The 72089-nt window shown below is 43.0% G+C and overlaps 1 protein-coding gene across 4 annotated transcripts; it reads left to right on the top strand.

The window, feature by feature from the left end:
• The first annotated feature begins 17405 nt into the window (after positions 1-17405).
• On the top strand, positions 17406-44344 carry PLAG1 (PLAG1 zinc finger). Of its 4 annotated transcripts, XM_038766624.1 has the most exons (5): positions 17406-17482; positions 26510-26625; positions 35256-35354; positions 40893-41044; positions 41782-44344. In XM_038766624.1, the coding sequence occupies exons 2-5, from the start codon at positions 26587-26589 to the stop codon at positions 43043-43045; spliced, it is 1554 nt and encodes a 517-aa protein (XP_038622552.1). In that variant the 5' UTR covers positions 17406-17482; positions 26510-26586; the 3' UTR covers positions 43046-44344. The 4 variants fall into 4 exon arrangements, with proteins under 4 accessions (XP_038622552.1, XP_038622551.1, XP_038622554.1 ...); XM_038766623.1 differs by lacking the exons at positions 17406-17482; positions 26510-26625 and adding an exon at positions 30967-31037; XM_038766626.1 differs by lacking the exons at positions 17406-17482; positions 26510-26625; positions 40893-41044 and having other exon boundaries at positions 35267-35354.
• The last annotated feature ends 27745 nt before the right edge of the window (positions 44345-72089 follow it).

Here is a 72089-nt window from a genome sequence, read left to right as displayed (position 1 = left end):
CACATTTTCTGGTGTACTAATAAATGATCATTTTAGCAGCCTGTTGAGTGTTTTGCACTGTATTCGCTGCCCAGCTGCCTGTCTTTGTAAATGTGACAAAAACAGTGTCAGAGTGGAGTGAGTACTGAGTTGGAATCCTCTTGTGGTTTCAGATTTTTGGAAGAAATCACACAGGGCTTTCTAGTGATTCATTTTTTTTTAAAAAGGAAATCACACCCACCCATTCTTAAACTAGAAATAAAAGCTAATTAAGAAAGAACTAAATCTACAAATACGAAGAAGTGAAGCTCCGTTTACCGGATCCCGCCCTGTTGTTTTAGAGGTCGAGAATGCTACAAAATATGTTTGTTTGCAAGTTGTCTCCCGCTTCCTGTATCTTTTCTTGCTTGCTGGTCAAAGTCGCGTGGACTTCGAATAGGTAGAAATGTGCCATATGCTTTGGAGAAAGGAGATCAGAGTTTTGGTATTAAGGTGATGTGCTAATACACCAGGTACAGGTAGCTAAGAAATCAAATTTCTTTAAGGAGAACATTTGGATGTGGTCTATGAGTGCAGAGCAGTTTCTCTTGCACAGAAGTTAGGTCACTGCATTATTCGTATCATTTTGGACCATTTGAGTTGTCATTAGTGTTTGTCATTCCCTGGAAGTGGTAGTATTATTTTGTGTCTGAGGGGCAGGAGGTTTTCAGGGCTGTTTTATTTTGTACAACTAATTCCTGGTCTGAAGTGCAAAGTGCAGCCAGTGTGTACAGCTATGGAATCAGTAAATCCTGAGGGAATTTTCTTTTGATAAAGCACAACCACAGCCTCTCATCTGAATTGGTTTGTCTTCGTTTAGCTTTTTTTGTAATATTAGAAATATCACCTGTTGGCCATCTCAGTGATACAGAACTGAGTAGGCAGCTCCTGAATTTTTCTTGTAGCGTATAGAGACGAAACACTTTTTTTTTTTTTTACACAAGTTAAGGGTGGGAGAGGCTTTTACAGGTTCAGCACTCATTTTCAAGAATGAATATTTCGAATCCCACAAATAATAGAATCAGGAGGAACTCTGAAAAACTAATTCATCCCAATAAGGGAGAAGGCAGGCATTTCAGAACCGATAATGTCATATTTCTCTTCTGTGTAAGAACAGACTATTTTAACTTTATTCAGATTTCCTCCAGACGAGACCCAAAATTAATATACTGTTAGCTAAAACAAGTATTTAATATAATTGAAAGAATTTAAAGATCATCAGTGTGGAACTGTGTCTTGAGTTTCTCTTGAATTTGTTCACTAACAAGCAGACGTTTTGGTTCATACATTTGCTGGAGAAATGAAGTTTCCTTTTTGAGGATTAAATATTACTGGATTGAATTAAAATGAACTAAATTGAATTAAAATGAGATTTTAAAAGCCTGCAGATAGTTTGCCCTAGATGGTCTGTTCCAAAGTTAGATATCCCCCGATCGGTGCACTCATGTTGGTACCTACTTGGAATGCATAATATCTTTGATTTAGATTCATTTTCATACAGTGTCCTGAAGAGATTTAAAAATGAGCAGGTTAACGAAGTGCATTGTTGTGTTGGTTGCCTTTTCCTTCAGGATATGCATTTTTTTTAAATGATTGGCTTCTGTGTGGGTTGTCTCTGGTGTACCTAAAACTAGCCTGTTTCTTCAGTACTGATTTTAGATTCTAAAGTGTACTTGGAGTAAAGGAAGACCTAAGAGAAATCTTGAACAAATGAATTTGTTCATTATAAAGCGTGAGAGGGGACCAAGTTAAATTCATTGAAGCTGTAAACCATCCTTTGAAATGTTTTACGTCTCTAGAAACCAATCTCTGCTTAAAAAAATGTTTTGGACACCTTTTCCTGGTTGCTTTATCAGCTTATATTCAGAACTGGAAACAAAATGAACATTGGATGTCTCTAATTTTTAATAAACGCTTATATTGGAGTGTGATAGCGTATTTAACCAATTTCTAAATGTTCGGTTAGCCCTGAAAGTATTATTTGCCAATAAGTTAAATATGAAAGCGAGGCAACATTTTGGAGTCATCACACATAAAGTCCCGTTTCTGTATTCCTGTATGTAAGACTCGATGAAAAGGAATTTGTATTTCTTGCATTTAAGCTTTTGTGTAGCATAAACTTTCAGATCCTTGATGTAAACTGAGCAAACACCTACGTATTGACATCTTTCACTTACAGTGTTAGGTTATTTTCTGGTATGTGTTTCTAAATTAGATTTCCCATTGAACTGAGTTCTTGAATTGAACTTGAAAAATGTGGCAGGTCTGATTTTTGAAAACTTGGGATGTTTCTGTTTCATTGTGAGGTTTGGGTTGATAGAAACACACACGTATGAAAATGAACTAGTGGCATTTGTTAGAACCGTTGAAAAAATTTTACTTCTAGATATCTTGGCCTGTTGCCCAGCATTTCTACCTTCTGCTTACACCTGTCACTTCCTCAGCCTATTGGGGTAATATTGGCAAGAATGCAATGGTCTGGAATGGCAGGGATACTCTGGAATTTATTTTTTCTGGATGATAACTTTAATTTTGTCAGAAGGAGACAGATTATGCTGCATCTCAGGTGGGGTAAATTTTGCTCTGTTATGAAACAGTTGAAAGGGTGTGTGCTGTTCACAGAGATGGGGCTCTTTAGAGACTACATTAAAATTGTTAAGCTGGAAATAGTCCCTGGATGTCTTGTAAACACAGTTCCTACAGAATCGTGGCATTAAGATCTCCACAGTGTCTGTGGGGAATTTGAGATGACTTCCTAAGAAACGTGTGAGGGTATTTGCACATTGAGTGGGTTTGTGGACAGGTGCCCCGAGTCAATAGGATACTTAATTTTGTTTGACCCGATTGCCCTGTATCTTTTATAACTTTCTCTAGTACGGTCTATTCTCAATCTGGAAATATGTGTATTTCTAAAAATGTGAGGTGGTGAGAAAACAAACTGAGCCACAGTCTTTAATAATGAAAAATAGAGAGGTGAGGGAAGTGATAGCTAGAGTGCACAGTGACGAAAAAAAAGCCCCCAACCCCCAGATTCCAGGATCCACGCTGGAAAAAACTAGGGTATATTTTGGGGATGGATAGCAAAAAGAATTGGTAAGAGGGCATCTGCTTAAGAAGTAAGGGGAAGAATAATTGAAAAAGAGGTAAATCGAAGTGGAGTGGTCTGCTTTTTAGACTTGACCATCTTGATGCTTTTCTCAGAAAACATTCCTAGGAGTCTCGTTAAGTGAGATCCCAAATCGTTCGGACTACCGCGAGTGCTAGTGTGAAATGGTAGAAATGTATTTTTGATCTTTTTTGAAAAGATTATTTTAAGATTGCCTTAAAAATATGCATCTGAGAAAAGAGCCCACGGATCATCGCAGCTTGATTGCTTTCAGCATAAGAAAGCACAAAGAGTTAGTCATCTAGCTTGTTTGTAATTGTACTCAGAGATCACCTAAAAGGCTAGAAAAATAACTGTAGGTGAGATCTATAGAGCAGAGGCTTTTCTTCTAAACTTTCATTTGTCTGGTGGCTGTTTGGGACAAATTTTTATCTTTTCCAGCAGACCTGGTGGGATTTTGAAGGTTGATTTTCACACCCAAAACGAGTAGTGACTTTTTGTTCCCCAGGATTTTGATATGTAGCACGTATGTCCATGGCTGTGCTGCTGATTAAATTCTTCCCACACGTAAATGAGATATTTTTGGCAGTGAAAGAGGATTATATTTTACCAACGATTCGTTTAGTACTAGATATTTTGGGTGGTGAAAAATAGAGGGATATCACTTTTGAGGAACTGGGACTCTCTCAATACTGATGTCAGTCAATATTAAATCCGGTAACTTAGTTCTGAAATTAGCTTTTGGTGAAAAGGATTATTTTAGTTATTTAACTTGATAAAGACTCTTGCGTTCTTCGGAGCGTTTTGCTCATGCTGCCTAATTTTAATATTTCAAATGACAACACAATTTTCGTAGATGTGTACATGTAGCAATTTTAAATCTCGGGTCAAACCTCTTTTGAGTTAAAGACTCTCTGAAGAACTTTATACACCTAGTCACATTGTAACAAAAATACAAGCCACTGATGTGCACTGTTTATCAAGTATTTATCAAAGACATTTTATAGCCTGTTCCCCTCTATTGGAATAAAACTAAATGTTAAGCAAAAGTGAACTTTTGTTGTTGAAAAATTTTGGAATTTAGCTACCGTGGCTGAAAGCCAGGTAGAGATGCTCACGATAGCTGATTTTGCCCACTGGAAGATGTTGTTCTAATGCAGACAGACTTACTTAGTTTTACTCAGGCATTTTAAGGAAACTGAACCTTGCAGCTTTAAGGAACAACTCAGACCTGGCTGCTTGCAATAGGTATCGGTTTAATTTCATTCTGTTGGATTTTTTTGTGACCTGATTAGTTCCTTCCGTGACTTAATATTGAGATTCCTGTAGAGACTGAACCACTTCTGAGTAAACCCCTTCCTAAAGGTATGGCTGGTGAGTTACTTTAGGAAAAATGCAGGCAAGAAAATATTATCTCCAGAAATCAGATGCTTTCCTATAATGTTTTGAAGCATGAAAAAGGGGATAATTCATCATCTTCCGTTGCAAATAGTTAAGCATTTCTAGGCAATTAAAACTGTTCTGAACTTGGGGACAGTGAGTGGGTTGTCGATTTGGAAACTTAGTTGGTAAAACGACATGGACCTTTGGCCCACTTCTCTTAAGGAAAGCCACAAATGAAAATTACAAGCATAATATGATTTTGAGAGGGCCTCCATGCTTATCTTTAAAAAGTTCACAAGCTATTCCCTAAGGTAAAATGTTTTAACTTGGGCGAAAAGGGTTTTGACAGTAATTATGTAAGGGATGCACTCCAAATGTTAAATCAGGACCCAAAGCAAAACCACCCAGGAGGTTCATTGAGTTTTATTGTTAGCCTTCACAGATTAAAATTAGATTATAAAATGGCAAAGGCAAATTTATTGCACCGGCATGATGGGAGCTGTCCCGGCAGTTCTGAGTTGGAAGGGAGAAAAAAGAAGCATCTGAAAGAAGGAGCTTGCCAGTCCATAGTGCTGGAGCACACCTCTTGGCTAAGGCTGTTTGCCGCAGAACAGATTCACTGCCATCTCTCGAGCTGGGCAGGATATTCGCCGCAACTCTAGACCCACATCTGTTGTTGTTGTTTAGGTTTAAATAGGTTTCTCTAGATGCCTCTTGCAGGTCAGATTGAATTTACTTTGGCCGACTGAATCTCATTTACTTTGAAGAAAGTAGTCCTTAGCAGGCTCAGTTAGCCCCTTTTAGACTGTGAGCCCACTGTTGGGTAGGGACTGTCTCTATATGTTGCCAATTTGTACTTCCCAAGCGCTTAGTACAGTGCTCTGCACATAGTAAGCGCTCAATAAATACGATTGATGATGATGATGATAAATGGGCTAGCGCATTCTGTGCATATGGAGCGCGGTGAAGATGGTGAAAAACAGAATTATTAATCAGTAGACTTTGAATTCTTCGACTGGCAAATCTGATGGTTCAAGATGTTTCCCCCGCCCAGATGGATTTTGGTTTGAAGTCGTTCACATTTGCTACCTATACTTTTTCTGTTCATGTGGAAAAGTGAAGAACGAATGCTTTTCAAGCTATGATTTTTGCAGGTGTTTAGGAGCTTCTGAGATTTGTTAGCCGATCAAACTGTTTTTCCCATCTCATAAGTTAGCTTGAAGTTTGAGATGCAGCCAAATTAATCCAACATAGAGGTGACAATAATAATAATAATTAATAATAATAGTGGCATTTATTAAGCACTTACTATGTGCAAAGCTGACAAGCGGATAGGTACTCTTTTGAGTTACAAATTGATGTGCAATTTTCCGTGTTCAACAAGTTACGCATTGTTGACACGCCACTATGTTGGTACATTCGAGGACAGGGACCGTGACATTGCCTGATTTTGCTACGGCCCCTCAACACTTTAGCACAGTGCTTTTCACGAAGTAACAAAAATACTGTCGTTTTGAGGGTAATGGGCTGTAGAAGTCAAGCATAGAGGAAACACTGTCGTGTATCTTTGAGAACCAGAGTAGCCATTTAAATGATGAGGGACTTGTCGAAGAACAGTGAATTTTAAAAAAATAACCGTGCTTCTTTGGACCCAAAATAACTCCCTTAAGCAGGCAGGTTCAAGAGGTTAATGCCTTGTGTGTTTTAATCAAAATGTTGATGTAAAAACTGAGTTTTGTTTATGTGAATAATGACAGTGCAATTACTTGAAAACTGATGGCAGGTAAGCACCTGTTGAAGTATTTGCATTTAATCACATTCAGTTCCCTTCCCTTCGTGGTCAAGCAGGTGTAGGTGAAGGAAGGCAGGGCTTAGTTCATTCGTGAATCAGTCCTAAAAGATGCTAATTAGATATCCAGCTACTTTTGTTGCAAAAAAACAAAAAAACACGAAAGAAAAGAAAAGGTGTGTTGGGGCAGACCTGCAATTAAAGCACTTGCAGAAAGTGACTCACCGCAGCCCTGCTGAAACCCAGGGCTCTGCCCGAATTTAAAGGAACTGTTTAACTGTGGCCCCAAATATCTGTGCTCCCGAAAAGTTGTCACATCTTGACAGATTTGTCCATTTTCATGCTGTAATTTGTGTCATTCGAAGCATTTTGGCTCTGCTTGCCGGTGGTTGTTCTTACTCTCAGTGCTGCCACCCTGTGTATGGCAGTTCGTCTCCATTCATTCATTCATTCATTCATTCATTCAATCATTCATTCAGTCGTATTTATTGAGCGCTTACTGTGTGCAGAGCACTGTACTAAGCGCTTGGGAAGTACAAGTTGGCAACATATAGAGACAGGCCCTGCCCAACAGTGGGCTCACAGTCTCCAGGCTGCACAAGTCCCTTTTCAGCAATTCCAAGACTCTGGTGGTCGACCCTATTTCCCCTAACCGCTGCCCGAAAGCAAACGAACATATTTCACCATGAGCTGAAAAGATGCAAAGGTTCCCCCCCAGTTTTTAACTTTGGAAGGCCAGGCTTCAATCTGGACAAGAAACAGGTGCAACCGTTAAAACAGAGCTGGACATCAAGAGAATACGCATTTCCAAATTCAGATTTTACTCGAACTCCCCCAGATTCAGTTTTGAAGTCGATTTTGTGAAGAGATTTTGTGAAGAGGTCAGAAAAGTATACCTACTCTTTGAGGGCAGTAAAGGGTTCTAGGGTCTTGATGTTTGTTTCTTTTTCCCTGAAGTTTAGTTGATCTTCTAGACCGTGAGCCCGCTGTTGGGTAGGGACCGTCTCTATATGTTGCCAACTTGTACTTCCCAAGCGCTTAATACAGTACACACAGTACTGCACACAGTAAGCGCTCAATAAATACGATTGGATGAATGAATGAACTTGTACTTCCCAAGCGCTTAGTGCTCTGCACACAGTAAGCGCTCGATAAGTACAACTGAATGAATGAATGTTGCCAACTTGTACTTCCCAAGCGCTTAGCACAGTGCTCTGCACACAGTGAGGGCTCAATAAATGCGATTGAATGAATGAAAGAATCTGTATGTCATTTCTAGTAAAAGCTTGTCTTCTGTTTACAAGAGGTTCTGGGTTCGCTCCCCTCCGATTAGCGTCCCATTAAAAGAAATTCCAAGCCGGTTATTGAATCACGATTTTAAGTCATGATTAAAAAATGTTTGTGAAGAAGGGATAGTGGTACACTTCGTAAGCATCACGTGACAGGCTGCGTGTCTCTAAGCGAAGATTTTGAACTTTGGATTTTCACTCCGTATCTGTGACCTGCTGTTGTAAACGTGGGGTAGACACGGTGGCAGGAAGCGGCAAAATGCTGATGATTCTGCAGCAATTTGTTAGCCGACTACGGGACCTCATCGGAAGGGTAGAAGCGGTGGTGGAGGCCGAGAGGCAGAGAGTTTGGATAGTTGTGGGAAGCCCATCCCAACCGACCACTGCCCGCTTCCCCGTCTCTCTCCTGCTGCTCCTCCCACAAACTCTGGACGTCTCTGCCACGCAGAGCGACAGGTGTTCGTTAGGCACAGACTTCAGAAGCACAGGCAGGAATTTCTGAAAACCCAAATCCTACTACAGCCAACGTTAATAAAGATTCGTATTTCATCCCAAGACTTAATTGTTCAGGTAGAATTTTGGTTGTGAAAGAAGGGTTGGGCAAATCAAATGTATCGAACTAAAAGAGCCATTTAAAGGATGGTGTTGAAAAATGGTTAATAAAATAAAAATGGAACCCTCTCCCTAAGTAGACACACTTGCCCGATACACTTCTGCCACTCTGAAAGCTTGGCGTGCATTTCTTCCCGTGCCTAAAGTGACTCTCTGGGGCAGCAGAAACTCTTTCAGACCTCCGGCGGACCATCACTTGGGCAGTCCCTAGATCTTAAAGGGTGACTGCCACGTTACTACGAACGAGTAACTTCCAGCCTTGAGAGAATCGAGCTCAACCCTAGTTCTTTAACACCGGAGGTATAAAAGAGCCCAAGAAACTTAAGATTTAGTAGAAATGTAACTACCGACAACTAGATCGCCGTCCTAAGTTTAGAGTCATTGACCTCCACGAAGCACCTGATTGGGTAAGGAATGGTGATTCAGTACTTAGTACCGTATTTTTCTGTCTGAGTCAGTATGGGAGTATTATAATATTGAACATTTATATGCCACTTCATGTTTGTACTGTACTTTGCCGTATTTTATTAGCTGTTCCTCACAGTAATCCTGTGAGGAAGTTTTACAGTCCTGTCTGTAAACCTCTTTACAGATGAAGGAGTGAGACAGACTGAGGGGGTGGAGAGGAGGAGTCGTGTCTGTGGTCACAGTGAATTGAGTTTCAGTTGAGAATTTCAGGCGCTTAGTACAGTGCTCTGCGCTCAGTGAATACGATTGAATGAATGAGTGGCTGGACGAAGAACTCCAAGCCCCAAATTCTGCTCCGTGGCTTAGTCTGCAGAACAACATTGCTTTTATTACACGTGGTCTGGGGGCCTGGTTTGGATTCCTCCTTTAAGTGACTGACTATATAGTCAGTTGAGAAGCAGCATGGCATAGTGGATAGAGCACAGGCTTGGGAGTCAGAACGAAGGTCATGAGTTCTAATTCTGGCTCCGCCACTTGCCTGATGGGTGTGTGTAACTCTAGGCAAGTAACGTCACTTCTCTGGGCCTCAGTTACCTCTTCTGTAAAATGGGGATCAAGACTGCAGAGCCCCATGTGGGACAGGGACTGTGTCCAGACGGATTTGCTTTTCCCCATCCCAGTGCTTAGTACAGTTACTGGCACATAGTAAGCGCTAAACAAATACCATCATCATCATTATTCTTAGTCACATTGGGGAAAATGTGGGACTGTCTCCCTTTCTTCCCTCCCCTTTGCCATCCTTCTTCCCAGGATAAACCCCTTGGCATCAGAGCAGTCAAGCTGCAGCCACAGTCAGGGGGTATGATCTCTCAATTTAAAAGTATTTCCAGAAATGCAGGAGGTATTAGCTGAAGATGTAATGCCACAAATTCTAATTCAGATTCCATTTCTTTGTTTCAGTTGTTAAATAATAATAATAGTAGTAGTGGTATTTGTGAAGCCACTTAAAATGTTTGAGCACCAAAAGAGGTACAGAATGGTCAGATTGCTCCCACTTTCTGTCCTGCGTGGGGCTCGCAATTAAAGAGAGGGAGAGATGATATCTTATTCCATTTTACAGATGAGGAAACTGAGACCCAGAGAGGTTAAGTGACTTGCCCACGGTCACTGGCTGAATTGGGATTAGAAACCCAGATTGCCTGAATCTGTCTCTTTCCACACTGCCGCTCGTCCATCCTGTTTAATACCTTTCTTTAAAACTGTTGCGTACTATGTGGTCCTGCTGAGCAACAGGTGTCGGTTCACTCCCAATTCGTTATTGTGGCTTTAGTGCCGAGCACCCTCCTGTTATATCTTCCCTCCCCCGTTGGTCAATCCCTATTCCAGTATTTCCTTTGTTAGCCCCCTCGTTATCATCGCCGGTATTTATTGACCGCTTCCCGTGTACAGAGCACTGCACTAGACACTTCTGCACTGACAGTATAAGTAGACACAGTCTCTGCCCTTGAGGAGTTTACTATCTGTCACAGCTGCCCTCGTTGGAAAGCAGGCATCCCCTCCCTGTAACTTTTAGAATGTAAACATAGCTATTCTCCCTTTTCTTCTCCTTCCCTCCACTCTTCTCAGGAGGAAAAAAAAACCCAAAACCCTTGGGATCAACATAATTCCGTACCACAATCAACTGGAATCTGGGCGATCCAGCACAAAAATTGCGTTGCGAACGTACTTTCCCTGCATCCTGTCAGAGATGACCCTGCCGACGGACAGTTCTTTCAGAACAGTCCTCTCTTCCTGGAAACCCTTTCCTAGTAGCTTACCCTTCTCAGAGCATCCTTTTTAGGACACCCTTCGTTCATTCCTTCAATCGTATTTATTGAGCGCTTACTGTGAGTCCCAGAACCTCCTTCAGTTGATCTGCCTCACTTCTCTCTAGGAAGACAGACTCTTCCCCTGACCACTGCCTATTAAACTACCCTTTGGTTGCCTCCGTGGGCTGCCTTTAATAATAATAATAATAATGGCATTTATTAAGCGCTTACTATGTGCAGAGCACTGTTCTACGTGCTGGGGAATTTACAAGGTGATCAGGTTGTCCCACGTGGGGCTCACAGTCTTCATCCCCATTTTACAGATGAGGGAACTGAGGCCCAGAGAAGTTAAGTGACTTGCCCAAAGTCACACAGTTGACAAGTGGTGGAGCCGGGATTTGAACCCATGACCTCTGTCTCCAAAGCCCGTGCTTTCTCCACTGAGCCACGCTGCTGTACTCAGGTTCAGTTGATCAAGTCATCTACTATAGAGATGACTGCTGCTCACACTGTGGCTTAGAGCATATAATAAACTGAGGATGCTTTCTCTTCCTCTCCTTTCTCTCATTTAGGTTTTGCATTGCATGCCCCTAGCCCACGTTATTATGTATCAACCAATCGATCAGTGGTATTTATTGAGCGCTTACTGTGTGCAGAGCACCGTACTAAGTGCTTGGGAGAGTACCGTACCACAAAATCGGTACACACGTACCCTACACAAAGTGATCATACAGTCCAAAGCGCCCTGCTGTCCCGAGGTAAACTCTGTAAAATCTTCACTCAACTAGTCATACACATTTCTCTCCTTTCTGAGTAAATCTTTCATTAATAGGAAAAGGCCACCAGGCTTTTTCTTCTCTTCCCCCCCCGCCTCCTGTCATTCGTGGAACTTTCTAACCACAGCTTCAGATTTGAAAAGCAGAAGGGAGAAGCACAGAAATGTGTCTGTGTGCATGGCAGAGGGAACAGATAAAGAATTTAAATCATTCAGGCCTTAAAGGTGAAAGGACAGGTGAATTGGTGGGCTAGGTAATATCTGCTGAAGAACTGCAGTTAGGACATTAGTGGAAAGAATAAAGGGGACAAGGAAAGGGAGGAAGGAGGAAATAAAGAAGTTTCTTTGTGGTTTTACACAGCAAATGTAGTTTCTTGGGTTTGGGTTTTTGTTTTTTGTTTTTCTTCCCCCCTCCAGGCTTGGAAAAAGGGTGTGTGTCATGAGATGGCTTCTTCTGGTGTAAGCCTAGGCAGTATATAGTAATCCTATTTAGGCAGCAATAATTTAATTAATCCTCTGTGCGTTTGTGTGTAGAACTGTGATTGTATGTAAGCGTCTGCATTTGTAAGTGGCCAAATCTATCAGAACTCAAAAAGGAACTACCAGATACCCTTCCAAGGACTTTAAGTACTGAAACTTAAAAGGGAAAAGGGATTAGAATATATCCAAAAATGAGAAGGGGTACCACAGTGTCCCTGGAAGCCAGAGAAAATTATTAGAACAATAATCATTAAAGAAAACATTTCTAGAGTAGATTAATCTAAACTTGCGGCAGTGTTCGTTTAATATTTTGATAGGATGAAAATATAAAATCCAACTATGCCCTTATCTACCAGTGATCAGCCCTCAAGTTAAGAAACTAATTTCAATTTATAGTTTCTTCTTTGCCAAATTGCCACCTATCACTTAAATTCCACCTTTCACCTGCATATTCATATTTCCATCTTGTGTTTACAGAAATGAAGTAAATGAAATATTTTTAATGTACAGCTTCCTTGTAAGGGAAAAAACATACTGATAAACCTTACCTATAAACCTCTCAGATATTGAATCGTTTTTATTTTTAGATGTATGTATTCTAAACGTTAAGTAGCCGAAATTGTCATCTCACAGAGTATCTGTCTCCTGTCGTGTATATTAGGTTGGGTTCTTTTTCCCCCCTAGAACTGTTCTGCTTCCTCAGCACAGTTATAGATTCATAGATCCTTAAGATCAGGAAGTGTGATATGCAACACTATAAAGCAGCAGGTGAATCAGTCTGACTTCCTCAATGTTGAACAGCTGAGAATGTGGCTTAGAAAACTTCTATATATAAGATACGTATCTTTAGTGCTTGGCACTTAGTAAGCACTTAACAAATACCATAATTATTATTAATTATTATTATTTAGTAAGGCTTAAATGAGAGTCCTAAATCCCCAAGGCAATAGTCCCATTGTCGTCTTTTACCTAAGAAAGATACTTTGGCCGTTTTTAGTGTCACCATCACAAAGGTAAGAGAGAATGCCAAGTGCCTCTAGATCTCAATAATGCATTATTATTCTTCAGCCCTCTATTTTAAAATTTGTTGGGTTTTATTCAGTTTTAGTTACACTTTTGATGCATCACTTTGTTTTTTTTCCTCAAATAAAAACGTAATTTGTTATGCCCCCTTAATTTATAGAGGAAGATCATTCATTTGGTTTTACATTGACTTCAAAAATACCCTTAATTCAGATTTTCCCTCAAACCCTCAATAACGTTTGCCCGTCCCAAACATGAGGAATTTGAGTATCTTACTGAAGATGCTTAAGTTTTAAAACACCAAACTTTGCCATTTGGCCTCCAGTTCATCATTAGCTATAGTTTTTCCATTTGAAAAAGTATTTTCTGGTAGAGTCGGGTTTTGATTCCCTCTGTTGGAACGTTTCGGTTTTAAGCACCTCATCGATTATCCTGAAGTCCAGTGCTCTACCTGTTACGTAGAAAAATATACCTTTCAGGTTTTTCTCATTGGCCCCAACCTCCCATATAATTTCCAGGAGTAATAATGATAATAATAATAATGATGGTATTTGTTAAGCACTTACTATGTGCTGAACATAAGTGTCTTTAGACGATTAACCTTTCATTCCACAAATGTGCGACGGGTGGGTTGAGTTTTCACTCGGCCCCTTGATTAGGTCTTTCTAACTGGTCCTCATGTCCAGAGAGCGAAAGACAAGAAACTTTCCTAGAAAGGTTAGGGGCCCCACCTCCTGCTCCAACACAGAGGATTGTTTCCAAACTGACCATTGGAATGGTTACTAATGTTCAAAAATAGCTGCTACACTTCCAGTGTTGTTTCAGGTAAAGTTTTACCAAAAATGGGATATATTTGCCGGTACCCATTTCAGAGAAAGGACGCGGTGCTAAATTTCTATATGTGGATGGTTACTTTTTGGAAATTATTACAATGCCAATAATAATGGTGGGAATACTAGCAAAAAATGGGATATATTTGTCGGTACCCATTTCAGAGAAAGGACGCAGTGCTAAATTTCTATGCGGATGGTTACTTTTTGGAAATTATTACAATGCCAATGATAATGGTGGGAATACTACCAAAAAATGGGATATATTTGCCGGTACCCATTTCAGAGAAAGGACGCAGTGCTAAATTTCTAGGCGGATGGTTACTTTTTGGAAATTATTACAATGCCAATAATAATGGTGGGAATACTACCAAAAAATGGGATATATTTGCCGGTACCCATTTCAGAGAAAGGACGCAGTGCTAAATTTCTATGTGGATGGTTACTTTTTGGAAATTATTACAATGCCAATAGTAGTGGTGGGAATACTACCAGAAGCAGCGTGGCTCAGTGGAAAGAGTACGGGCTTTGGAGTCAGAGGTCGTGGGTTCAAATCCTGGCTCCGCCACTTGTCAGCTGGGTGACTTTGGCCAAGCACTTAACTTCTCTGTGCTTCAGTTACCTCATCTGGAAAATGGGAATTAAGACTGTGAGCCCTACATGGGACAACCTGATTACCTTCTGTCCCCCCCAGTACTTAGAACAGTGCTTGGCACATAGTAAGCGCTTAATAAATGCCATCATTATTATTATTACTAATGGTATTAAGCACTTTGTGCCCAGTATTTTGTAAAGTGCTGGGTTAGAAGATAGATCAGAAACAGTCACTGCCCCATTAGGGGCTCATAGTCTAAAAGGTAGGGAGAGCTATGTTTTATTCTCATTTTACTGGGGTGGAATCAGAACCCCACGGAGATCAAATTATTTTTCCCGGTTCACACAGTAAGTGGGTGAGATCGCTGGGATTCAGAACCTGGGTCTTTCGAGAAGCAGCGTGGCTCAGTGGAAAGAGCCTGGGCTTTGGAGTCAGGGGTCATGGGTTCAAATCCCGGCTCCACCAACTGTCAGCTCTGTGACTTTGGGCAAGTCACTTCACAAAATTGTGCGTCAGTGACCTCATCTGGAAAATGGGGATGAAGACTGTGAGCCCCCCGTGGGACAACTTGAACACCTTGTAACCTCCCTGGCGCTTAGAACAGTGCTTTGCACATAGTAAGCGCTTAATGAATGCCCTCATTATTATTCTCTGGGCCTCAATTACCTCATCTGTAAAATGGAGATGAGGGCTGTGAGCCCCCCGTGGGACAACCTGATCACCTTGTAACCTCCCCAGCGCTTAGAACAGTGCTTTGCACGTAGTAAGTGCTTAATAAATGCCATTATTATTATTTGAACTCTCCCCCTCCCATGCTCTTTCCATTAGGCCATGACGCCACCTCCATAATGATGCTTTTCTGAGAGTCATATTAAAATCTTGTTCTTGCATTTCTGGGGTACATTTTGTTTCCACCTTCATCCAATGTTTATAGTATGTAGTAGTAGAGAGGAAAGATCTTGGATTGACCTGGATAGTTAAAAATTGCAGTTATCAAAAAAAAACAAACCTCATTGTAGGTCTGACTGTCCTTTCTAACAAATACTTTTACCTGAATTTCTAAGTAGTGGCAGCCTTTGACTGTTTTCAACTGCACTTCCCTTTGCTGCTATGTACTCTGATGGTGGGCTAACAGGCCATTAAACAGTTAACCAGGCAGCCGGAGATACAAAAAGGAAAAAACAAGTGACTTGTGATTAGAGCCCTTCATTTCATCTTTTTTGATTCTTTCCTGATTATAATTTACAGAGTGAATATTTATAAACCTTTACCCCAGTGCGTCTTTTCCGTAGACTGAGGATCTTTGTGTGTTAAGATCCAGAGGGCTATTACAGAAGTGATGACTGAGGAGTATTTTGCAAATGCAGAATGTTTTGGTGTGAGCAGTATATTTTCCTGTGTTAGGGCATAATTCGAGGTTTAGAATGCTAACACAACTTTTCTGACCAGCTGCAATACCGAGTGGGGGTCTAGTACCTTTCTCCATCCGAGAAACAGGATTGAAAGCAAACAGTTGTAGCTCTAGTTGACTGTTTGATTCAAACAATCAGTGCTATTTATTGAGTGCTTACTGTGTGCCGAGCACTATACTAATCACTTGGGAGAGTACAACACAGTAGAGTAAGTTCTTCATTTTTAAAGATGCCATCGATGGTGAAATTTACTCAGCACACAGTAAGCATTTGATTGATTGATTGATTATAGGATGAAAGAGGCCAATGGAGGATCAGTAGTCCCTTCCACAACTTGGACACACAAAGATTGTCCCTTATCCTGCTGCTATCCTCCTAAGCCCTCGTTACCTCGTCTCTCATTTCCCTCTGCATCTCCTTTGCCCTTAGATTTAATAATAATAATAATAATAATAATAATAATAATAATAATAATGGCATTTATTAAGCGCTTACTATGTGCAGAGCACTGTTCTAAGCGCTGGGGAATTTACAAGGTGATCAGGTTGTCCCACGTGGGGCTCACAGTCTTCATCCCCATTTTACAGATGAGGGAACTGAGGCCCAGAGAAGTTAAGTGACTTGCCCAAAGTCACACAGTTGACAAGTGGTGGAGCCAGGATTTGAACCCATGACCTCTGACTCCAAAGCCCGTGCTTTTTCCACTGAGCCATGCTGCTTCTCTTTGCACCCTTTATTCACGCCCACCCCAGCCTCACAGCGCTTATGTGTATATCTGTAATTTATTTATATTGCTGTCTGTCCCCCCTTCTAAACTGGAAGCTCACTGTGGGCAGGGAGCATATCTGCCAACTCTGTTACGTTGTACTCTCGCAAGCGTTTAGTACGGTGCCCTGCACACCAAAAGTGCTCAGTAAATCCAGTTGATTGATGGATTGATTGCTGTTTGCTGACCCTGACGCTCTTTTTTCTTTTGCCTCTTTGAGGCTGTGCTTTACTCTGTCCGTAAAATATTTCCTCGGTCATCCTTGCTTTCAGCCCACAGTACAGTTCACCGTACAGGTGCTATTTGAATAGGTGACTTGTCTCCTTACATGTTGAGTCCAGGTGAGCGGGTCTTCAATTTCTTAGACTTCATTTGAGGACATAGTGGCTTATAATAATGACGGCATTTGGTAAGCGCTTATTATGTGCCAAGCACTGTTCTAAGCACTGGGGGGATACAAGGTAATCAGGTTGTCCCATGTGGGGCTCACAGTCTTAATCCCCATTTTTCAGATGAGGGAACTGAGGCCCAGAGAAGTGAAGTGACTTGCCCAGGGTCACACAGCAGACAAGTGGCGGAGCCGGGATTTGAACCCATGACCTCTGACTCCAAAGCCCGGGCTCTTGATGTTATGTATATTCATGTTTGTCACCCCTCTTGTTGTAAGCTCATTCTGGGCAGGGAATGTGTTTGTTATTATATTGTACTCTCCCGAGTGCTTAGTACAGTGCTGTACATCCAGTAAATGCTCAAAAAGTACATTTGACAGGCAGGGTGTGGTTGCCAGCGACACCGATGGGCCTGTTTAAATGAACGGGCTGTGGTGTTCGTGGTGAAGGGAACGCTCACAATATAGAAGGGTGGCTAGGACTACAACCCGGTAGACCGTCAACTTGGTCAGGAGTTGGATTCTCTCTTGCCACCGCTCTACAGCACCTCTCCCAAAGGATATGTCCGGCTTCTTGATTCAGTTCTCAATTTGTCTATCATTGTGTCATCGACAAAATGCTGCCTAGGTAACAGAATTTTATGGCAGCAAGAAGTTCCAAGGTGCCAATCATCTGTGTTTGTGCGACTTCTCCGATGCAAGCCGACTGAATTCCCTTGGTGTCCTTCAGATTTGTCCTCAGTCTGTGGCTCCGGACTAACTCAGAAAAGTGATTTAGAATCATCAACAGCTCTTCTGAGGTGCGTGCTTCTAGAGAGTCCTGAATCTGCTCATAGCAAATCTTCGTGATCGTCTCTAGGACGGGCCCTAAGGCGCCAAGCCATTTGAGTTGGAAGGGTTTCTCAGAGGATCAGAACATTATTCTGATGTCAACACCCAAGTCCTTTGTTGCATCCTCCAGCAGCTACGTAGAACAGATTGAACAGTGGTTGATCCACCCACAACCATGGTCCATGGGGAAAAAAATCAGGTAGGGCATCCCTGTTTCTGAAACTGCCCATGGAACCGACATCATCATCATCAATCGTATTTATTGAGCGCTTACTATGTGCAGAGCACTGTACTAAGCGCTTGGGAAGTACAAATTGGCAACATATAGAGACAGTCCCTACCCAACAGTGGGCTCACAGTCTAAAAGGGGGAGACAGAGAACAAAACCAAACATACTAACAAAATAAAATAAATAGAATAGATATGTACAAATAAAATAAATAAATAAATAAATAGAGTAAAAAAATGAGGCACTCTCAGAATCATGATAAGCTTTTCAGGGCACCCGAATGTATTAAGAGCCTAGACGTGGGAGCCGGAGGACCTGGGTTCTAATCCCGGCCCTGCCACTTGCCCTGCTGTGTGATCTTGGACAAGACACGTAATCCATCGGTGTCTCCGTTTCCTCGTCTGTAAAATTGGGATTGAAGATTTTTTTTCCTCCCCCCCAATTTACACTGTGAGCGCCATGTAGAGAAAGAAGAGGAGAAAAGGTGGAGAAAGTGAACATGCAGCACTTTATACAGTCCCTGTCATTAGCTCTCAACAAATATTGTTAACTGAGAGCGAACAGAAGATGAGCCAGTCCACTGGGTTTGAGGTGGGGTGTAATTACAATGTTAATATCTTCAACTGAATAATAGCAACGAAATGTGTAAGTCATTTTTGAGGAATCTACTGTATTAAGGGAATTGTGTCAGTTTTCCCATTACTTAGAACGGCTGGATGCCTAGCAAGTTTGTGAATAGAAGACCATTTCAGAAGCTTTCAGCTTGAGGGATAGGAGCTTGGGTTAATCGTATCAACCGTAAGAATTGAGTTCTATTTATTTATTTTATTTGTACATATTCTATTTATTTTATTTTGTTACTATGTTTTGTTTTGTTCTCTGTCTCCCCCTTCTATCAATCAATCGTTTTTATTGAGCGCTTACTGTGTGCAGAGCACTGTACTAAGCGCTAGACTGTGAGCCTGCTGTTGGGTAGGGACCGTCTCTATATATTGCCAACCTGTAGTTCCCAAGCGCTTAGTACAGTGCTCTGCACACAGTAAGCACTCAATAAATGCGATTGAATGAGTGAATGAATGTGGGACACGGACTGTGTCCAATCTGCACATAATGTGCCTACCCCAGTGCTCAGTACAGTATCTGGCACATAGTAACCATTTAATAATGGTTGCATTTGTTATTATTCAGAAGTCGCCATAGCCCAATCTACTAATGGTGCCAAACGCTTGTGTAAAGTCTGTTTCTCTTTTTACCCATTTTTCTTTGGCTGCTTTTATTGGAAACTCATTCTTCTAAATTCTTCTCCGTTTTAGTTTTCACTCCGCCCAGATCGATTGAAAAATTCTCATGCAAGGTCTTCCTGCAAGAAGCCTTCCCTTCTCTCCTCTCTTTCAGCACACACGCACACGTGATATACACATATGTGTTGAAATTGTAGTGTCAATCGAAGGAATTTACTAAGCATTTTGGAGAGCACGACACAGTTGGTAGACGTGATCTCTGCTCCCGAGGATCTTACAGTGTAGTGGGGGGAAAACAGACAAAATAAGGTAAGGGAAGCAACTGAGCATAAGGATTTGTACCTGAGATATATGAAGGAGGGGCAGGGTGATGCGTAAGGGCCGAGGGGTTAAGACAGGGTACATGGGTGAGGCAGCAGGTTGGGAAAATAGAGTTCCCGGATGAGTGCTTAGCCTGGGATGGCTGCCTGGAGGAGATAGGAGTCAATCAATCGCACGTATTGAGCACTTAGAGTGCCGTACTGAAGCGCTTGGGAGAGTACAATATCATAATACAGATTCCCTGCCCACAACGAACGTACAGTCAAGAGGGAAAGACAGACATTAATATAAATAACCAGCCTCCTACTTTTAATAAGCATGGTTTTATGAGCTTGCTAATTTCCTGGGTCCCCCCTAGTAAGGGTTGTTTGTTTTTTTTTTCTATTCCAAATATTGCTTTATTGAGACCAAGAGCCCCCCGAGGGCCTCTGGAGAGATTTCTTTTCCTGGGGCGGGTAGAGAGAGGATAAGATCCTCCTTCTGTTCCTGACCCACGGTGACAGCATCTTCCCATGAAAGCTTTCCTCTTGGCTCCTACCCTCTAGGCCTAGCACGGGCAAGGGAGAGGATAAGGCCGGAAAAGAAAAGACGACTAGAAATCAATCAATCGTATTTATTGAGCGCTTACTGTTGCAGAGCACTGTACTAAGCGCTTAGTACAGTGACTAGAAAGGCAGGGAAGAGCCAGAAACAGAGGGAACCACTAGGCAGGCCGCTTCCCTGGCAGGGTCAGGGGCAGGTGGTGAAATCACACGAGAAGGGGGAGTGATAGTGGACGACGGCAGTGGTGTGGAGGATGGGGGACAGACAATTCTCATCAACGTCCTTTATTCACTCCTTGTTCGTCACCCGCATCCCGTGTCGGAACTCCTCCGTCCACTTTTCCGGACCTGGCTCCATCGGGCCACCACTTGGATCCAACCCCTCCCAACCCACCGCCAGCTCCTGACTCTCCCAATGTCCATTTGTTGTATGCCGTCCATTTATTGTTGTATCGTACTCTCCCAAGCACTTAGTACAGTGCTCGGCACACAGTAAGCACTCCTTACGACCGACTGACTGAATGAATTTGGCTTGGATCCCATTTCCCCCTCCCTGGGCCTAGTAATATTAATGATTGGGGTATTTGTGAAGCGCCGTCTTTTCAATCAATCAATCATATTTATTGAGCGCTTACTATGTGCAGAGCACTGTACTAAGCACTTGGGAAGTACAAATTGGCAACATATAGAGACAGTCCCTACCCAACATTGGGCTCACAGTCTAAAAGGGGGAGACAGAGAACAAAACCAAACATACTAACAAAATAAAATAAATAGAATAGATATGTACAAGTAAAATAAATAAATAGAGTAATAAATATGTACAAACATATATACATATATACAGGTGCTGTGGGGAAGGGAAGGAGGTAAGATGGGGGGATGGAGAGGGGGACGAGGGGGAGAGGAAGGAAGGGGCTCAGTCTGGGAAGGCCTCCTAAGGCCTTCATTCATTCAATCATATTTATTGAGTGCTTACTTTGTGCAGAGCATTGTGGTGAGCACTGTACTAAGTGCTGAGATAGAAACAAGTTAATCAGGTGGAGCACAGCCCACGTCTCTTAAAGGCGCACAGCCTAAGTAGATGGCCGACCCGGCCTTGAATTTTACAGATGAGGAAAGCGAGGTCAGAGAAGTGAAGCGATTTTCCCAAGGTCGCCCAGCGGGGAAGCGGCAAAGCCAGGATTAGAACTCGGGTCCTTTGACTCCCAGGTGCTCTTTCCCCATTCTCCCGTTCCCTTGCTCGGCTCACCGTGGCGGTGAAAATGGGAAGGGAAGTGATGGTACAGCGTTGAGGAGAGGAACAGGCGGGTTCGCCCTAGACCCACGGGTCCTTGTGGAAAGAGTAGGAGGAGCGGGAGTTGGGAGTCTGGGGTTCTAGTCCAGGCAAGACACCCAACTTCTCTGGGCCTCGGTTTCCTCATCTGTAAAATGGGAATGACAGCAATCAGTTATGTTTATTGGACATTTACTGTGTGCAGAGCGCTGTCTTCAGTGCTTGGGAAAGTACAGTACAACAGAGTTGGTAGTCACAATCCCTGCCCACAGTGAGTTTACAGCCTACAGGGAGAGGCAGGCGATGAAAGAGATTAGGATTAGGGGAGATTAGTAGAGTATAAAATTATTTGCAGAGTTCTGTTCGGGTGGGGTATCAAATTGACTGTGAGCCTTGTGTGGGACAGAGACAGTGTCCAATCTCCCGACCTGTTATCTACCCTATAAATGCCATTAGTATTATTATTATTATTATTACCCTACTGTATAACACAGAGTAAGTACTTAGAACAGTGCTTTGCACATAGTAAGCGCTTAACAAATGCCATCATTATTACTAATTGGGGGAGGAGAGTAGAACATAGGAGACCCTTTACTTATCAGTTGTAAGAGCCTCTAGACTGTAAACCTGCTGTGCAAAAGGACTGTCTCTCTCTCTTGTTGAATTGTACTTTCCAAGCGTTTAGTACAGTGCTCTGCAGACAGTAAGCGTTCAATAAGTATGGTTGAATGAATGCATTTAGTGGTTCCTGTATAGTTTGCTTAGAAGCAGCATGGCTCAGTGGAAAGAGCCCGGGCTTGGGAGTCAGAGGTCATGGGTTCTAATCCCGGCTCTGCCACCTGTCAGCTGTGTGACTTGGGGCAAGTCACTTCACTTCTCTGTGCCCGTTACCTCATCTGTAAAATGGGGATTAAGACTGTGAGCCCCACATGGGACAACCTGATCACCTTGTATCCCCCCAGCGCTTAGAACAGTGCTTTGCACATAGTAAGCGCTTAACAAATGCCATTAATCAATCAATCAATCAATCAGTTGTATTTATTGAGCGCTTACTGTGTGCAGAGCACTGTACTAAGCGCTTGGGAAGTGCAAGTTGGCAACATATAGAGACAGTCCCTACCCAACAGTGGGCTCACGGTCTAAAAGGGGGAGACAGAGGACAAAACCAAACATACTGACAAAATAAAATAAATAGAATAGATATGTACAAGTAAAATAAATAAATAAATAAATAGAGTAATAAATATGTACAAAAATATATACATATATACAGGTGCTGTGGGGAAGGGAAGGAGGTAAGATGGGGGGGATAGAGAGGGGGACGAGGGGGAGAGGAAGGAAGGGGCTCAGTCTGGGAAGGCCATTATCATCATTATTATTATTATTATTATTATTAATGAAGATGCTGTGCTTGATCTGCAAAATCCTAAATGATAAAAGCTGTTGTTTCCGGGTGAAACTTAACGTCAACCAAGATTCCATTATGATCCTGAATAATACTGGAATTGGAGTGGCTCTTGTAGGAGAGCTCTGGACCAGTAGCAATGATGAGGAAACACTAAGGAAGAAAAAACCCTCAAAGGGTGAAGAGTCTCATAGAAGAGACAGGACAAAAAACACAAATATATATAGTCAGACCAAGCTGTGGGGTTTTCTCTTCCTTCTAGACTGTAAGCTTATTGTGGGCAGGGAATGTGGTACTCTCCCAAGCGCTTAGTACAGTGCTCTGCGTACAGGAAGCGCTCAATAAATACAATTGAATGATTGATAAGTCTTTAAGATTACAAATAACCGAAATATCTAGGTAGTTTATGGAGACTCTACTGCAGCTGTAGTCAACCACATGGCGTGGGTCAATTGTGGTGTAAATCTGTATAGGTTTTCATGTAAGAGGTGGGTTTTAGTAAAGCTCTGAAGAATCAGTCCATCAGTGGTATTTATTGCACACTTACTACGTGCAGAGCATTGTGCCAAGCACCGGAGAGGGTAGAGTATAACAGAACTGGTGGGCATGTTCCCGGCACACAGACGTAATCTCGAGGGAAGAAGGGAAGAGAAGCGTTTTAGTTTAGAAAGGATGGGAGGGTTTAGGTTGAGGGGAGTGGAGGAGTAACAGTTTGAAAGTGTGCGTCGGGGGCATCCGTTAAATAGATGCGCTTGAGCCAAAGCAGAGAACACCACCTGGAAGAGATTGGAGGTGTGTGTCTAGGGGAGCGGGGGAGAGAGATGACAATTGAGTAAAGAACGAGGCTGGTTGGGGAAGACCTCGGTTCATACGGCATTGGAGAGCACTCTTGAAGTGCTCTCTTGAAGTCTAAGTCCCAGACTGAGTCCCCTTTTTCCTCTGCTCCTCACCATCAATCGTATTTATTGAGCGCTTACTGTGTGCAGAGCACTGTCCTCCCCATCACCCTGACTCCCTCCCTCTGCTCAGCTCCCCCTCCCCACCCCACAACACTTAACATACATATGTACATATTTATTATTCTATTTATTTTATTAATGATGTGTATGTATCTGTAATTCTATTTAATTTATATGGACGCCTGTCTACTTGTTTTGTTGTCTGTCTCCCGCCACCTAGACTGTGAGCCCATTGTTGGGTAAGGATTGTCTCTGGTTGTTGCTGAATTGTACTTTCCCAGCACTTAGCACAGTGCTCCGCACACAGAAAGTGCCCACTAAATACGATTGAATGAATGAGTGAATGAGCTAGTGACGTCGTCAAATTGATGCTTGAGAAAAATGGGCCTTTTCTAGTAATCCGGAGATTATACTTTTAAGAAACTGGAGATTCTGCACTGGTATTTTCCTGAGAACACCTGGCTTTCTCTCTTACACATTGTCAATACTGTGTTGGGAAACAAATATTGTTAATCCGAGTTGCACAAAAGTGGCTTTTTACTATCATAGGGTGATTTTTATCTGGGGCTTTCCCACAGATCGTAATGAACCACTCACTTTGGTAGTTTCAACATCGTTTCTGGTTTTATTCGTTGTGCGGTGAATAAAATCCAGATAAGGGACTAAAGCCGGCACATGACTTTGAGGGATCCAGAGTGAATTATTGTTTAATATACTGTATATGTAGAAATCCATAGCCTTTCCTGCAGAGATGAGATTTTTCAACTCTCAGGTGATGGCCAAACATCAGTCTCTTCAGACTTCCCAGGCAGTTCCAGTTTTTTTTGTGGTAGCTTCTCCATTCCGAGGGAGAATGAATGGAACGTATTTACTAGGCTCCCGATGGGAGTGGTTGTCGTAGGGTAGCCACACTCCCACCCACACAGGGATTTCCAAGCTACTGTTCCCAAGGCTCACATTCCCAGGCCAGGTGCTGCAGTCCAAGTGGAGGAGAGGATGAACAGGACAGCCGCCCGGGAGCTTGTGCTGGCAGGCGGAGACTTAGGAACAATGGTACCCGCCCGTGCGGAAAGTGGAAGTGGTGGCAGCAGATGTCAAAACGAGCTATGTTGCCCAGCGCGGGCATTACCGCCCAACCTCCATCGAAGGAAAACCGCCTTAAAGCAAAAGTTCCCAGATGGAATCATCATCATCATCAATCATATTTATTGAGCGCTTACTATGTGCAGAGCACTGTACTAAGCGCTTGGGAAGTACAAATTGGCAACGTATAGAGACAGTCCCTACCCAACAGTGGGCTCACAGTCTAAAAGGGGGAGACAGAGAACAAAACCAAACATACTAACAAAATAAAGTAAATAGAATAGATGTGTACAAATAAAATAAATAAATAAATAGAGTAATAAATATGTACAAACATATATACAGGTGCTGTGGGATGACTGGAACAATCCCGTGGTCTCTTACAGCTTTCAAAAATGATTTGGGATGCGACTACCCCGGGGGGGTTGAGGCCAGCAAAGGCTGGAAATGTGAGGCCCAACCATGCTGGTTTTTGTGGCCAGCCTGGTACCGGCCTGGGACTGGCCACCAGTTCAGAACTGGGAATAAATACAGGCCAGGCCAAGAGCAGAAGGAACCTCACTTTGGGGGCTCAGGCACGTTGTTCCGTGGGCTGCTACTCCCGGCAGCCGTTGGTCACTCTCACACGTTGTGGCATAACATACAAAGTGAGATTCCAGTTCGCCCTGCTTGAAGGTCCCTAATAATAATATTTGTGGTATTTAAGTGCTTACTATGTCTCAAGCAGTGTACTAAGCGCTGGGGTAGATACAGAGAGTCGGGTCAGACACAATCTGTGTCCCGTGTGGGACTCACAGCCTAAGGGAGAGGGAGAAGAGACATTTTGTCCCCATTTTGTAGATGAGGAAACAGGCACAGAGGAGTTCCTTGACTTGCCCAAGGTCTCCCGGGAGGCAAGTGGCAGAATTGGGAGGAGAACCCAGGTCCTCTGACTCCCAAGCCCCTTTCCAATCAATCAGTCAGTAGTATTTATTGAGCACTGCGTGGAGAAGCAGCGTGACTCAGTGGAAAGAGCCCGGGCTTTGGAGTCAGAGATCACGGGTTCGAATCCCGGCTCTGCCAACTGTCAGCTGTGTGACTTTGGGCAAGTCACTGCACTTCTCTGTGCCTCAGTTACCTCATCTGTGAAATGGGGATTAGAACTGTGAGCCCCCTGTGGGACAACTTGATCACCTTGTAACCTCCCCCAGCGCTTAGAACAGTGCTTTGCACATAGTAAGCGCTTAACAAATGCCATCATCATCATCAACAGTGTACCGAGTGCTCGGGAGAGCACAATATGACGAAGTTGATAGACCTATTCCCTGCCCACAATGAGCTTACGAGGTCACGCTACTTCTAAGCTGCCCTTGCGTGAGGGAGGAGGGTTGGAGGAAAGTGGGGCTCGTCCGTGCCTGGCAAAGTTCAGATCTGTGCTGCGTGACTCGGCCTCAGATCCCCTGGGCCCTGGGCTTTCCCGAATCCATGTGGAGCTCAGCAGCAGGTGTGCCCAGCCTGGTTGAGCTATGGTGGTCCTTTCAGGGGCCATGACCGGACCATGGTAAACCCCATTTCACGGTGCTCTGAACAGTGTAGTAAGGGACTTGCACTGTAATCTTGGATGGTGGAACTGTCTGAGATACCCATCCTTTAACCCAACCTCGAGTTATCTGAACTAGCCCTGGTCCCAGTTAGTTTGGATAAATAGACTTTTACTGAGGAGATGTTGCCACCTGGAATTTTATAACTAATGTTTCCCTATCCTTGTCATTCCCGGATTTTTCACCTTCAGCTTCCTTTTACCTTCTTTGCGTCATTGCTCCGTGCCCTTCCTAAGACTCACTTGGCGGGGGGAAAAGAATATGTGAAATGGAATCAGAAATTATTCGTCAGTTGTCCCACCGAATAAGGCCAGGGAAGATTTCTGCATTCAAAACTGACAATTTTCCTCGCCTTTTTAGGGTGATCCGTGATGCTTCATTGGCTCTGCCGCGGCACCCCAGAATACATCGTTCTGTGATTTTCACAGATCCTAAGAATGTCCTGCTGGAATTTGGAGCTGGACCTCAATGCTCAGGTGGGTGGCTTTTGTCATTATATGGCCCGGTTTTCAAAGTGGTGGAGTTTCTTTCATTCCATGCTCTGAAGGACATAAAATGTTAAGAGGAGACCTTTGAAAAGCGTGCCACATAATAAACACGCCACTTACTACTCTAGGGCCTGTAATTCCTACACCATGTTTCAGCAGGACTTCTTTACTGTTCACGGGATAGTGGAAGAGCCAGTGTAATATCAAGGAGCTCTAAAGAGATATGAATAAATTTGTGTTCAGTCAATCAATCAGCAGTACTTATTGAGTGCTTACTGTGTGCACAGCATTATACTAAGTGCTTGGGAAAGTACGACAAAGTTGGTAGATAAATTCCCTGTCCACAGGGAGCTTATATTCTAGAGTGGGAGACAGGCATTAGTATAAACTGTAAGACCTATGGGGCTGAGGGTGGGGTGCATTTGCAATAAAATGCGCTTTGCGTGGAAAGTAGCAATATGGGACCTCTGGGAAAACGGAGTATTTCCTTTGAAGACCCTGTGTGCCGATGGATCATTTTTTGTTTTTGTTTACGGGGACATGTGATTCTGCTATTTTCCTTAATGAAATTGTGAAAAGTATTGCTCCCCTGAAAATTTTAGTTTGAAAATACTTGGTTTTTATGTTTTTTTAAGATTAACCAGTAAATTGATGAAGCAGAGGGCATCTGAATTCCTTCTATTTTTCTGTTGTTTTTGTCTCTTGCAAACTCGTCAGGCATTTGGTAAAACCCCTGGCGGTACAGTAAGTCCTCCGATAATTCAGAAGAAAACCTCAGGTTTTATCGTTTGCACACCCCGACTCGCACAACGCTGATTCTTCCGACCTCACTTCGCATTGTATCTAGATAGTTGTGTGGTGTCGGAAGAACGTGCTCTAATTTTCCCTATCAGCGTTCGATCCAAAATGGGCAATGAAACCACTGACCGTGGAAGAACCTAGTGTATCCGAAAGACGAAGATGGTAGTATCTGAATGGAGAGCTGACTGAAAATGGGTGCGATTAGCGATTAGAGGTAGGCAGATAAAAGCCAGTGAAAACTATGAAGTAAGAGGGGTTGAAAAAGTTGGGGGAAATGACAGTTTTCTCATTCCTGCAGTGACCTGTTTTATCACCAAGCTTTGGCGGTCCAAGAATGGATTTCACTTGCTGACATTTTATTAGAGCCTGAAATACCGAGTAGAAGGAAATGTAGCTGCATTCAGTCCGGGGTCCCACTGTCGATGACCCCGATTCTCTCTGTGTCTGAATTTACTCCTTAGAGGCAACGTAGGCACTTGGGGAGGATCATTAATTCTGCAGTCGGTGTTTCAGTGTACAGATAGTTCCTTTAAGTGGCCCGAATGTTTATGCTCCTCCCAAAGTAGCCAACTCGGTAGTAAATTCAGTCTTGGGGAGAATTGGGCCGACCGAATAAACACCTGCCTGACAACTGGGTTGCCTTTGAAACTGCGTGTCAGTAATTACTGCTTCAACTCACTTAATGAATTGAAAATCTCCTCCTAAATGTGTTTAACATAATTTCCACAGGAGTCTAACAGTCCCAGAAAACCACTTTTTCTGGCTCGTCAATAGAAACTAGTTCATCATTTGTTTTTTGGCTCTTGCCCTTGTCTCCGATTGTTTCCTTCCCCTCCTCGCCACCCTCGGGTCCTTTCTGTTCATTCCTAAATAAAATGTGTGTGTGTGTATAGTCGAAGAGCCTTATGGTAAGGGTAAGAAAATTGTTAGGTATGACTTTTCCATTAGTGCTTTATTCTGCAGCTAAGTGTGTAAATGTGAAGTTCTCCTTCCAGTAGGTAAGTGACATCTTCAAAGTTTTTCAATGTAAAATTTCAATAATGGGCAAATGTGTGCAGTAATACTTTTCTAGCTTTTGTGCACTGAGAAACTTTGTTTGACTGGTAATAAATTGTGTTTTTGCTTTTATGTTTATATTTTATTCAGGGTCTGTTGGCACGGTTAAATATAAAAGTTGTTGCCATTTTAAGGGCCAAGAAAGTGTCAGTTTAAATATAGATATTTAAAAACATTTTGTGTTTTCATAAATAAATACACATGCATATTTGCATATTATGTTTTCACATTCAAAAGTCTTTACTCTTCTTTCAACAAAACGAAAACAATGACAACCAAAAGACGTATTGTGTGATTTGGGCCCCAAGTATAAGAGTTTTTGTTGTGGTCTATAACATGCTTGGTTTTTATTTTTGGAAGTCAGAGTTACCTGAATTTGGAAATAGTCTCAAGTTTTGAATTTACTCGTGAGACTCGGTATGATAAAAATAGTGTGTTTAGTGTCATTTGGTCCTTTTTTTTAAGCAATTTGTGATTTGCAACTTGTACTTCCCAAGCGCTTAGTACAGTGCTCTGCACACAGTAAGCGCTCAATAAATACGATTGATTGATTGATTTTGTTATGGGACATTTGGATAGGAAAGAAAACTTCAAATAACCATGGAAGAGTTCAATTTTCTTACCTGCAACTTGAGAGGGAGCATCATGCACACTCACATTTTGTTCTTTAAAGTCACTAGAGTGGGAAATTCAGGACTTGAGGTTGGAATTCGGTTGGTTAATGAAAAGTCAGGGTTTTCGCCCAAGAAGGGCAACATCCTGATTCAAGGAGATACAGGTCTTAAGTACATAGAATGAAAATCTACCCTGAAATTTTCTGGGCTTTCCAGTTGGCCTTGAAAGCTTTTTTTTTTTTTTTAAAAAAAAAAAAAGAATTCGTTGTCTAGTCAACACTTTCTTGGCTTCCATGGTTGGGGTCAGTAAATTTCTGAGACATCTCTGGAAGTAAAAATTGCAGTTAGCCCAAAAGAATGCCAGAAGTACAACTCACACAAACTGTGATCCATCATGATCATTTCTACTTAAAGCATATTGTGCCTGTCTCTGATGTGCCAATACTTTGCAGTGACTTTTTGAAAACGTAATTTTCATAAGGCATCCCTACACTGGAACTAGTGGTCCAGGGCCCCAGGGCCAGCTGCTGGGCTTTGCTCTCCTACCCCTTCCACTCCACCTTGTTCTCCTCCTTCGTATGATTGGTCTGTTCTGAGACATTCCTATCCCTCAGGGTCCATATTCCACCTGTTTAGAGCAAGGCCAAAGAGCACAGATGTTCCTCCTGCGTTACATGTCCACAACTGCAGTTTCCACTCAGTGATTTCGGTTCTCCAGAGGCAGAAATTGCCCGTTGCGGCTCCTAAAAGGGATTCTTCTGGCCTCTAAATGGACCTTAAATTCTGTGGGTCTGGTAGATGCATCCCTGCAGGTAAAGTACAAAGAGATTAAAACTTCCTCCAAGACCCAAGCAAGTCACTGGTGGACCTAAGAATGGAAATCTAGTCTTTCAACTCCAAGTGGAGTGTTAAATATCTGCTCACACTGCCCTTCTGTGGTTGATACTTTGATAAAACTAACAGAAACTACAACCCTAGAATGGCGTGGTGAGTGAAAGGAAAGGAACCATCAAAAATGAAAATGTATATAGAAGGGAAAGATATTGTTCCTGTGAGAGCAGTTTTATTTGCAACCTCATTGGAGCAAACATATGACAACCATCTTTGGGGACAGTGTGTCAGGGCGTTTCTCGCTTTGATCCACTGAATGATCCCCTTCAGCAAGAGAAGTTGTCACCAGATTTGGTGGGGAGGGAAAGGGAGAAAAAGCACTGGTGTGAAAACAAAACAAGGGTTGGAGGGGCTTTCCCTGCTGATTGAGGTCCACAGAAAGGGGCCTCCAGGATGATTGTTGAAATTGAATATCCTAGAAAAATCAACGAACTCCATTCTAGGTGGTTATCGGCTGAAGGAAATACTGCATAATAATGAACATTTTTCAGATTTTTGGAGGCCTCTCTCTTTAACCAAGTATCATCCCTTCCAAATTTGATTCCTACTTGACTGTGAATATGAACTGGCTCTGGGGTCCTTCTGTATGATTACATATGTAAACTCTGGGTTCTCCCATGGGGAGCTGGGAAGCTGTTGCCGTCATGCTGATTTTTAAAGCATTCCAGGCCACTAGATGTTTTCCACGGGGGTTGCCCTTCTCCTATCTGGTTGGCGGATTTTACAGAGTTGGGATTGAATTGAGTCCTCTGTTTCGGGAATGGGTACCTAGGACACGTGAAGCATATCCTCCAAATGGTTTCCTGTATGTCTTCCAAATCTAGTTGTGTATTTTTTACTTTATTTTTCACGAATTTTTGAACAGGTGGGCAGTGAAAGAACTGGCAGCTTAAAGAAGCTTGGTGTTTAGTGGCAAGAAAGTGGGTGAGCTCTCCTCACCATGAGCCTGATCCAGGAAAAAGTTTATTCTTCCTAATCAAGCAGGTCTCAATGACAGATGATACTCGTTCTATAGCAGTTTGGCCTATTCACGGGAAAGTAAGTGTGCTTTAGGATGCAGAAGAGATTTGGGGGGGTGTCTCTGCTTCTAGAAAAAGGGAAGGGTGAATGGATAATTTGCTGGGTTGGGTTTTTTTTTTCTTAAGTGTAAAAAGATGATTAAATATGTTTTGCAAGTTTGTTCTAAGACCTGTATGTTGCACCTTTACTTACATTCTGCTGCCTGCTTCAAAATTGCCCTTCTTTAGTGGTGTTCCTGCCCTTTGGTACTCTTAACAATCTCTTCCACACCCTTCAAATCTCTTACGCTGCCTCTGCAGCAGGCATGTAAATTGAAATGTACTAAATGTTGGTAAGTTTCATTTTGCAACCCACCTTTCCGATTGCACAAAAGAAACAAATGAAGCTGCCGGGCTGATACCTGCTCAACTAGTACTAAATGAATGTCATAAGCAAAAATTGCAATTTTTCTTAAATTATGCCTTATTACGGTGTTTGGTGATTAACATATATCAGGATTAAGCTGAGAGCAACAATCTCGTTTACCTTCCCGGGGTTAGCGGAGTCAGCATATTCCCTTAAAGTTTGAAGAATCTATGGATGCAGGTAAATTGAGGAGAGCTACATCAGGTGGATAATTGAATCCAAACAGATCTGGGAAAACCATAAAAGAAAACTGAACTATAAATTGCTACTATTGGTTGGTAGACCCTCAATTTTTTTTTTGACCTTTCAGCTTATGTATGATTCTTTATTGGTTGATTGCATAATTCACTTCAAAATATACCAAAAGCCAAGATGATGAACTTTCCATTTTTACAAACTATTATTTTTTTTTTTCAACCGTCACCTTCGAAGGCCATGCTTGTGGGGCAGAGGGAGTGTCAGAGTATTTTGCAAAAACCGGAGCACATTCTAAAGTTCTGGTCCTTCACGGTAGCAATTTGAAATGGTTCATCAAATATGCACATACATTTTCAGTCTTGCAACGGTTCTTCATTTTTTTCTGGTGAAGACAAAGAAAAACTTCCATCAGTTGAAAAATGTGGTAAACTTTGATAATTTAAGGGAAATTGGTAGTGGTTGTGGTGCAAAATTCTCAGAAAAGCATTTCCATACTGCCACAGAAGTTCTTCAAAATATACCACAAGATAGAGTATGGAGATTCAACCCTAAAATTTTAGTTAAGGATGTGTAAATACAACCCACACATTTTTTCCATATTTATTGTATCAGACTGAAGACTAATTAAGTAGAACCAGTTCTTGTTGCTTCTAGTATATAATTAGCAGCCCTTCGAGGTATTTGGTAACTCAGCCTAAGGTCCGAAGATTTAAAATGGATTTAAGTAATTTGGAACATTGACAGCCCACAGTATTTTTGGATTATGGTCTCATTAAAAATACTAGATCATAAATTGCATGGACATGTTTTGCATTCATTTCATTTTAGAAAGTTAAAAAAAATCCAAACTTAGATTATACTTTGTTTTCCTTCTATATTTTAAAAAAGAACATCCCGAATCACTCGGGCTATTTAAGGTGAAACACGGATTATTTTCCAGTCTGCCAACTCTGTTGCATTGTACTCTCCCAAGCGCTTAGTACAGCGCTCTGCCACAGTAAGTGCTCAACGCATGCCATTGACGATGAAGTAAAAAGAGCTGTCGGCCAGTAATTTGAAATTATTGTAGCTGAGTTGATATATTTAATAAGGGAAAAACTGATAATAATACAACTCACTAATTGATGGCGTGAGCTGTGGATGGGAAATTGAAAAGTAGTCAGAGCCTGTATATTACACGTTTTCCCATTTTCTTTGATGTCAGTTCATTTTTTTTTCCTCCCAGAAGCCTAAACAACGCTTACAACCGCACTAATCCTTTTTTAAGGCACCTCAGTTTTTTTGTTGTTGTATTTTCACGGTACTTGCTAAGCACTTATGTGTGTCAAGCGCTGTCCTAAGCAGTGGGGTAGATACCAGGGTAATCAAGTTGGACGCAGTCCCCGTCCCATATGGGGCTCGCAGTCCAAGAGGGTGAACAGGTGTTGAATCCCCATTTTAACGTTGAGGAACCTGAGGCACAGAGAAGTGAAGTGCCTTGCCCAAGGTCACACAGCAGACAGATGGCAGACCTGAACACCATTTGGAAATTAGAGATAGAGAGTGCAGTGTCGGAAGAAACATTTGGGTGTCCGAGTGCAGTATTGGCTAAGAACCCCTTACAGTAACGCGACTTTTCCTTAATACAGGATTCCTGAAGAGGTAACCCCTAGTTTTATAGGAAAACTGAATGTTAACTAATCTGTTCCACTTGTTTCTGAAGAAGCTTTCTCAGAGCTGGACTAGGCCGTTTGCATCTTAAGTTTATGTCCACCGTAAATTCCTTTTGGTAGAAATGAAGAAAATTGGCTTAACGTGTATATTTCTCCTCTCATAAGTTACCCAGATTCCATCATTAGCCTAACCCCGTCCCCAGTAGCCTCTGGGTTGGGATGTAAACGAAATCACTATTCTTTATTAGTCCCCTGACATAAATCATAATTTGTAAGGAGGAGGCTTGTTGCACTCAGGCCTCACTTTTTTGCCCTGTAGGAAAAAAGGAGGCTTAAATCTCTACTTTTTTTTTAATGACTATTCCCAAATCGTAGCAAAAACTTTTTTGTTTCTTCCAAAGCATGTGAGAACTGTGCATTCCAGTTGTGCCGATTGCCCTTTCCAGGCCCTTATACAATGCTTAGAAAATGTCCTCTATTTGATAACCGCTTATGCAGTTCAGAAGAATATGGGATGTGCGTGACAGTCGGGGGAGAGCCTTTTTGGGTTTGGTTGAGCTGTTCAGTAAAAGATTTTGGTTTCGTTAATCTCCGTAGCCCAATCCTCTTCCCGATTTCAACTCTTGGTCATGTAATGGTATATTGCCATTTTCCTTTTTTGATTCATTCTTAATATCAACGTCAAAATAGTACATTTCTTCTTTACGCACCTCATGCATCAAAACCATTGCAGATTTTAAGTGACTTGGCTTATCCTTCTATTGCTCTTACATCCTTTGTGCCATCCAAAAATGTTAGTGAATGCAAACGTTTCATTTTTTTTTTTTTACTCCTATTCTCACGCCGATAGCTGATATGGCTTTCAGCGACGTTCATTCCCCCCCCCACCCCCAAAAAATAAACTTGTGTCTAACTTCATGGAATCCTATTTTATATTTTTAATGCACTCTCTTTTCGGAGCGGGGAGGGGAGAAGCAGAGTTCTGTATCTCTCATGAATCCTTAGAATTGAAGAAGCACTTTACCATTATGGTATCACATATTGGACATCTGAGGTACAGAGAATTTACTATCATCCGGTAAATCCGGAGGCAGAGCAGAACATAACGTGGGGCTGCAGATTGACTGGTCAAGAGCTCTTGGAAGAACAACATTCTCCTTAGGATAGGGTCTTTCAGTTATTGCCAGTTATCCCCCGACTCATTTTTGTTGATTTTTGTTTCACCCCAGTCTGTACTCCAGTACTGTTCCCAATAGCCCATCACTGATTTAGCGTTCTTCTCCACTCCCTAATCCAGCCCACAAATTGAGTGTTCACTGGAGCTTTTTCTTCCTTAAATATTGGTGCTCTTACTACTATAACTACTCATATCAAATAAATCCCGTTTTTCGCCTCCCCCGAGGAAGTGGTGAAGCAATAAGTAGCAATTTACTTTATAATCTAATACTGCAGTTATTCTTCTGGACTGAAGCCAGACATATATCTCTAGTCTGTAGCTTTGACTAAAGAGTACAGAGAGGTTTCCCAGTGACGAAACAAAAATCTGTATTTTTGAAAGCGATTTTTTGATGCCGCGAATTTGCAAGCCATAAACTGCCCCCTCCCCCTCGAGCCCCTCCCGTCCCCTTTTTGGGCAAGCGAAAGGAAATAATAGGGATAGATTATTTTCTCTTTTTCATTTTTAAACTACCGGTTCTGGTTTGGAATTTGAATTATTTAAACCTTCCTTAATTTGCAACTATCATAGTAATTTTCTTGCTTTCTCATTTACATGTAACTGCTACATGCCATTGTTTTGACATGTAAATATACCTAGAACTAATTGAAGTACACAAACGGTATTTATTAATGCATGCATAATCAGCCAGGTATTAAATCTAAGCATGAGCTGCTTAATCATGTTTCCTTACCCTTCATATTTGTCCTCCTAATCACAGGTTTCGTGAGCATCTAGACCATTCTTGTTTATTTTGTTTTACAGATCAATCAAAATGGAAAGTACTGGATTTTACTCCTCTCCAAGAAGAGTCCGTGGGACTGGTTAAGGTCAAAATCTAAGGATTTTACCAGCTGTCATCAGGTGTGCATTGAACAAATGCTGCTGAAATTCTGTTTTTCAATATTTTATGCTTTCTTATAAAATACAGTTTAAAGTGCATATACATTAGTTAATAATGCAGTTTCATTCGATATTGGGATATCAGCCTTGTTATTCATCCTGCGGGGGGGAACCACCAAAGAGAATAATAATGTGAATTGGTAATTATTAAACTACAAATAGGCGTTATTACTTATAAAAGTTTTTCAGCTGGTCTTAGAATAGTGTAATATTTGAGCACTAGGGCATAATATTCTTCTTCATTGCTCAGTATGTACAAGCAAAGTCTTAGCATTCCATTAATTTCACTTTGGACTTAATGTAGAAATTTCAGAATTCATTTTTAGTTCAAATGAATGTCCTAGGATACATATTCAGAGCCCTCCTCAAAAACAAATCACTGTCTTTTCAAGGCAAGTTAATGCATAATTTATAGTTCTCTTTGCCTTGTTTTCGGTATAGTGCCCAAGGCCTGTAACTTAAATTGTCCTGCTGTCCTGTCCCCCCCGCCCCCAATCTCCATTTCAGTATTTCTTTTGGTGCCTGTTTTCAGCAGTTTGTTTTCATACTATCGTGATTTTTTTCAAATTATCTATTTAAATGTTGGATCATCTGAAAGAGCAAATGGCTAGTTAAATCTTCAGAGAGTTTGGACTGGGAGTTGTTCAACACTTAGGGTAATTATCCGTATGTTTCTTGCTTTTGAAATTTTTAAAAATATATATTTTTTTTTTCCACAATTCACTTTTGCCAAATAGTATGTAGGGGCATAACACATTTAAATCATTCATAGGAAAGATTACTAAAACAAATATTCGACCTATTTTATTTTTTGCTCTGGGCTGGCAGGAATCCATTATTCTGTCCTGCAATCATATCTTGGCTCTCTAGAAGGCCGTATTAGGGGAATTGGCGGTCTTCGGGGTAGAGGAATTCACACCAGCCAGGGGAGAGTCAAGGAGGGACACCTGAAGGTCCTTGTGGGTCAGATGACCTAGGGAGAGGAAGGAGGTGAATACAACAGAAGTATGAAATCAATAACTTCACTTGCAGATGATTCCTTTAATGCTGCTCTTTAGTCTAGAAGGAAAACTTTTTGACAGAAATCTAACGTGACTGAAAGATACTGCTGAGTTCCCAGGTACTAGGGGAACCTGCATTGGTCACTGGCTGTCCAGATCAGCTGCTGCAGCTCCGGATTTTCTTTCTCAAACTCCCTACCTCCTCGGGTCGCCTCACCCCTCATCCCCCTTCCCCCCCCCCCACACGCTGGCCCCCTTCACCTCACTCTGAGTCAACTCCTCCCCCCCTTGCACCATCCCCATCCCCCCCTGCACCTTCCCCATAGCCTCAGCCAAGCATGGCCTGTTGAACCCCCTACTCCATCATGGGGGGAAGCTTCCCTTCATCATTGACCTGTTCCTGATCCAAACACTGCTGCTCCTCGCCATCACTGAAACCTGGCTCTCCTCAGATGACAGTCTCCCCTACCACTTTCTTGGAGGGTTATCTTCTTCTCCCACTTCCCAAGACTCACTGGAAAAGTGGTGGAGTTGGTTTCCTTCTCGCTCCCCAGTGTCGCTTCTGTACCATCTCATCTCCCCCTACCCTCTCTTTCCCTTCCTCTGAAGCCCATAGCATCCACCTCTATCACCCACCCCAGTTACTAGTCACGGTCATCTACCAACCCCCAGGACCCTCCAACCGTCCGAACCATTTTGATCCTTTTCTCATATTCCTTCTTTCATTCTCCATCCCTCCTTTGATCCTTGGGGACTTCAATATCCACGTGGATGCTCCCAATCCTCCTACTGTCCGCTTGATCTGATAATCTCTAGTCACAGTACAATCTCTACCCTCATAGATTCTGAAGTTCTTCTGTCAGATCACAACCTCCTCGTCTGCTCTCTTCCCCAGACACCCACTCTCCGCAGATCTGTCCTGTTCCTCCTACAGAGACTTCCGATCTTTTGACCCCCTCTGATATTCTAGAGCCATCTTGCCCCATTTGGTCACCAAACCCAAACTACCTTTACAAGATGCACAAGTCGACGCCCTCAGTGTCACCCTCTCCACCGAATTCAACTCCCTTTCTCCCCGGCCCTCTGCCGATCTCGTCCAACTAATCCAGAACCCTGGATCACCTCCACGTTTCGCTTCCTCTGCTCTTATTCCTGAGCCGCAGAGCACTGTTGGTGGAAACCCGGACATCTGGCTGACCTTGTCCGCCTTAAATTTATTCTTACCAGCTTCAATTCAGCCCTCTACTCTGCTGGACAATAATACTTCTCTTTCCTGATTCACTCGCATAGCCACTGCCCCCTCCAGCTGTTCTAAGCATTTAACTTCCTCCTCAAACCTCTTGTCCCCGCCATCTCTTTCTCCTAATGACCTGGCCACATAACTTCATTAACAAAATTGAACCCATCAGGCATGATCTCCCTAAATTCACCCCTGCTCTTCTCTAATCCTCCACTCTTTGGCTCTTCCATTATTTCCTGCAGTATCTCTAGAAGAGTTCTCTCGCCTCCTCTCAAAATCTACTGCTCTCCCTCTGTGCTTCTGACCTCTCTCCCTTCTTACCTTATTAAAACACTTGCCCCCTCCCTACTTTACTGCCATCTTCAGCCATTCACTCTCCAACAGCTTTTTTCCCCACTGTTTTCAAGCATGCTTACCCATCCTCTATCCTGAAAAAAACATCCCTTGACCCCCATGGCTCCTTCCAGTTATCGCTCCATCTCCCTCCTACCATCCTCTCCCCTTCCTCTCCTCCGGTTCTTTCCTAAATCTCCTCCAATCTGGTTTCTGCCTCCTTAACTCCACAGAGCCCATTGTTGAAGCAGCTTGGCCTGATGGATAGAGCGTGGGCCTTGGAGTCAGAAGGACCTGGGTTCTAATCCAGGCTCTGCCACTTGCCTGCCGTGTGACCTTGGGCAAGTCACTTAACTTTTCTAGGCCTCCATTACTCATCTATAAAGTGGGGATTAAGACTGTGAGACCCTTATGGGACAGGGACTGCGTCCAACCCGATTCGCTTGTATCCAGTCCAGCGCTTAGTACAGTGCCTGGCACATAGTACATTTAACAGATACCACAGTTGTTATGATTATTACAGGAAGCATTTTCCTAAAAAAAAGTTCAGTCCTCCCCCGACTCCTCAAAAACCTCCAATAGTTACCCATTCACCTCTGCATCAGAAACTCCTTGCCACTAGCTTTAAAGCACTCAGTCAGCTCTCCCCTCCTACCTTCTCAGTGATCTACTACAGCCCAGTCCACCCACTTCCCTCCTCTAGCACTAGCTTTACTCACTGTGCCCTGATTAATCAGTCAGTTGTATTTTTTGAGCACTGCAGAGCACTGTACTAAGCGCTTGGGAGAATACAATAAAACAGAGTTGGTTATATTCTCATCTATTTTGCCAGCGACTCCTTTCCCACATGTTCCCCCCTGCCCTTCCTCTTATTCCAAATATGCCAGCCCACCACTCTACCCTCCTTCAAAGCCTTATTAAGGTCACATCTCCTCCAAGAAGCCTTCCCCAATTAAGCTCTCTTTTCTCTGGCTTCCTCTCCCTTGTGATTCATCTGTGCACTTGGATCTGTGACCTGTGGACATTTGATATTTGCCCCCCTCCCTCAACCCGAGAGCACTTATGTACATATCTATGAATTATAGAATATAAACTATGTATGTTGATGGCTGCCTCCCCCTCTAGACTGTAAGCTTATTGTGGGCACAGAATGTGTCTACCAACTCTGTTATTATACTCTCTCAAAGCGCTTAGTACAGTGCTGTTTACACAGGAAGCACTCAGTGAATACCACTGATGATACAGAGGCAATAAAGGGAAGGGTTAAGCTGATTATCTGGGTCAAAAACCCACTTCTGTTGAGGAAACATTTTGGCCTGGAAACTACTCATGAATCCATTTTACTTACTGTATCCATGGCCCAGTAGTTAATTTTAACGTCTTATGAAGTGCAGTTGTGTTTTTCCCGTAGTTTTTTTTTATAGGATAAAAATTCATTCTATAGTGTCAAACATCACAGTACTTAGACATGTTCAATTTTCAGTTTGAAAATGTAAGACTCACCTTTTTACTAAATATGCTGGGAAGATGAAAGAAATTCTTTTGGAACTAATAGATAAAGGAGGCTTGGGATTCCGAAGTCCAGATTTTGGCTTTACCATATTTATTAGATAACTGACATTGGGCTAAACTAGATAGCATTTCCATTTAGCCTATTTTTCCAATCCGAATAATGAGTGTGATAGTAACTCTTGAATCCCACATGGGTTAATGTTTGTGAAAGTCTTTGAGGTCATTGAGTTAAAGAACCCTCCTTTTGCCAAAACCGAGTTATAAATTCAAATTTCTTTAAAAAAATGGGGTTTATAGAAGTTTGACCCACCTCTTTCAGAGAGTTTATATGGTTTTATATAACTTCAGTATTTTGCATAGATACACCCCAGGCAGAGTTGTTGATCTAAAATTCCGGCAGCTTTCACAAACCTTTCCCTAGTCTTAAATTTCACATGTTTTTACCATTTCAAGTTGCATACTGTTTTTATGAAGGCCAGATATTTGCAGTCAGAGCTCAGAAAAGAACATATTGGGCCTGATGCTACTGGTAAAAATGGAGTAATTCTCCTAAACTCTTTCATGCCACAACAGTCATTCAGTAAATTACCTCTGGTAGTAGCTGTAATTGTAGTGGTGGTATTTGGGTGTCCATTTGGTGCAGTAGACTGTACTAGTCACTCAGGAAGTACATAATAAAGAAGTGACACTTTTCCTGCCCACAAGGAATTTAAACTCTAATGGGGGAGACAGACATAAAGATATTTCATACACACACACACACACACACACACACACACACACACACAAGTGCTGAGGATGGGCATTAATAAAATCATAAATTCTAGACTCGGCTAATGGGATTATACGATCTAGGGTGCTTGGAAATTAGAGAAGACTGGTTGGAGAAGATGGGATTTTAGGAGAATTTTGAATGGGGTATCTGTGGTCTAAATGGCAGCCTCAGTACTTCAAAGGGTGTCCTTTCAGGGTAGCAATTTGGATTTATCTCAAAGCATTAGGGCAGTGATTCTGGGCATTGCAATTTCGGGCATGTCTGGGAAGCATGTTCTCTGTGTGGTTGTATTTACATATCTGTACTTCCAGTCCCTTGTAAAAATTGACAGCTGCCATAATTGCAAGGCGTGGAGTTAATTATTGCGTGTCCCTTCCTCAGATAGGTTTACTGTCACTAAATGGCCATGTGTTAGGCTCAGTTTCAAGACCCACCTTTTTCATTCCGTTCATTCTGAGCAATGTTTTCATATAAAAATTTTTTTCAAAAACGAAGCCTACAGATATTACATTAGACCAGCTGAATCGAAGTTTGCGTGTCTTTTTGAATTCAGAAGCATCACGTAGCAAATTAAACTTTTTTTTAAAAAAAAATTAAGTTTAGTTACAAACTAGTTGTTTCTTATTTTTTTTTTCCAGTCCCCTTTTGCTTTCTTTTTCGACCACATGAAACTTGAGAAGCCATCTAAAGCTAAATCATTTAGTGGAGTTGAGAGCAATTCCCAAGTGTCCAACAAGAAGGCCTGGTTTAGGCTGCGATGGCCACTGTCATTCCTGGTGATTTGTCAGAAGTAAGAGATACCCAGAAAGTCCCTTCAGGGAAACGTAAGCGTGGTGAAACCAAACCAAGAAAAAACTTTCCTTGCCAACTGTGTGACAAGGCCTTTAACAGTGTTGAGAAATTAAAGGTTCATTCATACTCTCACACAGGAGAGAGGCCCTACAAGTGCACACAACAAGACTGCACCAAGGCCTTTGTTTCTAAGTACAAATTACTAAGGTATTAAACTCTATTTATCTTTCAGATTGTATTTTCTATTTTATGTTGGCCACTTTGAGCACTGTATAAGTATTTATTTGTGTACCCATTCTTCAGCTGACTTGCAGAGAGGAAATGTTAAGTAGTCGTTGACTTGTTTTTAGAATACTAAATGACATAAGTATGTGTGTTAATGCTTTTGGGTTTTGGTTTAAAAAACCGTGTATGAGACTAGACTTTTCCTATGTATAAGGAATTTCCACAAGAGAAGTGTATGGACTTGAGAATTTGTTGGTTTGTGGACATAGACGTGAGTACGTTCAGGAATGCCCACGTGCCCGTATTATTTTAGCTAAAACCTAACAACTTAAAAACTTGGCTTGAGTTTTGCTGTAGCTAGGCCTGTCCAGTTGTCCCTAGTGTCATAATGTCAGCGGAAGAGGTCCTTTTGTGAAGACAATTTAGCCTAGATTGTAGCTGCGGTGAAAAAGTGAACGAGTGTAATCTGTGATCAAAATAACTACTTACAGAATATATCTGTGTTTAAAGGCATATGGCTACTCATTCTCCTGAGAAAACCCACAAGTGTAATTATTGTGAGAAAATGTTTCACCGAAAAGATCACCTAAAGAATCACCTCCATACACACAACCCCAACAAAGAGGCCTTTAAGTGTGAAGAATGTGGAAAGAACTACAACACCAAGCTGGGGTTTAAACGTCACCTGGCCTTGCACGCCGCAACAAGCGGTGACCTCACCTGCAAGGTATGTTTGCAGACTTTTGAAAGCACAGGGGTGCTCCTGGAGCACCTAAAGACTCACGCAGGCAAGTCGTCGGGTGGGGTAAAGGAGAAGAAGCACCAGTGTGAACACTGCGACCGTCGGTTCTACACCCGCAAGGATGTCCGCAGGCATATGGTAGTGCACACTGGAAGGAAGGACTTCCTCTGTCAGTACTGTGCACAGAGATTTGGACGGAAGGATCACTTAACCCGTCACATGAAAAAGAGTCACAACCAAGAACTTTTGAAGGTGAAAACCGAACCCATGGACCTTCTGGATCCCTTTACCTGCAACGTTTCTGTGCCTATAAAAGACGAGCTGCTCCCGGTGATGTCTTTACCTTCCAGCGAACTGACATCAAAGCCATTTACAAACACTTTGCAGTTGAACCTCTACAATTCTCAAATTCAGTCGATGCAGGCTTCCGGACCCGCGCACCCGATGGTCGGCCCGTCGTTACCCTTGGGAATGCCGTGTCCGTTAGATATGGACTCCGTCCATCCTGCTCACCAGCTGTCTTTGAAATACCCACTCACTTCTACCTCATACGCAGTTTCTATGCCGGAAAAAGAACAGCCGTTGAAGGGGGAGATCGAGAGTTACCTAATGGAGTTGCAAGGCGGGATGCCGTCTTCCTCGCAGGATACTCAAGCGTCCTCCTCGAAACTAGGGTTGGAGCCTCAAGTGGGGCCGCTAGATGCTGGATCTGGGGAAGGGCCCCTCTCCAAAGGCTCCGTTTCCATTAGCGAACCTCTGAACGCACCGCCTCTGGACTTCTGTCAGTTGTTCAATTTCATACCGGTCAATGGCCCGCCCTATAATCCTTCTGTATCGGTGGGAAGCCTGGGAATGAGCTACTCGCCAGAGGAGGCACATTCTTCGCTGGCTCAACTTCCACCACCGACGCAGGATCCTCAAGATCCTGGGAACAGTATAGGCCTTGGGTCTCTGCACTCGCTGTCAGCGGCGTTCACCAGTAGTCTAAGCACAACCACCACCCTGCCCCGTTTCCATCAGGCTTTCCAGTAGGATACAGGAGCCGACTTAATGCCAGACGTATCCGTAGAAATGCCTTAGATGAATGACCGTGTTGCATTTAGTGCCTACTATAAGTCACGAAATCCGCTTTTCTCTTGTCCCAGTCTCATCAAGCCAGTAAGAAGGGGAAACTAACTTTTTCAGTGAGCTTCGGAACCATTTGTTCTCCAGTGTTTACCTTGGTTTAGGCCTCCAAGAGTTCTGTCTTCTTTTCACTGCCATTTGACGTACCTTTTGGAAAAAATGGATAAAGGAAAGCCACCACGGCTAAATTTTGTAAACTCTTATTCCACGTTAAAACATCTTGAAAGGTCGGCCTTTCGTATGTTTGGGTTTTTTTTTCCCGTCAGATAATAGCTCTGCCTGTCACTGTTTTGAACAATTAAAACTGTCTGTACATGAACATTCATTTTACAAAAGGAATTCACACTATTGCCTACATCAGTCGAGTAGGATCTGATTAGACGCCCCATCCGATTGATAATCTCAAGTGAATTAAAACTGCTAAACTTTCCGGTTGAAAACATTTAGCCCGTTATTTCAGGTCAGCGTGTTTTGAAGATTTGCCATTCTCTCTGGCTAACATGGTTGCAGTCTGTATTAAGGTCACCCGAGAAGCTACTTAAACGCAAAGCAACAATATTTGGAGGGGAGAGAAAAGAGCCTTTTTGTAGACAGTAACTATTCCATTTTTAACACCGAAACGGCTTTATGTTTTTCTGGCACATTCTGGGGGAGAATAGACATCGTTGATGTTTGACTTGGAAAAACATAAAAAATAGCATGCGTTAGTAACGCGGAATATCCCCTGACAGTTTTTTGGGTTTTGGTTTGGGTTTTTTTTTTTTTTTTTGGCTTTTAACGCGCTGTCTTTCATTGTAGTAGTGTAGAAAGTGTATGGCGTTAAGTGTCTTCAGAGTCGATATTCACATGTGTAGGCATCAGGCCTTCGCAGCTGTCACTGCCAAAGGGTGGGTCAGGTCCAGCCAGAAGTCTGCGATCGATTGTCGTCCAACGTTAGCCAGCAGTCAGGGAGCCAGTGTAAATTTGCAAGTGTTAGGTGTGTTTAAACTGGAGCTGATCTTCTCAGCTTATACGGTGTGATATCCTCCTGAGCAATAAAATAGACATTAATCACACCTACTTCACCTGGGTACTTGGTTAGGGATCATTTTCCCCGTTTGCCAAGGTTTAAAAAAGGACTCTTAGGAGTGAAGTAAAAGCATATTGCTTACACCACTTTTTACCTATTTACAATATTCCAATTGCATCCCCAGCCTGAAGAGCCAAAAGCGGAAAAAAAAAAAGATATATATATATATATGTATGTATAGTCTATGAAAGCAAGCTGTAGGTTTGCTTCTACCCAGTGTTAATTCACCTTTCCTTGCCTTTTTCTGGACAAGGGATTTTAAGTGACATGCATTGCCAACGTCTAAGGATTCGTACGAGGTTTGAAGTGGCTAAATTATATATATATATATATATTTGTACTTCACAGAAACAGAGTTGCTCCCATTTAAGGAGCTTTTGCTCCCGTTATTTTATCACGGGCTCCTGTCTTTTTATCTTAGGAGCAATAGACTGGTGGAGTTTTATACCTATGTATTTAAATTTTATTACTGAAAAATAATTTTTATAAAAATATTTTGTGTTCCAAAGGCATTAAAGTGAAACGTGTGAATAAGGAAAATACCTTTTCAAAATCGGCGAACTACTCCTAAATATTTGGTTTGGGAGAATACTTGCTCAAAAAGTGGACTTTTATAGCTCTGCTTCATTACTGCTTCCTTTAGTTTCTATGAAACAGATTGCTTACCTAAAACTTTAGCCGAATGATTAGTGTTCAATATTGCTTTTTTCACCCTATCATAAAGGTTAAAAAAGAAAAATTCCGGTGACAGAGCACAAATAAATAGAAAGTATATTTTTAAATAGCAATCGCACATGAAATAGCCAGGGAGAAGCATTGCTTTGTTTTTTAGACCTTTTTTTAAAAACAGCAGAAGTTGAAGATCAGTGAGTTAATTGAGACATTGGCCTCTGTGGGCCGTATTTTGTTGCTTAATGAAGGGAGGGCCGGGGTGAAGAGATTATGGCTTTCTGGAAGTGAGATATGGGCAGTACGTGAGTACGGTATTGAGTTGAAAATGGATTTGTGCCCATCGCACGGCACTGAGAACCCTGTTTCAGTAAGAACGCTCAAGATCCCGTGGCAGGGAAGCTTATCTCGGCGACTTGGGCCCGACGTTCCCGGCGTTCCGGAAAAACCAGAGGGTCATCTGGTCATTTTTGGATGCTGATTAGACCTGATTTAAAGACCAAGTTCTTCGCCAGTGCCCATTTCCATTCCATCCTAGCCAGAACCGTAATACTTCATGCTTAACACTTCTGGTAGGGCCTTAGTTTGGTTCGGAAAGGGATTAACGTTAGGAGATCTAACAGACCTCAGACAAGATATTGAACCTCATTCATTTAGGATTTCTGTTCGCGACCGCCTTTCACGGTAACTCGCCTGTGTGAATATACGGAAGCAGATTGACCCTGTCGGCGTTAATAACAGATTATAGTGATTGGCCTCTCAAAATTTCCGTTTTTAACCCTAGTGTGACCCAATTCCGGTTTTTTTTTTTTTTTTCCAAATAACTTGATTTGGCCTGGCTGATCATGCACCACTCTTTGTGCAACTTTTTCATTTTAGGTAAGGTTTTTTTTTTCCCGAAAGTATATATTTTTGTCTACTTGTTGCTTGTGCTTTCTTATCTTAGTAGTAAATTGTGAAACAAAGTGATTTATTGTGTTAATTTTTGCCAGTAGAGGTTTTTTGAAAAAAACCATATACTGACTGAAACATGAGCCAGAGCTGATTGCTTTATTAAGCTAATATTGAATGTTAAAGAGTACATATTTTCAGGATCATTTGTCTAGTGAGCTATACATGTATTCTAGGCCAATATTTTTTAAAAAATAGAGCTTGGTCAACCTCTATGTTACACATATTACAAGATATAGCACTTTCAGAAAGAAAACCTAAACCTTTTAAGAAACCCTCTTATAGGTTATGCTTTTTATTATAAAACCTTTTTATTATCATTTGTTTCAAGTGCCATTAGATGACGTATATGTAGGCCTTTGGTATAATGCTTTGTGTACAAGATGGTAGACATTGTAATTTTAAACAGGTACAGTTTTACAGTGTTTTCTTATCAATTTGCTATATTGCACAGAACCAGTGTGTCTTTCTTAAGGTTTTACAATGGTTTCTCCTAGGTTTACATGTTTCAAAACACACTGTCTTCCCCAGTACGTTTTAACTACCCTCCCACTAAAGTTCCTTCAGCCCAGTTGAAAAACATGTGAGGTAGTGACTTCAGAAGAGATTTCAGAAAATCGCAGATCTGCATATGCGTCGTTAGCTGTGCTAGAATATTATCAATCTATGCCAAGTGGCTGCTTTAGAGTATATTAATTGTCTCATTTTTTTTTTCCTATGCTGCCTCGGCAATTCTGTACATAAACCTATCCAGTAAGAGTCTTATTCATTTTCCCTACCTAGACTTAAAAGTATGTAATCCTGGGTAGGCTCCTCTACCCTGGATGATCTTTTCAGTTCTTCTGTGTTTTTTTTTTCGTTTGGTTTTGTTTTTTTGGTCGGTGTCCATCCAAACAGAATGAAGCAATAGCAGCGTAGCGAGAGTTGTCGCGAAGACCTCGGACAGTAAAGTTGTCACAGTAGTTAGTTGGAAGGCAGTGTCTTTTGATAACAGTTATCTAGTCCTAGAAATGACACAGAACTATTGCTAATCATAAATAAACACTTTGCAGTATAAGCTTCGGTGGTACAGTTGAACCAGAATGAATGTTTATCTTCTCAGAAACACTCCTGCAATATTGTTATATTGGATCATGCTGCTAATGTAACTTGGGATACAACTCCTCATGGTGCTACAAACTCCCTGTCTCATTCAGATGTATTTTTACCATAGAAAAAGGACTATATTAGACCGAATAGGTGTATGATATATTTTTATACTGTGACTTAATTTGTCATTAATGAACTTTTTACAACACCACAATGTATTCATATGCACTTGCAAAAGGAAAACCTTGGACATGCAAACTTTACCAGAACAATCCCAGCTTTTGTTCACAAGGTGACTGTTAATTAAAATGAAAAAAATGGGCTGTTTTTTTATATGGTGTGGAGTGAAGAACATACTGTATGTTGCTAAGAGCCCTCTGAATTTCTGGAAAACTGGGAAAATGGATCATGACATACCCGAACCTGAGTTGGATTGCTGAAATTGTATTTTTAGCTAGTTAAAAAGAAAAAGTGTGTGAACTCGTGAGCTAAAATGTTTCAATGATAAAGGTTTTGAGTCAAAATAGAAAAAAAAAAAAGATGCATTCCAGGCCGAATTTGTATATGTTTCTTTGCATTTAAAGTTGCTATCCTGTGATATGGGAAATTGAGTTGCTTATCATGTATATGTACTTAAAATGTATTCACAAACTACTGTTGTATTTGTATAAAATATAGACAAAAAGATTGCATATATATTTTTGTGTATAAGCTCTGTAAAATAGCAATCACATTATGGAAGCTGCAGCAGTACTTCATTTTAAACATTCACATCCAAAGAAACAGACTATTTATTGTCCAGATACCCCGATTATAAAATATAACTTGCTGCTATGAAACAATAGTGCTGCAGCTTCTCGTGGCCTACAGTGTTATGTTTGCTGTACAAAAAAAAAAAAATATGTGAACTCCACAAAATATATCAATAAAATTACAGAATGGTTTTAGTTAATGTAGTCTATCTGGTTGGAAGTTCTTTGACATAGGGTACTCAATTTAATTTCCCTTCACCACCGGTGACAACGCTTCTCACTTGAGGGAGGACTCTGTTTTTTCGTGGACTTCGTAAAAGTTGAAATGCACGATAGGAACCAAGGGAAAAAATCAGGAACAGACAGTTTTTCACATAAAAATTACGGGGACTGCATTGTTTTCAGGTGAGGAGTGAAGAATGAGGCATGAGATTTCTGTGAGATTGCCAGTTGAGTTGGGGGTGTGAACAGGGGAAATGATTGTGAATTAATTGCTCCCCTGAGATATGCAAGCAAATACGTTGACTTTATCTTGTGTATTTCTAAGTATTCTAGATTCTACCAAACCTCCCACCCCTTATGGTCCGTTCCCTGAAATTTTGCTAGAAAAATCGTCCCTGGCAGCTCACTTGGGCCAAAGCAGTACACACATGAGTCATTTCACGTAACGGTTCTCCCTGTAATCAGGTGGTGACTCAGTTTCCCAGGATGTGAAAATGCTAATTCTGTGAATTTGGTCAGATTATCAATCTAGTAACAAATTAAAGGAGAAATGTTTTTCATACTTCCCTGATGAAGAAATCCTTCTTTTATCGCCTCTTTGGGCCCATTAACCTCTGCTCGTGCCAGTTATTTAAGCTTCTGCGCCCAAGTGCTTGGAAGAAAACGTAAACTCTTGATTCCATTAAGGGAGGGTACTAATCTAACCAAATTTAGTCTCGTTGTTTCGGGCATTTATTTCTTGCCTTTTATCCTTTGACACTAAATGAGAGAGGTGCAGGAGTGTGGCATTTTTAACCCTCCGTTTAATCCAGCGCTTACTCTGTGCTGAGTATTGTATTAAGGATGTGGGAGAAAGTAATAGTTGACACGATCCCTGCCCAAGTTGGGAAAGAGAAGCCTCTCCCCGATGCCTATGAGGCCTCCACAAAATCTTAGGAAAACTGGTGGCTTCTGTAGCAGTTGCCGTGGCTATGGATGAGCTTTGAGCTCTAAGCCAAAGGAACCTGAAATTCTTCTCTAGCCACAGGACCGATCTTGTTTCTATCCCGTGTATTTGAGTTGTTTTATGCTTTCATCGTTCCTGACGTGTCTGTCTCCCCCCGAGGACCAAGTCTTCTCCCAGGGCTTAGCACAATGGTCTCCACACAGCAAGTGCTTAATAACTACTATTACTTTCTAATACGGGAGAAGCAGCGTGGCTCAGTGGAAAGAGCCCGGGCTTTGGAGTCCGAGGTCGTGTGTTCAAATCTCGGCTCCGCCAATTGTCAGCTGTGTGACTTGGAACAAGTCACTTCACTTCTCTGGGCCTCACGGACCTCATCTGGAAAATGGGGATGAAGACTGTGAGCCCCAAGTGGGACAACCTGATCACCTTGTAACCTCCCCGGGGCTTAGAACAGTGCTTGGCACGTAGTAAGTGCTTAATAAAATGCCATTATTATTATTAATACTATTACTATTACAAGCGCTTATCCTATCTCACCTCAATTACCGTCAGCCTCTTTGCCGACTGTCCTGCCTTGTGTCACTCCCCACTTCAGTCCGTACTTCACTCTGCCGCCCAGGTGATTTTTCGCCAAAAACGTTCAGTCCACATTTCCCCACGCCTCAGGAACCTCCCGTCGTTGCCCATCCACCTCTTCAGCAAACAGAAACTCCTTGCCATCGACTCTGAAGCAGTCATTCGCCTTGCCCCCCCTTGCCTCACCTCGCTCCTCTCCTACTATAACCCAAACTCCACGCTTCGCTCGTCTAAAGCCATCCTACTCAATCCCATCTATCTTGCCGCCGACCTCTCACCCTCATCCCGCCTCTGACCTGGAATGCCCTCCCTCTTCTGCTCACCTTCAAAGCCTTGTTGAAGATACATCTCTTCCAAGAGGCCATCCCGACCTAGCCTTTATTTCCCCGTCTCCCCATCCCTACTGCATCGCCCTGATTAGCTCCTTTTTTTCCGCCCTTCCATCAGCCCCAAATCACCTATGCTCCTATCTATAATTGCTTATACTGTAAGCTCTTTGTGGGCAGGGAATTCATTCACTCAATCATAAGGGAATATGTCTACCGACTCCGTTACGTTGTACTCTCCCAAATGATTAGTTCAGTGCTCTGCACACAGTAAGTGCTCAATAAGTGCAGTTGATTATAATGGAATTTATTAAGCGCTTACTAGGGGCTAAGCACTGTCTAGGCGCTGGGGAGGTTACAAGGTGATCAGGTTGTCCCACGTGGGGCTCACAGTCTTAATCCCCATTTTACAGATCAGGTAACTGAGGCCCAGAGAAGTGAAGTGAGTTGCCCAAAGTCGCACAGCTGACAATTGGCGGAGCTGGGATTTGAACCCATGACCTCTGACTCCAAAGCCCGGGCTCTTTCCACTGAGCCACGCTGCTTCTCTAACTGATTGATTGATCACCTACCAGCACATCTTTTTTAAATGGTATTTATTCAGTGCTTACTATGTGGCCTGCACTTTACTAAGCGCTGGGGTAGATAGAAGCTAATCAGGTTGGCCACAGTCCCTCTCCACATGGGGCTCAGTCTTAATCCAAGTTTTACAAGTGAGATAACTGAGATACAGGGAATGAAGCGACTTGCCCAAGGTCACACTGCATAAAGTGGCAGAGCTGGGATTAGAACCCAGTTCCTTCTGACTCTCAAGCCCGTGCTCTATCCATTAGGCCACACTGCTCCTCTGCCCATCTTACCCCATTCTCAAATCCAGGAAGTACAAAGGAAAGGATGCACAGAAACAGGGATGCGAGCCCTCGGAAAAGCCAAAAGCTCTTGGTTCCTGATCTCTCCCACTCCCACTGAAAGGAAAATCGTCTGCACTCCCCTCCCCAGCGCTTGTCTCAAGTGAGGGAGTAAATGTGTGACACCTTGAAATAGTGTCCATTTGGCCACAGAACGGGATGGCGGAGGGAGGGCGGGAAGGTATTCCCGAGTAGACAGTCACCACAGGGTAATATCCTACTTGCCATGGCCCCGTGGTTAAGCGCAAAGCGGGAAATTTCCAGTTGACAGTTTGTGTGGGAAAATGAATTTTACTCTGGTTCCGGGGATAAAACGCTCCGCTCGGCCATTGTCTTTGTGGCTGCCACCACGGTTTTATCCTAATTGAATGCTGAAGTCTGAGGCGGCTCCTTGGCTGAGAGCCACAAGTGTAAATAGGGTAGCGGGGTTTGGGGGAGAGGGAGAAAAAGGTGTTTTAGTAAGTTGGGCCTGAGCACACACATAGACTCATTGTCCTCCGCCAGAAGGGAATCCCCAGTTCTCATTTTTGGTGTTGGTGATTCCTGCTTCGGTGTTAATACAACTTATAGGACAAGTGTGCCTCCTATTCTTGCTGTATAATAAGGGACACTTAGTCATTTTCAGCCTTTTTAAAAGCATATATCCTGATGGCTCTCGCCTGAAGTACCTTCTCGTCGTCACGGCCGCCCTGGCTCTCTGGAGCCGTAAGATGCTCCCCATGGTGGAGGCTGAAAAAGCACTGCAGAAAAGGCAGCAGCCGGAGCAGATGAGAAGAGGAACGGCTGCGGCGGCTGGACACCCCGGGTTCGTGCTTCTTACGTGACAGAGTTGCTTCTTCAGTCAGTCAGTCGTATTTATTGAGTGCTTACTGTGTGCAGAGCACTGTGCTAAGCGCTTGGGAGAGTACAATATCCCAATAAACAGACACATTCCCTGTCCACAACGAGCTTACAGTCTAGAGGGGGAGGTAGACATTAAATAAACTACAGCTATGTTCTTAAGTGCTGTGGGGCTGGGAAGGGGGTTGAATAAAGGGAGCAAGTCAGGGCGATGCAGAAGGGAGTGGGAGAAGAGGAAAGGAGGGCTTAATCAGGGAAGGCCTCTTGGAGGAGACGTGCCTTCAATAACACAATTAATCAATCAATCAATCAATCGTATTTATTGAGCACTTACTGTGTGCAGAGCACTGTACTAAGCACTTGGGAAGTACAAGTTGGCAACATAGAGAGACAGTCCCTACCCAACAGTGGGCTCACAGTCTAAAAGGGGGAGACAGAGGACAAAACCAAACATACTAACAAAATAAAATAAATAGAATAGATATGTACAAGTAAAATAAATAGAGTAATAATAAATAAATAGAGTAATAAATAAATAGAGTAATAAATTACATATCCCAACAAACAGGTCTTCAATTACTCTCGGTTGGTTACAAGCAGGCCAGCGGCAGGACATGGGTGAGATTTGCTCCCCACAGAGGCAAACGCTCTGGGACTTTTTAGCAGTGGCTTAATTCATTCAATGGTATTTATTGAGAGCTTTCTTTGTGCAGAGCACTGTACTAAGTGCTTCGGGAGAGTCAATTGACGGATCACTTCTGTGACTTCCAGTGCTGCATTGTCTACGCCCTTGGAGCTGTCCCTTTTAAGCACTTGATATTTATCCCACCGTTAGCCCCGTAGCATTCGTGAACATAGCTGTAATTTATTTCTATTAATGTCTTTCTCCCCAACTATGTGCATTCATTCATTCATTCAATCGTATTTACTGAGCGCTTACTGTGTGCAGAGCACTGTACTCAGCGCTTGGGAGAGTACAATATCCCAATAAACAGACACATTCCCTGTCCACAACGAGCTTACAGTCTAGAGGGGGAGGTAGACATTTAACTACAGCTGTGTACTTAAGTGCTGTGGGGCTGGGAAGGGGGTTGAATAAAGGGAGCAAGTCAGGGCGATGCAGAAGGGAGTGGGAGAAGAGGAAAGGAGGGCTTAATCAGGGAAGGCCTCTTGGAGGAGACGTGCCTTCAATAACACAATTAATCGATCAATCAATCGTATTTATTGAGCGCTTACTGTGTGCAGAGCACTGTACTAAGCGCTTGGGAAATCCAAGTTGGCAACATAGAGAGACAGTCCCTACCCAACAGTGGGCTCACAGTCTAAAAGGGGGAGACAGAGAACAAAACCAAACATACTAACAAAATAAAATAAATAGAATAGATATGTACAAGTAAAATAAATAAATAGAGTAATAAATAAATAGAGTAATAAATTACATTTATTAAAGGTAAAGGAGAGCTATCCCAACAAACAGGTCTTCAGTTACTCTCGGTTGGATACGAGCAGGCCAGCGGCAGGACATGGGTGAGATTTCCTCCCCACAGAGGCAAACGCTCTGGGACTTTTTAGCAGTGGATTAATTCATTCAATGGTATTTATTGAGAGCTTTCTATGTGCAGAGCACTGTACTAAGTGCTTCGGGAGAGTCAATTGACGGATCACATATATGACTTCCAGTGCTGCATTGTCTACGCGCTTGGAGCTGTCCCTTTTAAGCACTTGATATTTATCCCACCCTTAGCCCTGTAGCATTCGTGAACATAGCTGTAATTTATTTCTATTAATGTCCATCTCCCCGACTAGACTCTAAGCTCCTTGTAAGCAGAGAACGTACCTACCAACTCTGTGGTATTGTGCTCTGCCAAGCGCTTAGTACAGTGCTCTGCACACAGTAAGGACTCAATAAATACCATTGATTAACGAGGATGACGTAGAGAACAGTCTGATAATTATCTAGACACCTTCGTTAACAATAATAATAATGGTATTTGTTAAGCACTTACTATGTGCCAGGCACTGTACTAAGCGCCGGAGTGGATACAACCATAGAAGAAAGAAGGGTCTGTGCTGTACTGTAGCTAGAGGGGATACACAGTCAGGGGTCCCACATAATAATAATAGTAATGGCATTTATTAAGTCAAAAAGATTTAGATTGTTGGAGTTCGGTACCTCTCATTAAGCAAGGTTACTTGAACACTACTACTACTAATAATAATAGCGATGATGACATTTATTAAGCGCTTACTACATGCAAAGCACTGTTCTAAGCACTGGGGAGGTTACAAGGTGATCAGGTTGTCCCATGGGGGGCTCACAGTCTTAATCCCCATTTTACAGATGAGGTAACTGAGGCCCAGAGAAGTGAAGTGACTTGCCCAAAGTCACACAGCTGACAGTTGGCGGAGCCAGGATTTGAACCCATGACCTCTGACTCCAAAGCCCGGGCTCTTTCCACTGAGCCGCGCTGCTTCACAGCATAGCTTAGTGGATCGAGCTCGGGCCTGGGACTCTGAAGGACCTGGGTTCTAATCCTGACTCCTCTACGTATCTGCCGTGTGACCTTGGAGAAGTCACTTCACTTCCCTGGGCCTCAGTTCCCGCATCTGTAAAACGGAGATAAGACTATGAGCCCCATGTGGGACAGGGACTGTGTCCAACCTGATTAACTCGGATCTACCCCAGTGTCTAGAACAGTAACACATAGTCAGCACTTAATAAGTACCATTATTATTATTATTATTATGGCCTCTAATGGGGCTTCTAGTCACAATTTTATTGGTGGCCTGGATGGAGGAACTGAGAACATACTAAGCGGAGGTGGATGTCGACACTTTGGAAGATGAAAATCAAGTGCAAAGGCGTGGCTCAGTGGAAAGAGCCTGGGCTTTGGAGTCAGAGGTCATGGGTTCGAATCCCAGCTCCACCACATGTCTTTGTTAAGCGCTTACTATGTATCAAACACTATTTTAAGCACTGGGGTAGGTACAAGATAATCAATCAATCAATCAATCGTATTTATTGAGCGCTTACTGTGTGCACAGCACTGTACTAAGCGCTTGGGAAGTACAAGTTGGCAACACATAGAGACGGTCCCTACCCAACAGTGGGCTCACAGTCTAGAAGGGGGAGACAGAGAACAAAACAAAACATATTAACAAAATAAAATATATACAAGTTGGGCACAGTCCCTGCCCCATGTAGGGCTCGCAGTCTTAATCCCCATTTTACAGATGAGGGAACCAAGGCACAGAGAAGTTAAGTACTTCTCCAAGGTCACACAGCAGACAAGTGGTGGAAGCGGGGTTAGAACCAGGTGCTTAGTACAGCACTCCGCACACAGTAAGCACTCAGTAAATATGCCTGATGGATTATTTTCTCCTTTGAAAGCCGCACACAACTCAGTACAGCGCTCCACCCCTAGAAGAGACTCAGTGTGTTTGAGAGAATGATTCAAAGCCGTACAAAGGGGGTGCTGATTTCTGTGGTATCTTTACAACGCCACTGCCCCGTAGTCATTCATTCATTCATTCATTCAATCGTATTTATTGAGCGCTTACTGTGTGCAGAGCACTGTACTAAGCGCTTGGGAAGTCCAAGTTGGCAACATATAGAGACGGTCCCTACCCAACAGTGGGCTCACAGTCTAGAAGGGGGAGACAGAGAACGAAACCAAACATATTAACAAAATAAAATAAATAGATATGTACAAGTAAAATAAATAAAGTCAGCCCCAGAGATAAACTTTCCCTAGACATCAAAATATAGGAGAATCAATCCCATTGGGAATATCAGGCTTTGGGGATCAAAGCCAGTTTCCCCATGCTGATTGAGGCCCGCCCACAACTTTGACAAAGGTAAGTCCGTAGCCATGCTCTGGGAATCTTTAGCTTGGTTAGGAATCTGATGCTGCTTTGATGATCGTCTTTGCCAGTCAAGTTCTGAGAATCAATCAATCGTATTGATTGAGCGCTTACTGTGTGCAGAGCACTGTACTAAGCGCTTGGGAAGTCCAAGTTGGCAACATATAGAGACAGTCCCTACCCAACAGTGGGCTCACAGTCTAGAAGGGGGAGACAGAGAACAAAACCAAACATATTAACAAAATAAAATAAATAGAATAGATATGTACAAGTAAAATAAATAAATAAAGTCAGTCCCGCAGATAAACGTTTCCTAGACATCAAAATATAGGAGAATCAATCCCATTGAGAATATCAGGCTTTGAGGATCAAAGCCAATTTCCCCATGCTGATTGAGGCCCGTCCATGACTTTAACGAAGGTAAGTCCGTATCCATGCTCTGGGAATCTTTAGCTTGGTTAGGAATCTGATGCTGCTTTGATGATCGTCTTTGCCAGTCAAGTTCTGAGAATCAATCAATCAATCAATCAATCGTATTTATTGAGCGCTTACTGTGTGCAGAGCACTGGACTAAGCGCTTGGGAAGTCCAAGTTGGCAACATATAGAGACAGTCCCTACCCAACAGTGGGCTCACAGTCTAGAAGGGGGGGACAGAGAACAAAACCAAACATATTAACAAAATAAAATAAATGGAATAGATATGTACAAGTAAAATAAATAAATTAATAGAATAATAAATATGTACAAACATATATACATATATACAGGTGATATACAGGTGATATACAGGGAATGAGACCCTGGCTGTCTGAAGTACCATCAAGTTACATTAATGAACATGTTGGACTGTGGAAATATTGGAGCAGTTTCCCCCTTCTAGACTATGAGCACGTTGTTGGGTAGGGACCGGCTCTATATGTTGCCAACGTGTATTTCCCAATACAGTGCTCTGCGCTCAATAAATACGATTGAATGAATGAATGAATGAATGAATGAGGCCTCGAAGAGTGTTTCCCACGGCTTGCCGGACTCCTCCCCGAAGAGCACTCTCTCCTGTTCTTGGGCACCCTGACAGCGGTCCGGCTCCAAGGTTTTCTGGGATCTCCTTCTTCCCGATGTGAGCTCATTCAGTTTGGTTTTCCCCATTCAGGGGCCCCGCAATGAACCCAAGGGACCCTTGGCTGTGCCAGGCTGGGGTGGTGACAGAGAGAAAGCTGTACTCCACCACCCAGAGAAAGGCAGGCGTCATCCTGGGGACTGTCGGTGCCCTCTCCAGAGACAAACTAACTGCCCACAACAGAGTTTGACAGGAATAGAGTCTCCCACCTTTCCCTATTTTTCAAATCATTGCTGAGTCTTTACCAACACTGAAGCAAAAGGGGTATTGTCTTTCTGGAGAAGTTTATTTTGGACTGCCTTGGAGCGATAAGGGATATGAATCATGATTTTTCCCCCTCAGATTCCTTTTCACTGAAGACTAAGGGGACCTGTGAAAACATCCAACGTGAGACCGTAAATTGCCTTATTAGGGGCCGGCTGCAATTTTTACAGTGGGTTGACATTTCAATTATTAGATGTGAAGTTCTCCGGCGACATTTCCACTTCCGTTTTCAGGTCTAATTTTTGTGCTGTTTCGGGCCCGAAGGATGAATTCACAGCTTAGCGCCTTTAGCCCGCTGCGGCAGGTGGCCCGGTGGAAACCACGTCCGCTGTCCCAAGTGGAGCGGGGACGGTGAGGTCTTTCAAAATGTACTGTATCCTCAGTAGGGTTATCATTACTGCCAAAATTCTCTGAAGCCAAATGGGATCTCCATTTGAGACACCTGAATTCTCTAAGAAAATGGCTTAGTGTTCTAGAGAATTGTGCGGTTTATGAATCTCTGAAAGAACTTTCCAGAGGAGTTCTTTTCATGAGCTATATTAGCGTAAGCACCGACTACATGGCGATGAAGGAGGCCGTAACAACCCCTGGAGTTGGCACCAAGGGAAGTAATAAATTGACTTCACCCACACAATAATAACAATAATAATAATAATTACAGTATTTGTTAAGAGCTTACTATGTGCCAAGCACTCTTCTAAGCACTGGAGTAGATACAAGGGTAATGAGGTTGTCTCACGTGAGGCTCACAGTCTTAATCCCCATTTTACAGATGAGGGCACAGGCACAGAGCAGTTAAGTGGATTGCCCAAGGTCACACAGCAGACAAGTGGCAGAGCCGGGATTAGAAATCTCCTTGGGCAGGGCTGGCAGTCATCCCTAGCCCACCCTACCCCATTCCAAGGAGCAGGAAAATATCCCAAAGGATTTGTTTTGTTTTTCCAATGGAACGTGTTAAGTGCTATAACAAGCACTGGGGTAGATACCACATCATCAGGTTGGACACAGTCCCCGTCCCACATACATGGAGCTCACAGTCTAGTAGGAGAGAGTGGGATTTAGTCCCCACTTTACAGATGAGACAACTGAGGCACCCAGAAGTTAAGTGACTTACCCAAGGCCACGCAGCAGATAAAGGGCAGAGCTGGGACTAGAACCCAGATCCTCTGATTCCCAGGCCCGTGTTCTTGAGAAGCAGCGTGGCTCAATGGAAAGAGCCCGGGCTTTGGAGTCAGAGGTCATAGGTTCAAATCCCGGCTCCACCAATTGTCAGCTGTGTGACTTTGGGCAAGTCACTTAACTTCTCTGCGCCTCAGTTACCTCATCTGTAAAATGGGGATGAAGACTTTGAGCCCCCGTGGGACAACCTGATCACCTTGTAACCTCCCCAGCGCTTAGAACGGTGCTTTACACATAGTAAGCGCTTAATAAATGTCATCATTATTATTATTTCCATTAGGCCAAACTGTTTTTGGAGCCAAGATGGTGGCAACGTCTCTTCCTCCTCCTCCCCTCCATCCCCGCTCCTCTCACCCCCTAAGCATTACCAGCAGGAGAAGAACGTCCTCCCCACTGCCGCTATCACTGCCGATTTTTCTCCTCCTCATTGTCTTTTGGGAATGAGTGAGAGCCCTGAAGTTCTGTGAGGAGGATCCACCTGCCTGCCTTCTCTCCTGCCTGCTCTGTGTGGGCAAGCGGGGGATCCTCCGGGCCCAGGATTCAGGGTTCAGATCTCCGGAGCCACACAAGCCCCTCAGGCCTACACAATCCTCGCACTTTCTTTTCGGCCAGCATCCGTGGAACCAGGTTGCTCACTCCATGGCCGTGACCGGGGGATCCTGATGGAGAGACGGCGCCGCAAATGTGCAGCTCAAGAGTTACCTGTCAATTCCCCGGTCGATGCCCCAGGCTGCCTGGGCAGACGGAGATGAGATCAGACAGATCAATGACTCCTCCTCACAGAGTTTTGGGATTAAAAGCGGGAGGAACCACACTCACACTCAGCCACGACGCCAGAAAGGAAGAGACAAGCAGTGACGGGGTTAATGACGGACGTTCCCCTTCTCCTGTCAACCAGGGATGAGAGGTCGGGCTTCCATCTTGACTTCCAGTCGTCTTCTGGTTTCGAGAGACGGGGTGGAGCGGCTTAGTTTCGTCTGCCTGCTGTACCCCAAAGCTTTCACTGAAAAGTTAATGCTTGTGCCTCCGCTTAGGATTTGGACTCCTTTGGCTTCAGATCTGATGAAATCACGTTCTGCCCAGTTGCGGAACTTGTTGAGGTTCTTTCTAAGGGTGTGACGTGGGAGTCATTTTCCCCGTCTCCCTCTTGAACGTCCTTTTGTCTATGAAAAAGCCAAGCAAAACTGACCGTATTGGTCTATCGAATGTTAACGCCACACTGTGTACTGTTCTAAACCGAGCAGACAACAAAATCGCCTTTTCATTCAAACCAGCAGGTTGTGGCGATAGTATTGTTTGGAAAGGAAAGTGTAATTGAAGTTAGGAAGATAAACATTTCACCAAGGTGCTTACTTTAAAGGATTTCGATGGAACAGAAAGCTTTTCCGGTGAAATCTAGCGGTGCAAGAGATCAACTATAATTGGGATGTTAATTGAGGGAGATCTTTACTTTGAAAGCTTATCAAGCTTAGGCTGAAAATCTTGGAACTGTTAAAAGGCGAATCTTAGTTGTAAAATTAAGATGAAATTAAATCGCCAAAGATTCTAAAGGCAGAAATGGGGCTACTGGCACATGGCCGTCTGGGTGTCGGAGGAGACTGATCCGGCGATCGTGGAACTCCTGGTCTTAGAGGTGTTACAGGACCGCGTGGATCTCAGGGCCATTAGAGAAGCAGCGTGGCTTAGTGGAAAGAGCCCGGGATTGGGAGTCAGAGGTCATGGGTTCTAATCCCGGCTCCACCACTCGTCTGCTGTGTGACCTTGGGCAAGCCACTTAACTTCTCTGAGCCTCAGTTACCTCATCTGGAAAATGGGGATTAAGACTGTGCGCTCCACATGGGTCAACCAGATTCCCTCGTATCTATTCTAGAGCTTTAGAACGGTGCTTGGCGCGTAGTAAGCGCTTAACGAATTCCATAGTTATTATTATTATTTGGGTGTGAATTGGGGGTGTTGAACCAGAGCGTCCATCTAAAGTCCTACCCTGAGTTTGGAGGTGAGGGCTGTCCATCGCAGCGTGAAGACTGATGACATTCACGATTTTGACACCTGTCCACATGTTTTGTTTTGTTGTCTGTCTCCCCCTTCTAGACTGTGAGCCCGTTGTTGGGTAGGGACCGTCTCCGTATGCTGCTGACTTGTACCTCCCAAGCGCTTAGTACAGTGCTCTGCACACAGTAAGTCCTCAATAAATACGATAGAAGGAATGAATGAAAGTCATGATGGGGGCCAGTTGCCACCCAGAGAAACTCAACTGTGCCGAACTGACAGTTCGTGACCCTGAGCAAATAACCACAGCAGAGGGAGAGGCTGGAAGTGGAGGGCAAGTGAAGACCTTAAAGAGCCACGGAGATTTCTGCTCTTTGAAACCTCTATCACATTTAAGAATCGACTTAAAAAATTAGTCCCCAATTACCGTGGATCCCACCCCCTCTCCCTCATTACGTCTGCTTTCTCTCTAAACATCCTTCCTCTGTGTATTTATGAATTCTGACCTCAAGAAATATTTATTTAAATATCTTCTTACAAGTGCGGGCTCTCTGGAATGCTTCTGACTTCAGTGAAGCTCTTGGAAAATCTCAAGCGTTTTGTACTTAGCCATTTGTAAAGAAACTCAATTATTAAAGTGTATTTTAAAATAATTCCATATATTTTTCTAATCAAATCAAAACAAACATTTAGAACTGAAATGTGCTTGGAAAGCAGAGAGGTTTTTCTCCATTTATTCTACCCCTTTGCTGGGAGTTGAGTTGGGCGAGGCTTGGGGCCACGTGGTTCTACGTCTCCGGGGCAGACGGGCAGAGGCAACCAGAATGGCCATCACCCTTGGGATCCAAATGAAGTTGGCATCCCATCTGGGCTATAATAACCCAGGGATTAATTGATTGATTGATTGATTGATTGGCCATGACTCGTGACCATGTAACAGCAAGGGTGTCAGACATCAGTCAATTAATCGATCATATTTATTGAGCACTTACTGTGTGTAGAGCACTATACTAAATGCTTGGGAGAGTACACTCTAACAATATAGTGATAAATATGGTATTTATTGAGCACTTACTATATGCCAAACACTGCACTAAGCGCTGGGGTGGATTCAAGAAAATCGGGTTGGACACAGTCCCTGTCCCATGTGTGGCTCCCAGTCCCAATCCCCATTTTCCAGATGCAGTAACTGAGGCCCAGAGAAGTGAAGTGACTTCCCCAGGGTCACACAGCAGATAAGTGGCAGAGCTGGGATTAGAACCCATGACCTTCTGACACCCCAGGCCCGTGTTCTCTCCACTAGCATTCTCTGCCCACAACAGGCTTACCATCTAGAGGGGGAGACGGACATTAATATGAATCAGTTCTAGATAGGTACATATGTACATGTACAGATATGTCCGAATAATGGTTGGCTGGGGAGGTGTAGGTGTCCAGGATGCACCCAGCACCCCTCTGCCAGGGTAGCAGATCTGGATGGTCCCAGGCCAATGCACCAAAGCGACTCCATTTTGGGTCAGACCCGGCCTTGCCTAAGTTTAGAGCCCTGTGTGGATGCAGTCGAGTCCTTTGGATTTTTTATTTATTTATTTATTTTACTTTTATTTTTATTTATTTATTTTATTTTTATTTTATTTATTTCTTTATTTTGTTTGTACATATCTGTTCTATTTATTTTATTTTGTTAGTATGTTTGGTTTTGTTCTCTGTCTCCCCCTTTTAGACTGTGAGCCCACTGTTGGGTAGAGACCGTCTCTATATGTTGCCGACTTGTACTTCCCAAGCGCTTAGTACAGTGCTCTGCACACAGTAAGTGCTCAATAAATACGATTGATTGATTGATTGATTCCAGGCTGGCTCAGCAGGTGGAAAACACCTCTCCTCCCCAGGAGCCATGAACAAACAGCCCATTGTTTTGAAGGGGGCAGGGGGTTGTTGTTGTTTTTGGTATTTTATGGTATTTGTTAAGTACTCACTATGTGCTGGCCATTGTGCTAAGCGCTGGCATTGCACTAAGTGCTGTTGCTTTCTCCATTCAATCAATCAATCAATCTGTGGTATTTATTGAGCACTTACCACGTGCAGAACACTATACTAAGTTCTAGGAGGGTATTTTATTTTATTTTATTTTGTTACTATGGTTGGTTTTGTTCTCTGTCTCCCCCTTCTAGACTGTGAGCCCACTGTTGGGTAGGGACTGTCTCTATATGTTGCCAACTTGGACTTCCCAAGCGCTTAGTCCAGTGCTCTGCGCACAGTAAGCGCTCAATAAATACGATTGATTGATTGGTTGAGTTGGTAGCCATGTTCCTTCTAGACTGTGAGCCGGTTGTCAGGTAGTATATGTTGCCAACTTGTACTTCCCAAGCACTTAGTACAGTGCTCTGCACATCATCATCATCATCATCATCAATCGTATTTATTGAGCGCTTACTATGTGCAGAGCACTGTACTAAGCACTTGGGAAGTACAAATTGGCAACATATAGAGACAGTCCCTACCCAACAGTGGGCTCACAGTCTAAAAGGGGGAGACAGAGAACAAAACCAAACATACTAACAAAATAAAATAAATAGAATAGATATGTACAAGTAAAATAAATAAATAAATAGGATAATAAATATGTACAAACAGTCTGCACACAGACTGAATGAAGGAATGAATGTTCCTACAGTGCCGTAGGGCTGAGGGTGGGGTGACTATCAAGTGCTTAAAGGCTAGAGATCCGAGTGTACACGTGACACAGAAGTATTGTAACACGTATTGTATTCTCCCTAGTGCTTGGAACAGTGCTTTGCACACAGTAAGCACTTAGTAAATATCACCAATTGATTGATCGTTGCTGGGCAGTTCTGGCATCCCGAGGAGCTGTGGGTAGGAAGGGTCCATGGCTCCCGTGAGCATGATGGGTTGCATGGATGCCCTGTGCAGCCACAGGGAAATTTCCTGGGCATCAACAGGCCCTGCCCTGCTATTTAGATGTGGGTTTGGCCAAGGGGATGGGGCAGGGCTCAGCTCAGGACCGGCTTTTTCAGCCCCAGGAGTTTATACCAAGCTCCCCGAGAGATCCACTCCCATCAGTGGCAAATTGAAGGGCTCCAGACCATCCTTGGCCGCTGCCCAAACACCCTGGAGAAACAGGGTCTGAACTTGGGTCATTGGCACGCAGGCCAATGGATCTGGTCAGTCAGTCAACCGTATTTATTGAGCACTTAAGGTTTGCAGAGCACTGTACTAAATGCTTGGGGATGTAAAATAAAACGTAAAATAAAAAATAAACAATGTAAAAATAAACAGACATATACCCTGCCCGCAGCGAGCTTGCAGTCTAGAGGGGGAGACAGACATTAATATAAAGAAATAAATGACGGTTATGGACATAAGTGCTGTGGGGCTGGGAGGGGAGAATGAAGAAAGGGAGCAAGTGAGGGTGACACAGAAGGGAGTGAGAGGAGGAAAGGAGAGGCTTGGTCGGGGAAGGCCTCTTGGAGGAGATGTGCCTTCGATAAACGCGTTGAAGCGGGGGAGAGTAATTGTCGGATATGAGGAGGGAGGGCATTCCAGGACAGAGACAGAACATTCATTCAGTCAGTCAGTCGTATTTATTGAGTGCTTACTGTGTGCTGAGCACTGTATCAAGTGCTCGGAAAGTACAATTGGGCAAGAGGTCAAAATAGATGAGATTGAGGTACACTGAGAAGGCTGGCATTGCAGGAGTGAAGTGTGTGGGGTGGGTTGTAGGAAGAGAATAATGAGGTGAGGGAGGAGGGGGCAAGCTGATTGAGGGCTTCAAAGGTGATGGATCTGGTGTGGATTGGGATGCCCCTGCCCCCTCCAGTGCCCTCCCAAAGCTGAGGAGGGAGGGCTATGGGGTAAGCGTGGCCAGGGACAGACTGAGTGACCACATGTTCTCTGAGCCGGGAAAACCCAAGCCTGGTCTGGGGCTATACGTTAGCTGCCCAGCCCCGAAGTGACGCACACCATCCCTGGCCCAAACAGGCCCTGGCTCCGGGGCTCCGGGGCTTGAAATCCTTTGGTGAATCAGGGCAAGGTGTAGTTCCATCCTGATGTGCCGGGCAATTGCCAGGAAGACACCACCTTCTCTTCTCTTTTCCCAATTGCTGAACAAGGTAACAATGGCGGTAGAAGGCCTGAGGGGACAAGGGATGTAGAAAGACCTTGGGTCGCACTGGAAGAGGGCCATTTCATGCCCAAGGACAATGTGCTGCCCTTTCTAATCTCAGAAACCACACACAATAAACACTCTGAAGAAAAAACACTTGGCAATTCAGGAGCTTGTGGTTTCCATCGGTGCCTTTGGCCATCCCTTGCCGAGGATCCTCGGATAAATCCCAGAGTCCCTGTGCTCCCATTTTCCCACAAAGTGGGGTTTACAGCCTTCACCCATTTCACAGCATTGTTATGCAAAGTGGGGAATAAAAATCCATTATAAACTGGCTCCCAAAGTAGAACGTGTCCTCATAAATTCAGGAGCAGAAGCCGGAAGAATACCTCTTGTCCTCTGTTCTGGGTATAACTGTTCAGGGATTAGAACCTATTCTTTTTGGTTCTTCACTCACATGTTTTTCATTCCTTGAAGGTTAAGCCTGGAAAAGCAGAAAGCATTCTGTTTTCAACCATCCACTGACTTTTTTCTTACAATTTGAATGACAGTCGACCGCACTGTCATTCAGTGAATGACAGAATGACCGCACTAAACCCGTTGTCCTTTGCAAACCGCCGAGTGCCGTGTTTTCAAATATACTTGCTCGTTTTAGCAATAGTTTTGATTAAAAGAGGAATTCTGATGAATCATTGGATTTTAGGTACAAGAGCTGAATCATAAAGAATTTGCAGTCTTCGGCCTGGGTTTGTATCATCCAGTGAAAGCGGTAACATCTCAAAGCTTTAAGCATTTTTCTTCCACCTGTTCCTGAGCTTCTTATAGTTTAGCTAAAAGCACCCTCCTTCTTTCTGTTTGCATAAGCAGTATCCCATTTTCGTCAGCGTCCCTAGGAGCTGAGGTATGATACTAAATGCTGAGAAGATCCTTTCCCAGAATTGGATGTTTTTCCGGTGAAAATTCACTCCAGGCAAAAGGAAAATCAAAGGAGGAAAACAGCCGTGTAAACCCAAGTCCCTAAATAAGTTTCCATTTAGTCTCACGGTTGCCCGACGACAAATCGTTGAAAAGTGTCCAAGTCCAAAAGAGTAATGCCAGAATCCAAGGTTCAATCGTCAACAAGATCAGTCGGACAGACCGGCTCGGCTTCCTTCCTCCGAACCCCGCTGGGTCCGGGATGGGGGCTGGAGAATTGGTCTGTGCGACTTTTAACGCGAAGCTGGCTTTTTGGAGCAGTTCGATCTTTTTCCGCAGACCTGTCGTCTCCTGCCATCCCTCCCATTCGAGCGTGAGCTCCTTGACCATTAAGGTGCTGCTGCTGATTTTTTGTACCTATTCGGTTACGTCCCCTGCACTTAGCATGGTATTCTGCCCAAAGTGCTCAATAAATTATCGCGATGGTCATAGGTGTGACGGTCCTGGTCATCGTACCTGGAATTCCTCTAATGGTTCATTTTTTACAGGGTGCTTCCCCCTGAAGGAGTCCGTTCGATCATCTCAGCCTCCCAGGGTTGGACTGGTGTGGAGTCATCCTGTGTTGAGTGTCCCTTCTCCCTCTCCATCATTTGTCCGCAAGCCAGCCAGGGCACCAGGATCGGGAGGAATTTCTTTCCGCCGCACTTAGCAACCGAGTGACGTAGACATGTGATAGATACTCCGGGCTGTGCCGCTGGGATAGGAGTCTGAGCCAGCTTCTTCAGCACATTTCTGTTCTATAGTCTGGCTTTCACCTGGTGCCATTACCCAGGTTGCAAAACGATAATAGTAATAATAATAATAACGGTATTTGTTAAGTGCTTACTCTGTTCCAAGCACTGTTCTCACCTCTGGGGTCACCTGTATATATGTTTGTACAGATTTGTTGCTCTATTTATTTTCCTTGTACACATCTACTGTCCTATTTGTTTCGTTAGTGATGTGCATTTGGCTTTAAGTCTGTCTGTTCTGACGACCTGACACCTGTCCACATGTTTCGTTTTGTTGTCCGTCCCCCCATTCTAGACTGTGAGCCCGTTGTTGGGAAGGGACCGTCTCTATATGTTGCCAACTTGTACTTCCCAAGCGCTTAGTACAGTGCTCTGCACACAGTAAGCGCTCAATAAATGAGATTGAATGAATGAATCGTGTTAGATGCAGTCCCTGTCCCACGTGGGGCTCACAGTCTTAATCCTCATTTTCCAGATGAGGGAACTGAGGCCCAGGGAAGTGAAGCGACTTGCCCAAGGTCACACAGCTGACAAGTGGCTTAGAACCCCCGACTTCTGACTCCTAAGCCCCTGCTCTTTCCACTGAGCCACGCTGCTTCTCCTGAAGACAAGAAGCGCGTCGTGAACAATGGGCTTCTTCCAGCAGCTCGGCCAAAAGTCGCTGCATCCTCAGAGAACCGCAGCCCGTAACGAGCGTAGTCGTGAGCCAAATCCAGGCCTGCTTCCTACTTTGGGACGGTGTAAACAGGAATAGGAGGGGAAAATCATTTAGGTCCGGGAAAGAGAGAGGTGGACAGAGAGGAGAGACATTATGTAGAGCCCCTCTTGGGTAGAGAAAGGGACATGCCATTGCCCCAAATTTCTGTCAGTCAACAGAACGCCTCTGTGCTGGAGGTTTTGGCCTCTGAGCCAGGCCAAAGCCTCCCTCTTCAACTGCGGAGATGCCTGAGAGGTTGGTAATCAATCAATTATTTGTATTTATTGAGCACTTACTGTGTGCAGAGCACTGTACTAAGCACTTGGGAAGTACAAGCTGGCAACATATAGAGACAGTCCCTACCCAACAGTGGACTCACAGTCTAGAAGGGGGAGACAGAGAACAAAACCAAACATACTAACAAAATCATCATCATCATCAATCATATTTATTGAGCGCTTACTGTGTGCAGAGCCCTGTACTAAGCGCTTGGGAAGTACAAATTGGCAACATATAAAATAAATAGAATAGATAGGTACAAGTAAAATAAATAGAGTAATAAATATGTACAAACATATATAACATACATACATATATGACATATATACATATATAAGGTAAGGTTCCTCATGGTGCTTCACTGCAGCATTGGTTTGGCCTAGAGTTGGAGTCACGGATACGCAGCCGTAAGAAGAGAGTGGATATTTAGACGACTGCTTCTATCGTCTCGAAGTGACCGGGTGTGAATGGAAAAAGCGCCCACCTGTACGGCAGGTAATTTGGGGATGGGCTTGGATGGAGTCGTTCCAGAACCGAGGAACCGGCTCCTCTTGGGAAAAGTTTCTGTGGAAGGCAAACATCTCTACACAGAGAAGCAGCGTGCGCGAGTGGAAAGACTGCAGGTGTGGGAATCAAGGGCCCTGGGTTCTAGTGCCGGGTCTGCCGTTTGTCTGCTGTGTGATCTTGGGCAACTCACTTGACTTCCCTGTCCTTGGTTGCCTCATCTGCAAAATGGGGTTTCAAGCCTGTTCTCCCTCCTTCTTTGACGGTGAGCCCCATGTGGGATCTGATTGCCAGTGCTTAGCACAGTGTTTGACACCCGGCAAGCCCTTCGCAAATACCACAATTATTATTATGAGCACTGTTACGATTCTGCTCCTCGAATTGACTCAGCCCACCACCCTAGAACCAGTCTGGGAAAGGGAAAGATAAAGAAGGCGTCTCCTCAAGTCCCACTCTTTATACTCACCCCAACTTGGGACCTCAAAATACAGGATTGCCCAGAACTGCTCTGCCAGCACCAGAAAATTCATTCAAAATCTGGCCTCACATTCCCTCCCTCTGAGACTGTTAGGGGCAGGAAGATATTATTCTATTATTTTAATTAATCTATTACTCTATTTATTTATTTATTTATTTTACTTATTACTCTACTTATTTATTTATTTATTTTGCTTGTACATATCTATTCTATTTATTTTATTTTGTTAGTATGTTTGGTTTTGTTCTCTGTCTCCCCCTTTTAGACTGTGAGCCCACTGTTGGGTAGGGACTGTCTCTAGATGTTGCCAACTTGTACTTCCCAAGCGCTTAGTACAGTGCTCTGCACACAGTAAGCGCTCAATAAATACGATTGATTGATTGATTAATGATGTGGATTTCATTCAATTCATTCAATCGTATTTATTGAGCGCTTACTGTGTGCAGAGCACTATAATTCTATTTATCTATTTTGATGTTATTGATGCCTGTCTACTTGTTTTGTTTTGTTGTCTGCCTCCCCCTTCTAGACTGTGAGCCCGTTGTTGGGTAGGGGTTGTCCCTATCTGTTGCCGAATTGTACTTTCCAAGCGCTTAGTACGGTGCTGTGCACACAGTAAGCGCCCAAAAAATACAATTGAATGAATGAAGGGGCTAAAGGACATGAATTCAGCTCTGAGGGTGAGCGAACATTAGCAGTGTGAGAAGGAGCGTGGCTTAGTGAAAACAGCCCGGGCTTGGGGGTCAGAGGACGTGGGTTCTAATCCCGGCTCTGCCACTTGTCTGCTGTGTGACCTTGGGTGAGCCACTTAATTTCTCTGTGCCTCAGTTACCTCATCTGTAAAATGGGGATTGAGACAGAGAGCTCCATGTGGGACAATCTGATTTCCTTGTATCTAACCCAGAGCTCAGAACCGTGCTTGGCTCATAGTAAGTGCTTGAAAAATACCGTACTTATTATTATTATTAGCATTACACGGGTCCATGTGGTAGCCTCCACTGCCAGAGAGCTGGAACAGCAGCACACTGCAACCCGCTGCTGCCATCAGCATGGCAGAGGAATCAATAATAGGAGAAAAAACAGGGGCCTGGGAATCATTCATTCATTCAATCTTATTTATTGAGCGCTTACTGTGTGCAGAGCACTGTACTAAGCGCTTGGGAAGTACAAAGTTGGCAGCATATAGAGACGGTCCCTACCCAACAGTGGGCTCACAGTCTAGAAGGGGGAGAGAGAGAACAAAACAAAACACATTAACAAAATAAAATAAATAGAATAAATATGTACAAATAAAATAAATAAGTCAGAGGACCTGGGTTCTAATCCTGCTCCACCACATGCCTGCTGTGTGACCTGGGGCAAATCACAACTTCTCTGTTCTTCCCCTCCTTCCTCTTCCCCTCTTCCCCATCCCCACCGCCTTACCTCCTTCCCCTCCCCACAGCACCTGTATATATGTATATATGTTTGTACGTATTTATTACTCTATTTATTCATTTATTTTATTTGTACATATTTATTCTATTTATTTTATTTTGTTGGTATTTTTTGTTTTGTTCTCTGTCTCCCCCTTCTAGACTGTGAGCCCGCTGTTGGGTAGGGACCGTCTCTATATGTTGCCAGCTTGTACTTCCCAAGCGCTCTGCACGCAGTAAGCGCTCAATAAATATGATTGAATGAATGAATTTATTACTCTATTTATTTATTTATTTTATTTGTACATATTTATTCTATTTATTTTATTTTGTTAATATGTTTTGTTTGGTTCTCTGTCTCCCCTTCTAGACTGTGAGCCCACTGTTGGGTAGGGACCGTCTCTCTATGTTGTCAACTTGTACTTCCCAAGCGCTTAGTACAGTGCTCTGCACACAGTAAGTGCTCAATAAATATGATTGAATGAATGAATTTATTACTCTATTTATTTTATTTGTACATATTTATTCTATTTATTTTATTTTGTTAACATGTTTTGTTTTGTTCTCTGTCTCCCCCTTCTAGACTGTGAGCCCACTGTTGGGTAGGGACCGTCTCTCTATGTTGCCAACTTGTACTTCCCAAGCGCTTAGTACAGTGCTCTGCACACAGTAAGTGCTCAATAAATACGATTGAATGAATGAATTTATTACTCTATTTATTTTATTTGTACATATTTATTCTATTTATTTTATTTTGTTAACATGTTTTGTTTTGTTCTCTGCCTCCCCCTTCTAGACTGTGAGCCCACTGTTGGGTAGGGACCGTCTCTCTATGTTGCCAACTTGTACTTCCCAAGCTCTTAGTACAGTGCTCTGCACACAGTAAGCGCTCAATAAATACGATTGAATGAATGAATGAATGACTATACCTCATCTGTAAAACGGAGGTTCAATACCCGTCCTCCCTCCTACTCAGACTGTGTGGGGGCAGGGGCTGTGTCTGACTTGATTATCTTATGTCTTCCCCAGTGCTTTGAACAGTGTTTGACATAAACTAAGTGCTTAACAAATATCACTATTATTATTATTCATTCATTCATTCAATCGTATTTATTGAGCGCTTACTGTGTGCAGAGCACTGTACTAAGCGCTTGGGAAGTACAAGTTGGCAACATTATAGAGATGGTCCCTACCCAGTCTAGAAGGGGGAGACAGACAACAGAACAAAACATATTAACAAAATAAAATAAATAGAATAAATCTGTACAAATAAAATAGAGTAATAAATACGTACAAACATATATACAGGTGGTGTGGGGAGGGCAAGGCGCAGCCTGGGAAGGCCTCCTAAGGCCTCTGCGTTCATTTCATTCATTCAGTCGTATTTATTGAGCGCTTCCTGTGTGCGGAGCACTGGGCTAAGCGCTTGGGAAGTACAACTTGGCAACATTATAGAGATGGTCCCTACCCAACAGCGGGCTCACAGTCTAGATGGGGGAGACAGACAACAAAACAAAATATATTAACAAAATAAAATAAATAGAATAAATCTGTACAAATAAAATAAATAAATGAATAAATAGAGTAATAAATACTAGTAATAATAATGTTATTACTAAACCCCGGAGCCACACGTGATTCGCAAGCCTCAGTTTGGTCATCCCTGACACAACCAGTTCTGTTTCTCTCACTGCTCCCTCCAACCCTGGATGCTCGTTAGCCGTGCCGAAACCAGCTCAGGTCTCTACCTGCCGGTTTACAGTCACTATGACCTTCCTGGAAATACAACCTCCATTCCAATCTGTTTTTCTCCATTTCCCCCCCGGCCGTGCCCATCCCCGTGCTTTAACTAGTGTCAATCTGAAATGAAAACATAGCAGCTGCAGCAGCAGCCACAGACTCCTGAATAAATTTGATTATGTCGATGTAATTCACTTGGGCAGGGAGCGTCTTAGGAATACTTTATACAACATCGGAGAGAAGTGTCCAGAAAACTCAACGAAGAGTTGCTGACGCACTCTAGCTTTGGGAATGGTTCGGGGAGCTTGGATAAGTGCAAAGGGCTTGTGGGAACATGGCCAGGAAATTCTAATAGGGATCAGGAGCTGCCTCGGGTCTAGATTGATCACTTGCTCTAGTTTTCCAGAACTGTTTCATTTTGTTAAAGAAAAAAAAAGACTTACGGCAGACACACACCAGACACCAACTCTGACATCCACACATTCTCAAAGTACTACTTTTAGACTGTGAGCCCACTGTTGGGTAGGGACTGTCTCTATATGTTGCCAATTTGTACTTCCCAAGCACTTAGTACAGTGCTCTGCACGTAGTAAGCGCTCAATAAATACAATTGATGATAAAGGGGATTGGAAATCAATTGACAGAGGTCCCATCTAGAAAACACCTTTTGTTCAACTGATATCCAGTTAGTCATTTTTTTTTCCACAATTTAAGCACATCCCAAGACTAGGAGCTTTCTAAAAGTAACTAGCATGAAACTCCTTGTATCCTGTACCAATACTCAGTAAACACCAGTACCTCTACTACGCTGAACGTGTCTTTTCAGCTCTGGAGAATGCCTAGAAGATGGTCTGAAAATAAATTCGCTAGAGAATAAAATTAGGAAGAGCTTCATGAAGAAGGCTATATCCAGCGCTCTATTTGGGTCCTGGGGTTTGTTAAACATAGTTTATTAAGAAGAGGATAAGAGTGAGTTGTCCATGAACGTTTGGAAATCAAAAACTACCCAAAGAGAAGATTGGCAGAAGATCTAAAAACAGTGTTTCTGGGTAACGGATATTTTTGAGACAGAAAAAACCACAGGAAAATAATTTGTTCTTTTATGTAATCAACAAATGTTGAGGTTATTTTAAGATTATGTTTCATTCAAGTCTACTTTTCGTTTCACATTCTCCTGTACACGGTTTAAATTGTTTGAATGTTTTATTACTTGATGTTTCGTCTCATTATTATACAGACTGTGTTTT

The sequence above is a fragment of the Tachyglossus aculeatus genome, chromosome 25, assembly GCF_015852505.1.
Source record: "Tachyglossus aculeatus isolate mTacAcu1 chromosome 25, mTacAcu1.pri, whole genome shotgun sequence".
Classification (NCBI taxonomy): Eukaryota; Metazoa; Chordata; class Mammalia; order Monotremata; family Tachyglossidae; genus Tachyglossus; species Tachyglossus aculeatus.
This window is presented reverse-complemented; position numbering and strand designations above follow the sequence as displayed.

What these genes read in the sequence shown, in the direction of transcription:
- PLAG1 (XM_038766623.1), top strand. Translation starts at nt 30,990, where the DNA reads ATGACAGATGATACTCGTTCTATAGCAGTTTGGCCTATTCACGGGAAA. An exon ending in TTTGGCCTATTCACGGGAAA is followed by an intron (nt 31,038 to 35,255) that starts GTAAGTGTGCTT and finishes TTTGTTTTACAG; the next exon opens with ATCAATCAAAATGGAAAGTA. An exon ending in TTCCTGGTGATTTGTCAGAA is followed by an intron (nt 41,045 to 41,781) that starts GTAAGAGATACC and finishes CTGTGTTTAAAG; the next exon opens with GCATATGGCTACTCATTCTC.